Source organism: Embiotoca jacksoni, unplaced genomic scaffold (assembly GCF_022577435.1).
Source record: "Embiotoca jacksoni isolate LCO1_2020_lvr unplaced genomic scaffold, fEmbJac1.0.p SCAF_123, whole genome shotgun sequence".
NCBI classification, from domain to species: Eukaryota; Metazoa; Chordata; class Actinopteri; family Embiotocidae; genus Embiotoca; species Embiotoca jacksoni.
The window spans coordinates 321,632-391,017 of record NW_027185256.1 but is presented as its reverse complement, the minus strand read 5'-3'; the positions used below and the strand labels follow the sequence as shown (position 1 = coordinate 391,017).

Below are 69,386 nucleotides of genomic sequence, written 5' to 3'. Positions count from 1 at the left end.
TCTATTTATCTATCTTGTAAATTGCTTAAGGTTTGCTGACATATCAACTGTCCAAATACCTTTAAGGGCCAACTGTATGTCCTGATGTTTTCTTCCTGACCAAACCTGATTCACTGACCTCAGTGGGAATAGCAGATTGTGAAAGTAAAAAAAAGAATAGAATCAGCCCTTGGTTCTGTACATATCTTCAGTACTTTTAATAGAATCATCTTCAGTTTATTAGAATACACATTGTTTGTACCTGCTTCAGATGGCAAATACTTATTAGCATTATCATTAGTATATATACAGTGTAGTATGTCTTTTATTATTATTATTATTATTATTTATTATTTAGTCACAGAATACACATGTACTATAAACACATTTAAATATGAAAATTGACTTCGTAGATTCATTTATGGAACGTCAAAGAGAGTTCCAGCAAAACTCTGAGCAATTAAGGCTCAGTAGATTTGCAGTCATCTTTTATAATCAACTTGTGTAGTAAACCTAACTTATCGAGAAGTTCTCTCTGAGTCATATTAGATTGCAGTTCATCAGGAGTCCTTGTTCATGCCAGTGACAGCAGCCGGTTTTTAATGGGATGTCACGTGGACATAAGCACAGTCGTTAATGCTAGTGCGACATTAGCCATGAGAGCAGCACCAAGCAGGATGCAGTGATGAGACTGATGTTGTGGCTTACTCCACCCGACACTTCTGCAAATGTTGAAAAAAAGAAACAAGGCATTGCTTTAACAAACAGTTGTGTGATGTTATAGATTTTTGATAAGGATAACATCCAACATTGCTTACGTGTGCCATCCACAAAAATAGAGTTGGTGTCAATGTTGAAGGCGGTGATGTTGGAAGCTGCATTGACCAAAACGTTTGCGATCTGAGTGTTGTCAGGAACAGATGTAGATGCAAATCTAAGGTTCATGTTGTTGATGATTGATCCATTGCTGCAAAAGGAATTACAAAAAACATTGTTTTAATTATATGACTGTATATGGTCAATATAGCAAAAGACTATATCAGTATAATCATAAACAAATTACCTGAACGAAATCACTGTCAATGAGCGGAATGAAGAAAATGTTGTTTGGTAGAAAGGTTCAAGCTGCAGAAATAAAAACAATAAGTAAGTATACAGCATATGCTACAGTCTAATGGCTTGTGCATCTTCACTTCCCAATTACCCACTATAATTATAGTATTTCATTTTCACTATGTAATAACACTGATGCATTTCCTATTCATCCAATTTCCACTTTACCACATATTGAATGTGTCCTATAAACTCTCTATTGAAAGATAATGCATTATTTCATCTTTAAGAAGTCACCACAAGCAATAAGTTTCTCCAGCATCCAACCAGATTTTAAAATGGATATGTGTTGCAAACATTTGTTTATACTTTGTTTTACAATTGAAAATAAGTTTGCTGAAGTTTTCTTTAGTTCACACTATACAATCTTACTCCATAACATTTGGATTGGAAATTTTAAATTGGATGTCTTTGCGTTGAAAAGGGATGACTACACGAATGAAAAGAAAATATGGCTAATTGCAGAAATACTGTCACAATATAATGTTGTGTTTAAACTTGATTAGAATGACTATACTTGGTGTATGGTTTCACTTCAAGAAAAATACTTACTGTTGACTTTAACAGTGCAGCTCGATTTATAAACGCTGCAGATAATGAATTCTGCAAGTCATTTGTAAATGTCTCCCCAGCAGATCGGAAAATCAACTGCCTCGTTGTTACCGCCTCGGCAGTTGTTACTGGTGTTGCAGCATTTGTTGCTGTGGTTGCAGCGTTGGTAGCTGTAGTTGCAGCATTTGTTGCTGTGGTTGCAGCGTTGGTAGCTGTAGTTGCAGCATTTGTTGCTGTGGTTGCAGTGTTGGTAGCTGTAGTTGCAGCATTTGTTGCTGTAGTTGTTGCAGATAGGATTGCAGAAGTCATTGAATTTAAAGTGGGGGCTGCAGTTGTGGAATTTGCTGTGCCTGTAAACAAATGAAACGATGTAAAAAAAATTTTTTTTTAAAGTTTCTGTTAGCCAGTTTCTTTTAAACAGACATATACTGTACATAACAATAGAGTGTATGTTTATGTACAATAAGTCACAGTTATGGTACTGTTACTGATGTTTGTCACAGTGGACATAATTGTATTAATGATTGTATAGTATTTGTCATCCCAGCAATTTGTCAAAGGATTAAGAAAGGAAAGAGAAATAACTCTAAACGCAACGTGGTGTAAGGAGAGACAATGCCTTAGGGATCATTGATTTAGACTAAGTAATGACTAATGTATTATTCATTGAGACAACAGGATTGTTCACCATCAAACACGTACATGACACAGCCAGAGATAAATAACCTTTTTAATGAATTTCTTGTGGCCACTGTTTACTTACGAATTACTTGGACAGAGTTGGCTTCAACTGTTAGATTGAAGGCAGAAAATGAACTGTTGGGACTGGACACAGCATCCTGTAAGGTTTCTGCAACAACATCAGCCTGTGGAATTTCTTCAAGTGTCGAAGTTTGGTTGAACTCAACCCCGACCTCTGCTTCAGTGTTAACCATTCGTGTTCTAGTGCCAGCTTGCCTGCATAAAAGAAATACATATCTCAATTAACATTGATAAGTTTTACATGTGTAATTGTTTCTCTTTTGTCTTTATTAATATGAGCTTTATATATTAATATTAATGACCAAAAGTCAATTTGATTCTCAAAATGTAAAAACTTACGTAAACCTGATGATAAAAGTGCGGATAAAAAGCACCCCAAATCGAGCACTGTAGATGATATCGCACTGTGGAAAGTAAAAAAATATGAATAAAGTTATTTTCAAATTAAATAAAAAACAACTAAGAACTCACTTAGTACACATTGAAACAAATAATTGTGACACTGTACCCACCACTGTCACCACTCTTATCTCCAGGCTCCTAAACTGCTCACTGTTTCTATTTGTGAGTTCTTCTACGAATGGTTCTTCCACAACTGCAGCAAGAGTCACAATTCGTTGGGGAGCTTCAGTTGTTGTTGTGGTAGTAACAGTAGTTGTTGTTGCTGTTGTTGCTGCTGCAGTTGTTGCACCAGTTGTTGTTGATACTGCAGTTGTCGCTTCAGTGGTAACTGTTGTCGCCGCTTCAGTGGTAGGTGCTGGGGCAGCCGTTGTCGCTTCAGTGGTAGCGGTGGGGGTTGTAGTAGGTGTTGTCGTTGGTGTTGTTGTAGGTGTTGTCGTACGGGTTGTAGTAGGTGTTGTGGTCGGAGTTGTAGTCGGCATTGTTGTCGGCGTTGTTGTAGGTGTTGTAGTTGGTGTTGTTGTCGGCGTTGTCGTTGGTGTTGTGGTTGGTGTTGTCATAGGTGTTGTGGTGAGGGTTGTAGTAGGTGTTGAGGTCGACGTTGTTGTAGGTGTTGTAGTTGGTGCTGTTGTTGGCGTTGTAGTTGGTGTTGTCATTGGTGTTGTTGTCGGTGTTGTGGTGGGGGTTGTAGTAGGTGTTGTGGTCGGTGTTGTAGGTGTTGTCGTGGGAGTTGTCGTAGGTGTTGTGGTCGGTGTTGTAGTTGGCATTGTTGTCGGCGTTGTAGGTGTTGTAGTTGGTGTTGTTGTCGGCGTTGTCGTTGGTGTTGTCGTAGGTGTTGTGGTGAGGGTTGTAGTAGGTGTTGTCGTTGGTGTTGTCGTAGGGGTTGTAGTAGGTGTTGTGGTCGGAGTTGTAGTCGGTGTTGTTGAAGGTGTTGTAGTTGGTGTTGTTGTCGGCGTTGTTGTCGGTGTTGTAGTTGGTGTTGTTGTCGGCGTTGTCGTTGGTGTTGTTGTAGGTGTTGTCGTAGGGGTTGTAGTAGGTGTTGTGGTCGGAGTTGTGGTCGGTGTTGTTATCGGCGTTGTTGCAGGTGTTGTAGTTGGTGTTGTTGTCGGCGTTGTTGTAGGTGTTGTAGTTGGTGTTGTTGTCGGCGTTGTCGTTGGTGTTGTTGTAGGTGTTGTCGTAGGGGTTGTAGTAGGTGTTGTTGTAGGTGTTGTCGTTGGTGTTGTTGACGGCGTTGTTGTAGGTGTTGTCGTTGGTGTTGTTGTCGGCGTTGTCGTTGGTGTTGTTGTAGGTGTTGTCGTAGGGGTTGTAGTAGGTGTTGTGGTCGAAGTTGTGGTCGGTGTTGTTATCGGCGTTGTTGCAGGTGTTGTCGTTGGTGTTGTTGTCGGCGTTGTCGTTGGTGTTGTTGTAGGTGTTGTCGTAGGGGTTGTAGTAGGTGTTGTGGTCGGAGTTGTTGTCGGCGTTGTTGTAGGTGTTGTATTTGGTGTTGTTGTCGTTGGTGTTGTCGTAGGTGTTGTGGTGGGGGTTGTAGTAGGTGTTGTGGTCAGCGTTGTTCTAGGTGTTGTAGTTGGTGTTGTAGTTGGCGTTGTTGTCGGCGTTGTTGTAGGTGTTGTTGTAGGTGTTGTGGTGGGGGTTGTAGTAGGTGTTGTCGTTGGTGTTGTTGTCGGTGTTGTCGTAGGGGTTGTAGTAGGTGTTGTGGTCGGAGTTGTAGTCGGCGTTGTTGTCGGCGTTATTGTAGGTGTTGTAGTTGGTGTTGTTGTCGGCGTTGTTGTAGGTGTTGTAGTTGGTGTTGTTGTCAGCGTTGTCGTTGGTGTTGTTGTAGGTGTTGTCGTACGGGTTGTAGTAGGTGTTGTGGTCGGAGTTGTAGTCGGCGTTGTTGTAGGTGTTGTAGTTGGTGTTGTTGTCGGCGTTGGTGTTTTCGTTGGTGTTGTCGTAGGTGTTGTGGTGGGGGTTGTAGTTGGCGTTGTTGTAGGTGTTGTAGTTGGTGTTGTTGTCGGCGTTGTCGTTGGTGTTGTCGTTGGTGTTGTCGTTGGTGTTGTCGTAGGTGTTGTGGTGGGGGTTGTAGTAGGTGGTGTCGTTGGTGTTGTTGTAGGTGTTGTCGTAGGGGTTGTAGTAGGTGTTGTGGTCGGAGTTGTAGTCGGCGTTGTTGTAGGTGTTGTAGTTGGTGTTGTTGTCGGCGTTGTCGTTGGTGTTGTCGTAGGTGTTGTGGTGGAGGTTGTAGTAGGTGTTGTGGTCGGTGTTGTAGGTGTTGTAGTTGGTGTTGTTGTCGGCATTGTATTTGGTGTTGTCGTTGGTGTTGTTGTAGGTGTTGTGGTGGGGGTTGTAGTAGGTGTTGTGGTCGGTGTTGTCGTAGGTGTTGTCGTGGGAGTTGTAGTAGGTGTTGTGGTCGGTGTTGTTGTAGGTGTTGTCGTGGGAGTTGTAGTAGGTGTTGTGGTCGGTGTTGTCGTAGCTGTTGTCGTGGGAGTTGTAGTAGGTGTTGTGGTCGGTGTTGTTGTAGGTGTTGTCGTGGGAGTTGTAGTAGGTGTGGTCGGTGTTGCAGTTGGTGTTGTCGTTGGTGTTGTTGTCAGTGTTGTGGTGGGAGTTGTAGTAGGTGTTGTGGTCGGTGTTGTCGTAGGTGTTGTCGTCGGAGTTTTAGTAGGTGTTGTGGTCGGTGTTGTAGTTGTCGTTGTTGTCGGCGTTGTAGTTGGTGTTGTCGTTGGTGTTGTCGTAAGTGTTGTGGTGGGGGTTGTAGTAGGTGTTGTGGTCGGTGTTGTTGTAGGTGTTGTCGTAGGGGTTGTAGTAGGTGTTGTGGTCGGAGTTGTAGTCGGCGTTGTTGTAGGTGTTGTAGTTGGTGTTGTAGTTGGTGTTGTTGTCGGCGTTGTCGTTGGTGTTGTCGTTGGTGTTGTCGTAGGTGTTGTGGTGGGGGTTGTAGTAGGTGTTGTGGTCGGTGTTGTTGTAGGTGTTGTCGTAGGGGTTGTAGTAGGTGTTGTTGTCGGCGTTGTTGTAGGTGTTGTAGTTGGTGTTGTTGTCGGCGTTGTCGTTGGTGTTGTCGTTGGTGTTGTCGTAGGTGTTGTGGTGGGTGTTGTAGTTGGCGTTGTTGTCGGCGTTGTTGTAGGTGTTGTAGTTGGTGTTGTTGTCGGCGTTGTCGTTGGTGTTGTCGTAGGTGTTGTGGTGGGTGTTGTAGTTGGCGTTGTTGTCGGCGTTGTTGTAGGTGTTGTAGTTGGTGTTGTTGTCGGCGTTGTCGTTGGTGTTGTCGTTGGTGTTGTCGTAGGTGTTGTGGTGGGGGTTGTAGTAGGTGTTGTGGTCGGTGTTGTTGTAGGTGTTGTCGTAGGGGTTGTAGTAGGTGTTGTGGTCGGAGTTGTAGTCGGCGTTGTTGTAGGTGTTGTAGTTGGTGTTGTTGTCGGCGTTGGTGTTGTCGTTGGTGTTGTCGTAGGTGTTGTGGTGGGGGTTGTAGTTGGCGTTGTTGTAGGTGTTGTAGTTGGTGTTGTTGTCGGCGTTGTCGTTGGTGTTGTCGTTGGTGTTGTCGTAGGTGTTGTGGTGGGGGTTGTAGTAGGTGTTGTCGTTGGTGTTGTTGTAGGTGTTGTCGTAGGGGTTGTAGTAGGTGTTGTGGTCGGAGTTGTAGTCGGCGTTGTTGTAGGTGTTGTAGTTGGTGTTGTTGTCGGCGTTGTCGTTGGTGTTGTCGTAGGTGTTGTGGTGGAGGTTGTAGTAGGTGTTGTGGTCGGTGTTGTTGTAGGTGTTGTAGTTGGTGTTGTTGTCGGCATTGTAGTTGGTGTTGTCGTTGGTGTTGTTGTAGGTGTTGTGGTGGGGGTTGTAGTAGGTGTTGTGGTCGGTGTTGTTGTAGGTGTTGTCGTGGGAGATGTAGTAGGTGTTGTGGTCGGTGTTGTCGTAGGTGTTGTCGTGGGAGTTGTAGTAGGTATTGTGGTCGGTGTTGTTGTAGGTGTTGTCGTGGGAGTTGTAGTAGGTGTGGTCGGTGTTGCAGTTGGTGTTGTCGTTGGTGTTGTCGTTGGTGTTGTTGTCGGTGTTGTGGTGGGAGTTGTAGTAGGTGTTGTGGTCGGTGTTGTAGTTGGCGTTGTTGTCGGCGTTGTTGTAGGTGTTGTAGTTGGTGTTGTTGTCGGCGTTGTAGTTGGTGTTGTCGTTTGTGTTGTTGTAGGTGTTGTCGTGGGAGTTGTAGTAGGTGTTGTGGTCGGTGTTGTAGTTGTCGTTGTTGTCGGCGTTGTCGTTGGTGTTGTCGTTGGTGTTGTCGTAGGTGTTGTGGTGGGTGTTGTAGTTGGCGTTGTTGTCGGCGTTGTTGTAGGTGTTGTAGTTGGTGTTGTTGTCGGCGTTGTCGTTGGTGTTGTCGTTGGTGTTGTCGTAGGTGTTGTGGTGGGGGTTGTAGTAGGTGTTGTCGTTGGTGTTGTTGTAGGTGTTGTCGTAGGGGTTGTAGTAGGTGTTGTGGTCGGAGTTGTAGTCGGCGTTGTTGTAGGTGTTGTAGTTGGTGTTGTTGTCGTTGGTGTTGTCGTTGGTGTTGTCGTAGGTGTTGTGGTGGAGGTTGTAGTAGGTGTTGTGGTCGGTGTTGTTGTAGGTGTTGTAGTTGGTGTTGTTGTCGGCGTTGTCGTTGGTGTTGTCGTTGGTGTTGTCGTAGGTGTTGTGGTGGGGGTTGTAGTAGGTGTTGTCGTTGGTGTTGTTGTAGGTGTTGTCGTAGGGGTTGTAGTAGGTGTTGTGGTCAGAGTTGTAGTCGGCGTTGTTGTAGGTGTTGTAGTTGGTGTTGTTGTCGGCGTTGTCGTTGGTGTTGTCGTTGGTGTTGTCGTAGGTGTTGTAGTAGGTGTTGTGGTCGGTGTTGTCGTAGGTGTTGTAGTAGGTGTTGTGGTCGGTGTTGTCGTAGGTGTTGTCGTGGGAGTTGTAGTAGGTGTTGTGGTCGGTGTTGTCGTAGGTGTTGTCGTGGGAGTTGTAGTAGGTGTTGTGGTCGGTGTTGTAGTTGTCGTTGTTGTCGGCGTTGTCGTTGGTGTTGTCGTAGGTGTTGTGGTGGGGGTTGTAGTAGGTGTTGTGGTCGGTGTTGTTGTAGGTGTTGTCGTAGGGGTTGTAGTAGGCGTTGTGGTCGGAGTTGTAGTCGGCGTTGTTGTAGGTGTTGTAGTTGGTGTTGTTGTCGGCGTTGTCGTTGGTGTTGTCGTTGGTGTTGTCGTAGGTGTTGTGGTGGGGGTTGTAGTAGGTGTTGTGGTCGGTGTTGTTGTAGGTGTTGTCGTAGGGGTTGTAGTAGGTGTTGTGGTCGGAGTTGTAGTCGGCGTTGTTGTAGGTGTTGTAGTTGGTGTTGTTGTCGGCGTTGGTGTTGTCGTTGGTGTTGTCGTAGGTGTTGTAGTAGGTGTTGTGGTCGGTGTTGTCGTAGGTGTTGTCGTGGGAGTTGTAGTAGGTGTTGTGGTCGGTGTTGTCGTAGGTGTTGTCGTGGGAGTTGTAGTAGGTGTTGTGGTCGGTGTTGTCGTAGGTGTTGTCGTGGGAGTTGTAGTAGGTGTTGTGGTCGGTGTTGTAGTTGTCGTTGTTGTCGGCGTTGTCGTTGGTGTTGTCGTAGGTGTTGTGGTGGGGGTTGTAGTAGGTGTTGTGGTCGGTGTTGTTGTAGGTGTTGTCGTAGGGGTTGTAGTAGGCGTTGTGGTCGGAGTTGTAGTCGGCGTTGTTGTAGGTGTTGTAGTTGGTGTTGTTGTCGGCGTTGTCGTTGGTGTTGTCGTTGGTGTTGTCGTAGGTGTTGTGGTGGGGGTTGTAGTAGGTGTTGTGGTCGGTGTTGTTGTAGGTGTTGTCGTAGGGGTTGTAGTAGGTGTTGTGGTCGGAGTTGTAGTCGGCGTTGTTGTAGGTGTTGTAGTTGGTGTTGTTGTCGGCGTTGGTGTTGTCGTTGGTGTTGTCGTAGGTGTTGTGGTGGGGGTAGTAGTTGGCGTTGTTGTAGGTGTTGTAGTTGGTGTTGTTGTCGGCATTGTCGTTGGTGTTGTCGTAGGTGTTGTGGTGGGGGTTGTAGTAGGTGTTGTCGTTGGTGTTGTTGTAGGTGTTGTCGTAGGGGTTGTAGTAGGTGTTGTGGTCGGAGTTGTAGTCGGCGTTGTTGTAGGTGTTGTAGTTGGTGTTGTTGTCGGCGTTGTCGTTGGTGTTGTCGTAGGTGTTGTGGTGGAGGTTGTAGTAGGTGTTGTGGTCGGTGTTGTTGTAGGTGTTGTAGTTGGTGTTGTTGTCGGCGTTGTCGTTGGTGTTGTCGTTGGTGTTGTCGTAGGTGTTGTAGTAGGTGTTGTGGTCGGTGTTGTCGTAGGTGTTGTAGTAGGTGTTGTGGTCGGTGTTGTCGTAGGTGTTGTCGTGGGAGTTGTAGTAGGTGTTGTGGTCGGTGTTGTCGTAGGTGTTGTCGTGGGAGTTGTAGTAGGTGTTGTGGTCGGTGTTGTAGTTGTCGTTGTTGTCGGCGTTGTCGTTGGTGTTGTCGTAGGTGTTGTGGTGGGGGTTGTAGTAGGTGTTGTGGTCGGTGTTGTTGTAGGTGTTGTCGTAGGGGTTGTAGTAGGCGTTGTGGTCGGAGTTGTAGTCGGCGTTGTTGTAGGTGTTGTAGTTGGTGTTGTTGTCGGCGTTGTCGTTGGTGTTGTCGTTGGTGTTGTCGTAGGTGTTGTGGTGGGGGTTGTAGTAGGTGTTGTGGTCGGTGTTGTTGTAGGTGTTGTCGTAGGGGTTGTAGTAGGTGTTGTGGTCGGAGTTGTAGTCGGCGTTGTTGTAGGTGTTGTAGTTGGTGTTGTTGTCGGCGTTGGTGTTGTCGTTGGTGTTGTCGTAGGTGTTGTAGTAGGTGTTGTGGTCGGTGTTGTCGTAGGTGTTGTCGTGGGAGTTGTAGTAGGTGTTGTGGTCGGTGTTGTCGTAGGTGTTGTCGTGGGAGTTGTAGTAGGTGTTGTGGTCGGTGTTGTCGTAGGTGTTGTCGTGGGAGTTGTAGTAGGTGTTGTGGTCGGTGTTGTAGTTGTCGTTGTTGTCGGCGTTGTCGTTGGTGTTGTCGTAGGTGTTGTGGTGGGGGTTGTAGTAGGTGTTGTGGTCGGTGTTGTTGTAGGTGTTGTCGTAGGGGTTGTAGTAGGCGTTGTGGTCGGAGTTGTAGTCGGCGTTGTTGTAGGTGTTGTAGTTGGTGTTGTTGTCGGCGTTGTCGTTGGTGTTGTCGTTGGTGTTGTCGTAGGTGTTGTGGTGGGGGTTGTAGTAGGTGTTGTGGTCGGTGTTGTTGTAGGTGTTGTCGTAGGGGTTGTAGTAGGTGTTGTGGTCGGAGTTGTAGTCGGCGTTGTTGTAGGTGTTGTAGTTGGTGTTGTTGTCGGCGTTGGTGTTGTCGTTGGTGTTGTCGTAGGTGTTGTGGTGGGGGTAGTAGTTGGCGTTGTTGTAGGTGTTGTAGTTGGTGTTGTTGTCGGCATTGTCGTTGGTGTTGTCGTAGGTGTTGTGGTGGGGGTTGTAGTAGGTGTTGTCGTTGGTGTTGTTGTAGGTGTTGTCGTAGGGGTTGTAGTAGGTGTTGTGGTCGGAGTTGTAGTCGGCGTTGTTGTAGGTGTTGTAGTTGGTGTTGTTGTCGGCGTTGTCGTTGGTGTTGTCGTAGGTGTTGTGGTGGAGGTTGTAGTAGGTGTTGTGGTCGGTGTTGTTGTAGGTGTTGTAGTTGGTGTTGTTGTCGGCGTTGTTGTAGGTGTGGTAGTTGGTGTTGTTGTCGGCGTTGTCGTTGGTGTTGTCGTAGGTATTGTGTTGGGGGTTGTAGTTGGCGTTGTTGTAGGTGTTGTAGTTGGTGTTGTTGTCGGCGTTGTCGTTGGTGTTGTCGTTGTTGTTGTCGTAGGTGTTGTGGTGGGGGTTGTAGTAGGTGTTGTCGTTGGTGTTGTTGTAGGTGTTGTCGTAGGGGTTGTAGTAGGTGTTGTGGTCGGTGTTGTCGTAGGTGTTGTCGTGGGAGTTGTAGTAGGTGTTGTGGTCGGTGTTGTAGTTGGCGTTGTTGTCGGCGTTGTTGTAGGTGTTGTAGTTGGCGTTGTTGTCGGCGTTGTTGTAGGTGTTGTAGTTGGTGTTGTTGTCGGCGTTGTAGTTGGTGTTGTCGTTGGTGTTGTTGTAGGTGTTGTCGTGGGAGTTGTAGTAGGTGTTGTGGTCGGTGTTGTAGTTGGCGTTGTTGTCGGCGTTGTTGTAGGTGTTGTAGTTGGTGTTGTTGTCGGCGTTGTCGTTGGTGTTGTAGTAGGTGTTGTGGTCGGTGTTGTTGTAGGTGTTGTAGTTGGTGTTGTTGTCGGCGCTGTAGTTGGTGTTGTTGTAGGTGTTGTGGTGGGGGTTGTAGTAGGTGTTGTGGTCGGTGTTGTCATGGGAGTCGTAGTAGGTGTGGTCGGTGTTGTAGAAGGTGTTGTGGTCGGTGTTGTTGTAGGTGTTGTCGTTGGTGTTGTTGTCGGCGTTGTACTTGGTGTTTTCGTTGGTGTTGTAGTAGGTGTTGTGGTCGGTGTTGTCGGCGTTGTTGTAGGTGTTGTAGTTGGTGTTGTTGTCGGCGTTGTCGTTGGTGTTGTCGTAGGTGTCGTAGTGGGGGTTGTAGTAGGTGTTGTGGTCGGTGTTGTTGTAGGTGTTGTAGTTGGTGTTGTTGTCGGCGTTGTAGTTGGTGTTGTTGTAGGTGTTGTTGTGGGTGTTGTAGTTGGTGTTGTTGTTGGCGTTGTCGTTGGTGTTGTCGTTGGTGTTGTTGTCGGTGTTGTGGTGGGGGTTGTAGTAGGTGTTGTGGTCGGTGTTGTCGTAGGTGTTGTCGTGGGAGTTGTAGTAGGTGTGGTTGGTGTTGTAGTTGGCGTTGTTGTCGGCGTTGTTGTAGGTGTTGTGGTTGGTGTTGTTGTCGGCGTTGTCGTTGATGTTGTTGTCGGTGTTGTGGTGGGGGTTGTAGTAGGTGTTGTGGTCGGTGTTGTTGTTGGTGTTGTCGTTGGTGTTGTCGTAGGTGTTGTGGTGGGGGTTGTAGAAGGTGTTGTGGTCGGTGTTGTTGTAGGTGTTGTAGTTGGTGTTGTTGTCGGCGTTGTACTTGGTGTTGTCGTTGGTGTTGTAGTAGGTGTTGTGGTCGGTGTTGTTGTCGGCGTTGTTGTAGGTGTTGTAGTTGGTGTTGTTGTCGGCGTTGTCGTTGGTGTTGTCGTAGGTGTCGTAGTGGGGGTTGTAGTAGGTGTTGTGGTCGGTGTTGTTGTAGGTGTTGTAGTTGGTGTTGTTGTCGGCATTGTAGTTGGTGTTGTTGTAGGTGTTGTTGTGGGTGTTGTAGTTGGTGTTGTTGTTGGCGTTGTCGTTGGTGTTGTCGTTGGTGTTGTTGTCGGTGTTGTGGTGGGGGTTGTAGTAGGTGTTGTGGTCGGTGTTGTAGTTGGCGTTGTTGTCGGCGTTGTTGTAGGTGTTGTAGTTGGTGTTTTTGTCGGCGTTGTAGTTGGTGTTGTCGTTGGTGTTGTTGTAGGTGTTGTTGTGGGAGTTGTAGTAGGTGTTGTGGTCGGTGTTGTAGTTGGCGTTGTTGTCGGCGTTGTTGTAGGTGTTGTCGTTGGTGTTGTCGTAGGTGTTGTGGTGGGGGTTGTAGTAGGTGTTGTGGTCGGTGTTGTTGTAGGTGTTGTCGTGGGAGTTGTAGTAGGTGTGGTCGGTGTTGTAGTTGGCGTTGTTGTCGGCGTTGTTGTAGGTGTTGTAGTTGGTGTTGTTGTCGTCGTTGGTGTTGTCGTAGGTGTTGTGGTGGGGGTTGTAGTAGGTGTTGTTGTAGGTGTTGTCGTAGCTGTTGCTGCGTCAGTGGTAGCAGCTGGGGAATCATTTATTTATCAGCAATTATTAAGGAAGCAAGTCATTTTTGAAAATTGTCAATTTTTTAATTCATAAGTCATAGAAAAGTGTTAATGTTTCCTTACTGCACACACCCATTTAATAAAGTGTAGAAATAAAAGCACAAAACTTTTCAGTAAAAATTATTGCACATCTAAATGTCGGGAATTAAATACACAAACGTTTTTTACCAGGTCAGCTACTTGTGCAACCAAACGTGATAATTACAGCTTTAACATTCAAATTGACCCCAGTAACATAGCTTCCTTAATCTCTTCAGCATTTAAGTGGGTAGTTCGTTTTGTTTGTAGTATTGTATAAAGGACTATTTCAGCGTCACTGCATTACCTGCTGTTAATTGGGGTCTGCGTTTCACCAGTTTGGAGAAGCAGGCAGCTGTTCCTGCACAGAAGCTAAGCAATATGTGGACAGGGCCAGCAATAAAATGTATTTCAGCGACCTACACAAGGCCCACCTAAAAAAAAAATCTATATCAGTTTAATGGTATGCTATATTTATAACATGGTGTACAATTCTAAAACTGCTATTTCTGACAGGAACTGAAGCTGACCCTGTCCACAGCAGCCTATTTCTCAGTTTGTATGTTGGTACAGCTGCCTGTTTCTCAAAACTGGAAATATGTAGACCCACATCTTCTGCACATATTGATTAGTCCTTTTTACAACTCCACTTCAATCAAACTAAACTATAAATGGTTTATTTAATTTTTGTATTTTGTACCAAGGCAGTCAATAGTCAATATGTTGATCAATCAGCTCACCTGATAGCACCAGCAAAATTGATAATATCATTCCAACACCCATCCTGTCTTTCTTTGAATCTGTAAATATTCAGAAGTAGCATGTCATAGGTTTCTACATTAGAGAGACCAGAATAATTATTTTCACTGTAATGTGTTTATGTTAGTTTAACGCTCGTGTTGTCCTTGGGTAAAAATGACCCGCAGCTGTATTCAACCAATTTCTATTTTATTTTCATATTTTTTGGGATCATTGGTGACAAGGAGGTTGTGAGGGTTTCTTTAAAGAACGATGACCAATGATCCCAAAAAATAAAAAAATATACAAATAAAATAGAACTTGGTTGAACACAGCTGCGGGTCATTTTGACCCAAGGACAACACAAGGGTTAACAGTCAAAATGTAATAAATAAGGTATAATAAATAGCTAAATATATCGACATAGTCTATAAATGTATAAAAGTGCATAATTGTACTTACTCAAAGTGAAGAAAATAGGTGCTTAGAGTTATCAATTCCCTCCTTTTATGTGGCGTGGATGTTTTTCAAATATATCAATGTTTTAATTGAGTCCAATCCACACTTGTAATTCTGAAAACCATTCAACTGATATGACATCTGTCGTGGCCTTTATATATTGACTGGAATAAAGGCTAATGACCTGTCTCAGAAGTTTTATGACGAAGGTTGTGGCCTCGTAGTGATGTACAATACCAAATCACAGGACTCGATCAGCTGTCAGTCTTAGTACGTCAGTTTCTTGGCTTCACATCACGGCCTACTCCCTTTTTTCTGCAGAACCAGTTGCTGGTGCAAGTCATAAAAAACAAATAAATAGAGGTCTAGAGAGTTCAAATGGAGAAGAAAGAAATGCAAGAACAGGATTTCAGAATTAAATGAATATTTTCTATGAAATGTATGGTTATGTGAGTTATTATGCAAAAAAATTAAACATTTAAACAAAGTACAAAACGTGAAGTTTTTATTTAATACTCATAAAAGAGTTTCATCAACCATCAAGTTTCCATTCCTCATGTTTTCTGAATGACTGTATATCAATATGATTTATCATTCTATCATCACAACATGGACATTTTCGGTCTCTACTTCAAATGCACACTGATTGTCAGTGGAGTTTTCAAGTTAACAATTGCAACATATCATTTTTATAAGACACTTGAACTGCATGTGCTTGTGTGACTGCTGTGTTATGACTGTTTGTTTATGATCAGTGATGTATTTTATTCCTCTCCTTTATACAAAGTCAGTGATTTGCCTCATGCAAATTTGTATGTCATGTAAATTCATTTGAATATGTTTGTTCTGTTCAGTGGCGCAGTTTAAAGCTGAACATTAATACCAAGTTACATTTCAAGATTAGGTTTGACAAGCTAAGGCTGTTTGAGAGCAAAAACTCAGAGTAGAGTACACACAGTGGTGCTTGAAAGTTTGTGAACCCTTTAGAATTTTCTGAATGACGTCCTAAAATAATTTTCCTCGACAAAAAACTGTCCAAGTATAATATTTTTTTGTGGGTTTATTTGAGTTCTATTTATCAACATTTTGGACTTGTGTTAAAAGTGTGATGATGTCTTTGGTCATATTTATGCTGAAATATAGAAAATTCTAAAGGGTTCACAACCTTTATAGCAGCAGTGTATATAGACTGGTCCAATTCAGTTCCTAAGGATTAAGAGGAGAGATTAAAGAGTAGCATATTGGCATTTTCATGCAATAGTGTAAAACAGGTCTGTCAGTGTGTCTGAGAATAATCACATTAAATTAAATACAAGTCAGAACTATTGGAGAGGAGCCTAAGCTACGGACAAAAGCACCGAGGGACTGCAGACTGATGCCTCGAGTTTGGGTCTTTTTTTGAATCAAATTGTGCCCTCAGGTGAATCACCCCTGCAGCCCCTGACCTCTGATCGCAACTTGACTCTAAGGCAGGAAGTTTCAGCTACGAGTTCAGAGTCAGGCACTCTCCATGATGCCTTTAGGAAGGAGACGATCTGGTTCAGGACAAACTAAACATGCCACACGGTGTAATTATGACGTGGGTTGAGCTTGTGATACAATCATTGCTATTTGGAATATACAATGGAGCACACAAACCAATGATCAGCGCTGTTTATAGAAATGTATGAGTAAAGCTTAAGGAATGTGTTAGTTGCACTTCTGAATAGATAGAGACAAATCTGAAAGATGTAACAAACAACGATCTATTTTATCAGATGAAGTTGAAGGTCATTCGTACTTCTCTGTATTTTGGCTTTTCTTGTTGGCGATCCGTCAGGTGAGGCTCCAAAATATATGACAGCAGGAATGTAATGTACAGTAATGCACTTCAGGAAGAAAACTTGAATTGCTGATTCTTTTATTCACTCTGACTATATTTATTAAGTGAGACAACATCACAGCAGCCATTCATCCTCACAAGTTGCCTTTTGTCAAATTTGAATAGTCCTGAACCTAATCACATGAATTAGAATTAAGTAGGGAGTGGATAAACTAACAGAATCACCCAATGAAATTAACATAAGCTACCTAACAATAAAGTACAGGACATATTCAATTCCACAAAGACATGAACAAACAAGAAGAAAGGATTTTTATTCAAAGACAAATAATCCACATTTGTTAAAAGTCTCTCGAAGCAGGGATGAATCATATCACCTGGTTGTCATCAATCATTTATATTTCTTTGTTAGTCACTGCGTGAAGCAATTTCATCTGAAAATAGAAATGAGGTTGAGAGCTCTTCCTGTAAAACGGCTTCATACCAAAGAACAATCATAAAGCCTCACACCTAATGGCATGTATCTGAGACAAATCATGTGGGAATGTTTTGAAAAGGATGACTCATCAGATCTGTGTTTTTTGTGACTTGCTGCAGTTGCAGGTGAAACTTTCATTCATTTCCAAAAGAAAAAATGCAGCTTCACATAATTGACTGAATATTAAGCAGTTTTTGTGACATATTGTTTGCTGTCCAGCTGCAAAAAATGTGCACGTATAAAAGTGAATATTGCCTTGTGTCTTTTCAATCTCACAAGTGGGGCTCATTGTCAGTCAACCTAAGTCTGGTTTTGCTCACAGGACTTCTGTTCCACCCTGAAGACCTGCTGTTGCATACATTTGGAGCGGAAACACTGAGGTGTAAAGGCAGTGAGCCCCTTCAACTTTTCTTCATGTGCTTACTCAAAGAAGGGCATCACGATCTCCCTGGCAGGAAAAAGATATGTACAAACATATCCAGGTGCAGAATATAAAGCCTCCGAGTGGAAAGTTAATTATTTATTTTTCTAGTCGTGTGCTTGTTTTGCTGACCAAATCTCTCTGTCTGAACAAATCTGATTAACCAGCAAAACAAAGGCTGAAACAGTCCTTTGTCTTTACGCAGTAGAGTTGGAAAAGCATCATACAAGAGACGGTTTAACCGCTTCAAAGAGGTTTTTTTTATTCTGATCATCGTACGTTTTTGACAATACAAACTACAATATATCTCACAGAAAAAAAACATGCATGATTATATAAAGCTCTATGTACTGGGTCAGTTTTGGAGTGTCCAATCCTCTATAAGCTCAATGCTTAATTTAATTTAAAACAGTTAGTCCCTTACAATAAAAAAAAAAATAAAAACTGATACCTCTCACTTATTGGAACAAATGAGGAAAATCAAACTAGTAGTAATAAAAAAAGATACATGCTGTGTCCCAGAGGCAGTGGACCTTGTTTGTGTTCACTCTCACTCTGACTGGATCCGCTTGTACGCGTTAGTATCAATTGGTCTTCAGGCAAGTACAACTGGTTCTTACACTCTAAAGTCAAGCCAGTTCCCCTTGATTGTTTGGGAAATTTATAGAGATGCTTTGATGGATTGAATAGGTCAAAGTGATTATGCCAGAATTCTGTCTGAAGTCTCATAAATATTTTTCAGACAGAGATGCCAGATACACCAATGAGATTCATCCATTCTGAGGTCTCCAAAACAGAATCCTGTTCCCTCGAGTCAGTGGGGAAACTTTGGGAAGTTATTAATTTTTACTCTAACACTAGTTCATCAAAAGTATTTGCGTGCTAATAATTGTCATCTGTGATTCTTCTTCCGTCAGCCACACAATGGGTATCCACAAAAATGAAAGTGGATATGCAGCACATGGTTGATTGGTTTCTTCTTCTTTTTTAGGGCAGGTACTTTTAAACATAGATTACAATTGAGTATTTTTGCTTTACTACACAACTCAAAGGTCACAAGTCTTGATAAGGGTTTTTTTTTGTTTTAAGCCCTCTTGTGCTTTTATCATCAGGTAATATTTTTTGATGGAGGAATTGTGTATGTGCTCGCCATTGTTAAGGACAACAATTGCAAGAGACAGCGAGACCCACAACATCACAGCAGCCATTCATCCTTATGTACAGAACAGCCTGGAAACAATTTGTTGCTTCACTATTAAATTGAATAGGTTGTCTGATTTGTCAGACTAAAATGACACGGAACCTAATTGTCAATTAGAATTAACCAGGGAGTGGTTAAAATAACAAGATCACCTAAAATAATTAACATAAAGTATCAAACAATAAAGTACAGGATGGACTTACTTACATATACATTAACAAATAACAAGAAAAGCCTATTGTCCAAAGACAAATGATCCGCCTTTGATTAAATATCCCTTACTTAATGAATCATGTTTACCATGTTGTATGTCGTCGCACCTGCTGGTTAGGTTTGTTTCAGTCAGTATGCGTGCATCACTTTCATTGTTTAACGTGGCGTCAGACAAAGGATTGCTGTTTATAATACAGGGTTGGACCATTAGATGGCTTCATACCAGGGAGCAATCGTAAAAGTAAATGACATCTAAAGCAATGTTTTCATTCCATCTCACCCCTACTGGCATTGATAGTTGGCAGTTAAATCTTTCAGTGAAAATAATTCAATACAAGGTCAACTGGATGTGGGAAACCTTTGAAAGGAATAACTGATCAAATCTATTTCTTTTTTGGGTAACACTTTGTTTCACTGGTCTAACAAATGTCTGTGAGGTAGTTATAGAAACACACCTAAAAGTGTGTTAGTTACGAGGATAATTAGATTTGGGATACTTAAACTGGACTAAAACTTTTCCTCCACTCCATTTGTCTGACAGCTTTAGTCACCAGTTACTTTTAAGATTACGGTTTTTCATACCCGTGCAGTGAAAACCATGTACCTCCAAATTTGGTGCTTTTGAGTTTTTCTGAGAAACTAAAGGATTCAATTTTCCCTTAAACGTTGAGAATATGATCCGACTTTTTAAGATAAATATCCTGTTTTAAAACCCCACTTGTATTTGCTGTGAAATGCATTGTTTTTCTGGGCTTCTTGAATTTTTTTTTTTTTAGATATGTGGCACTTACAGAACAGAAAACAATACAAACATATGATGAATTTATGGAATATGATTCATTACTGTAGATTAAACTACATGAAGTAGCTAAAATAATAACAACCTAAATAACAACAGTAAATATAATCTAAAACATCGTAAGAGTAAAACACAGACAAGGACCATTTACTGCATAGCATGTCTTTTTACTTTTGATACTATAAGAATTAACTTCACATTTCTCAAAACTTTGACTGTTTTTTTAATGAAAGCATTTACTTTTACTTCCAATACTCGAGTACATTGAATAACAAAAAAAAATACTTTCAATACTTATACTAAGTAGCCTACAGTAATGATCAAGTAGCCTACTTTAAAACTTACTCAAGTAATTGTGTAATTGGTGACTTTAACATTAACTAAGTCATTTTCGAGTTCGATATCTGTACTTTATTCACTTCTAGGGCTCTGCTTTAGTCGGTTGAATTTGGTCAAGGGATCCAAGTTTTTGCAAATAATATATAATGACCATGCTTAATAAATCTTAATTAATGTCAATACACTCACCTTACTTCATGCTTTAATTAATGAGTTGTTAAAGCACGAGGTCCTGAATAAAGTTAATTGAATGGAATATGAATGGATGAAGTATTGCATAAGTCATGCATGAATTCATGATGAGTTATAGGCTCATCATGAAGCGTTACCTTGTGGGTAGGCTTGTGGCGACTCCTACACTCAGAGCGCAGAAAGAGGGTGTGTGAACAAGTGGGAAATGAACACTTTCTCTGTAGATTAACCAACAGTCACAGCTACAATGCATTTAGGGATAGAACTGCTTCTTGTGTTTAAAGTCGGAATCTATTAAATATAATCAGATTTCTTGTTGAATAAGTTTGTGTTGTTTTTTTTCCCCCATGATGAAAATGCACATCAATTCGTAAAACGGATATGTAAACATGTTTCCAAAACAGGAGAGCAAAGTAAGGAAAAACGTTTTTAAAAATGCTGAAAAAGTCAAGAAAACAATGCATTGGGTAAACTAATTACAAACAAACACTGGCCTAATAAATGCTATAAATATCCCTTATGAAATACATTTCAATGTTTTGAAACAACAGGAACATCAATACAGTAAAAATGTCTGTCCCTCTCACTGTGATCTTTTGTTTTTCTAGCAGGTACATATCAGAGTGTGTCCAATTCACCTGAATCTCTGACAGGTGTTTTTGTGAGCACAACAAAGGGGAAATGTCACCACACCCAGCTGTGATTCTGGCTGTGATCGGCAAGGCTGATTTTCAACCAGCAGAGATCAGTGAGACATTTGCTGCAGTGTGTCTGGATCTCTATGATACAAGATGCATGCATTCAATCCGTGACTTTAAATACACCTGTTCCCAAACTTCTGCTGTTAACTTTGTTTGTACAATCTTTGCAAAGAGAAAAAACTGCACTTATTTTACTTCCAATTTAGCCACTTTTTACAAGGTATCTGGAGACTTTGTCAAATACAATTTGATCCTTTTTAAGTCCCTTTTAAAAGGGAAGGACCTTTCTCATCCCTTAAAAACTGATTATGTTTAGTAAATTATAGTTACAATTTGTTTGAAATATTTAATTAGAACAACGGGGATGTGTAAATCTATAAAGCAATGTTCAATATGGTATCATTGCCAAATCCAATTGCAAATAAATACAGACAACCCTGACAAAACACCCCAGTCAGACAGAACATAGACCAAGCTAAGTCAAGAACACAAAGGGACAGGATCAAAAACGAGATCAACAAAACGGTAAAAAATATTCCCAGAACCATCTTTATTTTGCCTTCAGACAACACACTGGTTTCAAACATTTAAGATGAGGAAATTGTCAGCAGTGTTGCTTTTTTCTGAAGTACGATCGTAAGTTTTGCCTCGAATTGTGTCACAGTTTCTGCTGAATTGTTAAACTAATCTAAAACAAACACTTAATATAAATAAATGAATTGTCCCGACTCAGATTTCACAAATACATCCACACAGACACGCACTCTGAGTTTGTGGTTCATATGCTCTCACTAAATCACATGTAAATAACCAGGTGAGTTCTGTTCCATGCTGACACTAAAGTATGTACAACTCGAGTCATGTATTCACTGAGTTGGTAGGTGTAACAAAAGAAATGCCTGATAGTCTCATGATGAATCAGATAACACAGATGGTTTCATTTACTTAACATTAAAAAAGATAAAAATCTTGTTAAGTTCACGTCAACACATCATGCACTTGTGGCACCACATTTCCTGTGTGACAGGTTCAACCAAAACATCAAACCTTAATATGTCATGTCTGAAATATGTTGTCAAAAGTATTGTATGAGAGTTACCGGACAGTAAAGTAGATCTATACATGAGCCAGTTATCACATATATGCTTTTATAGTAAACATCATTGTTACTGTGGTAACTCCAAGACATCACGGAAAAACACTGACGTTGGTAGATGCTGGTGCTGATGATGATGGTTAAACTGAGGTTGAGAGCATATAAGAAAAATGCATCTCTCAGACGTCATTTAAATAAATAAGAATCCTGTGCCTAAAATAAACTGAGTTGGTCTCTGGCCTCTCTGTCTGAACAAACCTGATTAACCAGGAAAAAAAAGGCTGAAAATGTCCTTTGTCTTTCCACAGCAGAGTTGGAGAAGTATCATACAAGAGACGGTTTAACCGCTTCAAAGATTTTTTTATTCTGATCGTCGTACGTTTTTGACAATACAAACTACAATATATCTCACAGAAAAATGCCAAGCATGATTATATAAAGCTCTATGTACTGGGTCAGTTTTGGAGTGTCCAGTCCTCTATAAGCTCAATGCTTAATTTAATTTAAAACACTTACTCCCTTATAATATGCACTCTGTGCAGCTGCAACACTATTTTATGCAATATCATGAAATGAAAGCAAAACATTCATTTTACTTATGTTAACTACTGAAAGGATCACATGTTTAAGTGCAAAGTAAATCAGCATTTTTAAATGAAAAAAACTGTCATCTGTTAGAGTAAAAATACAGTTTGACGAGCATCTAAAAGTCTAAATCCACTGCATTCAAATGAGGGTGAGAGTGATTTTACATTACATTTCATTTGGCAGATGCTTTTATCCAAAGCGACTTACAATAAGTGCATTTCAACCGTGAGGGTACAAAACCCAGAACAATAAGAATCAAGAAAATACAATTTCTTCAAGAAAGCCAAACTACAAAGTGCTAAAAGTAAGGGCCATTTTAAGTGCTACGAGAGTGCTACCTAATCAAGGTAAAGTCGGAAGAGGTGTGTTTTTAGTTTGCAGCGGAAGATGTACAGAGTTTCCACTGTCCTGATGTCATTCCACCATTTAGGAGCCAGGACAGAAAACAGTTGTGATTTTCTAGAGTGTTTAGCTCGCAGTGAGGGAGCAACAAGCCGATTGGCCGACGCAGAGCGGAGGGAGCGGGCTGGGATGTAAGGTTTGACCATGTCCTGGATGGTACAGTAAACAACACGGAAATGTGTTTAATTTATTCAGACATTACTAATCTACCATCATTAAAGTGTATAATTTAACTTGATAATGACCTCTTCTAAAGCTATATCAGATCATTATAATTCTTGGATTTTTGCTGACGATAAAGACCAGTGGTTGCAAAGATGCTATTGCTCTCTGGACAGTACCCATGACAACAGCACCAGACAGGATGCAGTGATGAGACTGAGCTCGTGGTTTACTCCACTCGAAGCTGTAAATAAGAAGAGAACAAGGGGTGGGAGGGAGGCTTTGTGGAACTACTAAATGTCCAGCTTTTGACATTTTTGATCACGTAGTTCTCAGTATTACTTACATGTGCCATTGATGCTGATGGAGCTGCTTTCAATGTCAAAGCCACTGACCTTTAAAGCTGCAGTGATCAATGCATTGACAACCTTTGTGTTTCCAGGCACAGACGTGCTCGCAAACTTAAGGCTCATGGTGTTGATGATTGACCCATTTCTGTAAACAGACAAAATAAAAAACACATGTTTGAAAGTACTCTTAAATTGTTACAAGTTAAGTCTAAACCAAATTACCTGAATGATTCCACGTTCAAGGAAATGAAGGAAGGGAACTCCTTTTGGAAGAACGGTTCAAGCTGCAGAAACAGAAAACATATTGTATTTAAACACATTTTAATGAGGTGAGTTGTGCTGACGTGTGCCAGTGCAGGATTTAAAAAGAATAGATGAGCTGTTTATTATTACAGAAATATTAGGTTTCATCTGTTGTATTTTCTGGGCAGTGTTTATTTTTTTTTCAACTGTTGTTTTGGTTGTTTGAGTTCCTTTTCCTTGTTAAACATCATTTTTGTAACGGATAGTTCATTTTCATACAAACTAAATGCCTTTTTCTGTCACTTCTATTTAAAACATTTGACTTTGAAAAGTTGAAAAGATGAGACCCACCTGTCTCTTTATCAATGAAGTTCGAATTGTGAAAGCCGCAGATGATGAGTTCAGTAAGTCACTTGTGAACGTGTCTTGAACCGATCTGAATGTGGCAACTACAGTAGCAGGTGTAGTGGTAGAAGCAGAAGTTGTGGCAGTCGTAGGTGCAGCAGTTGTACCTGCTATTAAACATTTTTAAAAGAATGAGTTTATATTATATTTGTTCAAACCAAAAGAATGTATTTGTTCTTGTTTGATGTCAAAAAGACTTAGTTTCCATTTTAAAATACTTACAAGCAACTACTTTAATGGTGTCAGGATTAATGCTGATGCTAAAATTGTTGTTGGTATTACGCACAGCTTCTACTAAGGTTTGAGCAACATCATTCTCCTGTTGGACTTGTGATACGGGTGTCATCCGATTAAACACGACCCCCACCTCTGCTTGAGTTACTTGTGTTTGGTCTGGAACACTCCTGTATCATAAAAGCCAAAGAGACAAATGTCAGTTAATGATGGCATGTGTTTTTTCTGCTTTATTAAAATATGTGACACTAAACTATCAACATGGGAGGTAATACATTTTAAGACTGTAATACAGGGTAAAGATAGAAATCCATGTACCACTGTTTGAATTTTTTTTTTTACCTGAAGACTTTCACAAACATATGGTTAAACCGAGAACCAAATTTCCCTCTGCATATTTCATTGAACTGCAAAAAGAAAACAAATTTGAGACCTTCAAACACTTTCCAGCATTTTTTTCCCGTGAAATTAAACAGAAGTTATAATATTTTCTGATTTGTCTCTCAACTAAAGCATTCTGGCAAACAGAGGCCATCAAAATTAAAATTCATTTTGAAATTTCACTCACCGTCTTTTCAACTCGTTGTTCAAGTCCTTTGAATTGACTGCTGCTCTGGTTGGTGAGTTCTGGGGTAAATTGTTCTCCTTGCATGTCTACTCTGACAACGTAAACAACTTTAGGAGCAAAAGTATTGGGAACAGGTGATTTTGCTGCAGTATTTGTTGTGGGAACAGTTGTCGTAGTTGCCAAAGTTGTGGTTGTCAGAACAGGGGTCGATGTTGCTGCAGTGGTTATTGTTGGAACAGGTGTCATTGCTGCTGCGGTTGTCATTGTCGGTGTCATCGTTGCCTCAGAATTAGTTGGAAGAGCAGGTGTTGCAGTTGTCTCAGGAGCAGGTGTTGCAGTTGCCTCAGAATTTGTTGCAAGAGCAGGTGTTGCAGTTGCTTCAGAATTTGTTGTAAGAGCAGGTGCCATAGTTGCTGAAAGGGTTGTTGTTGGAGCAGGTGCTGTTGTTTCCACAGTGGTTGTTGTTGAAGCAGGTGTCGTCCTTGCCACAGTTGTTGTGGTCATATGGTCATATGTGGTTGTAGTTAAATCTTGTGTAGATTCTGTATTTTTTGCAACTATTGACAACAAATAAATACACAAATAAACACAAATAAATTGTTGATTTTACAACCTCATTTCCCAAAAAGTTGGTACACTGTTAAAATGTGAATAAAAACAGAATGCGATGATTTTCAAATCATGTAAACCCATATCTAATTGAAAATAGACCAAAGACAACACATCAAATCTTGAAACTTTGAAATTATTTTGTTTTATGAATTCTTCTTTGAATTTGATGGCAGCAACACATTTCAAATGAGTTAGGACATGGGAAACATGAATACTGGAAAAGTTGTGTAACGCTAAAAGAAACACCTACTTGAACATCTCACAACTAATTATGTAAATTCACAACAGATTAGTAACATTATTGGGAATAAAAATAGCATCCCAGAGTCTCTCAGCAATGAAGATGTGGAGGGCTTCACCACTCTGTGAAAAACTGCATGGACAAATGGTGCAACAATTAAGAATATTGTTCCTCAACATAAAATTGCAAAGAATTTGAAGATTTGATCATCTATGGTATATAAAATCATTAAAAGATTCACAGAATCCAGAGAAACCTCTGCAGGCAAGGGAAAAGGCCGAAAACCAATATTGAATGGCCGTGATCTTCGGGCCCGCAGGCAGCGCTGCATTAAAAACAGACATGTTTGGAGAAATCACTGCATATGCTCAGGAACACTTCTGAAAACCATTGTCTGTAAAAAAAAAAAAAAAAAAGAGTTCATTGCTGCATCCACAAATTCTGGTAAAAACTATCATGCAAAGAACGCATACTGTATATCAACATGCTCCCGAAACACAGCAGTTTTTCAGGCCCCAAGCTCATTTAAGATGGTCTGAGGCGAAGCGGAAAACTGTCCTGTGGTCTGACAAATCAAAATTTGTGTTTCTTTTTGGAAATCATGGATGCCGCATCCTTCAGACTAAAGAGGAGAGGGCTCATCCAGCTTGTTATCAGCGCACTGCTCAAACACCAGCATCCGTTATAGGGATGCATTAGTGTACATGGCAGGGGTAGCTTGCACATCTTAGAAGGAACTATTTTTGCTAAATGATACAGGTTTTGGACCAACATATGCTGCCATCCAGACAAAAACATTTTCAGGAAGAGCTTGTTTAATTCAGCAAGACAATGCCAAACTATACTCTGCACATATTACAACAGCATGGCTTCGGAATAAAAGAGTCTGGGTGCTGAGCTGGTCTGCCTGCACTTTTTTTTAAGGATTACATTTTTGCACAGAGTACATCAAAATGTTGTGAATTTGACATTTTGGCTTCACTACCTTAATGGGTTCAATTGACAGCAACCAAACTTTGTAACAAAATTAAAATGAACAATTATAACATAGCCTGCCTCCCGTCTTCAGCAAGAAATTGTGATACAAGTGTTGTAAATGGCTTCTGACGTTTTTATGTTGTTTTCTTAAATCAAGCCATTTCAAAAAACAATCACATTATCAGTCATCTTACCTGTTAGAATCAGGAAAATACGTATAATCCATCCAACACCCATTCTCTCTCACTTTGAATCTGTAACATCAAACAATACAGAGATTTACTCACCAAAGTAGCATGTGAAACACTTTTACATTACAGATAGTAGCAGCATTTCTTTCTTTTTAATGTTAATATTGAAATCCTTGTGAGCATAACTTTTAAAGAAATCTTCAAAGAAAAAGTATTTACAACAATCACATTGTGATGTGAATTGTTTGGTTCTATATTTTTAAACTACTTAATTCACAGTATTTAGTCTTGATTACGCTGCAGACGATTTAATCTGCAAATGACAACCTCCCTTTTTTTGTGTTGATTACACCACTGCTGAGACAAATTCATAAAAATCTGAACTCTGAAAAAAAGCTTACTATTTTGACCAAACTTTGATCAAATACAACTTTCCCTTTGTGACAGTTTTTGTTTTAAACATACATTTCCACTGATGTGGCATTCTGACAAAATACAAACAGCAATCTTAATATGTTCAGAATGTTCAGCAACACAAATGAATTACCTTCATTATATTGACATGAAAGCAGATGATGCAGTGTATATGCATGTACAAAAGTGAACAAATGTACTCACCCAAAATGAAAATAGAAGAAGAAAAGCTATGAAGTTCACCCTTTAATTTGGTATAGTTGTTTTGTTTTTTTCAAATTTGAGTTTAAGTTTCGTCTCATTCACACCACAATCCTCTCATCATATGTGACATTCCACATTTACTAAAGTCTTTACATTTTGGAACACAAAAAAAAGGCAAGATAGATTTTTCAGAAATTTTGCAAAACTTGATGAACAAAAATGCAGTCTGTCAGTCGGTCAGTTCTCTAGCTCAGTTTGAAAGCATACTCCTTGTTATGTGAACTAGTGGTGAAACCTTCTTTCATGTTAAGTCAGGATAAACAAATATTTCTATCTAACAGCTACCACACAAAGGCCTTATTTGTTTGTAATGCAAAAACATTTGAATGTCAAAGCCCTCTCAGATTCTCTGGCAGTGAAGATTTTAAAGCTTAACATTGATGTTATAGGTTAAAGTTGAAGATTTCTGTGATTTATCGAGATGCTCATTTCTGTGTGACCTGCAGCTAGTTTCAATGCAATCAGAATATCCCTTTGTGTTACCATATTCTCAGAAAAAGATTGAAAGTCTGGAAGAAGCAAGAAAAAGAAATAGACCTCATGACTTGATTAAACATTGTCAATGAATTTAGTTTCACTAATGGATCCCATTAAACCAGAAATCTTATCCACTCTTTGAAAACATAAACTTGAAAGGACATGTTTTGCTTACACTTGTAGTTGACTCGTCAATGAACTAGTATTGTTCTAAAAGTTTGTGTCACACAATATCAGCATAAAAGTCCATAAAAACACAGCTCAACCTATCAAGTTAATATGAAAGGAATTTCTGTATTTATTTTTCAAAGCACGTTGCATTGTTGGAGCAAGAACCCCCATCAGGTGCTAAAAATGCAACAGGCCGGGCAGCCAATACACACATTGGTTACTCAGTCAAAGTTTCACAAAATCTCAGAATTGGAAAAACATGTCACACTTGTGTGATAAAAAAAAAAAAAAAAAAAAAAAAAAAAAAAAACACTTTTTAAAGTGAGGTGTTTTATGTTAAATAAGTTTTGAGAATTTTCAGGGGTGAAGAAAATTTTAGCAAATGTTACTGAGGATATGCTGTAAATTTACCGACATATCAGTTTAAGGATGGACAGAAGTGTCTGTGAATGGCACAGAGGATAACCTGTGAATCTACAGAGTTCTTCGTTGTTGGATTTATGATGGAAATGTCTGTAAACTTAAGGGAAGTCAGTGAATTTTCAGACAGGACATTATGGAGTGTATTTTGTTCCTTTAATTGTACTGCAGTTCCACAAATCTGTCAAATATACAGTACATCATCAGCTTACAGTGAAACTGGTGAGAATTGGTGTGACAGTGCATTTCTGGAAAATGGACATTGACATTGGCACTAAACATGTAACAGTACATTAATTAACAGTTGTTACATTTGTCAGATGTTTATATGTATATGATGTATATATATATATATATATGTGTGTGTCTTATTATATTCATATAGTGTTTCCAAAACAACACATGGTGTTCAGAAATGAATGTGTCTGAATAAGTTATGGACTGTATGAATCTGCCCTTAAACACATCATAATATGGCTGTCAGTTAAAGCAGTCCGCACTGGGTTTAAGTTAAGCCTCAGAAACAGTGACCCCTAGAGGACACAGCAGCTGGGTTTCAGACTGCACCACACAGGTACAATTCAAACTGCAGGTTCTGAGGACACCACATCTAAGATAATCAGTCCATCAAACAGTACTGTTAAAAGGGAATAAAGGCTTTTCACACTGTGCTCAGGAATATGTTTTCCTCTATCTTGATAAAGCTGCTGTTTTTAGTATTTTACCTGATGTACCACTGCAAGTGACTATTTCAAGCATGTTTAGTTTACAAAAATGTCCTGGGTTTACTTACCATGCTGTTTACTTTGATACACATCTCTTTCCCTCTTTATTTACAGAGAAATAAAAACTTAACTAATACTTAAATACCTATAACAAACATAACTGATCACACCAGAATAAGCCAGAGAGTATTTAAAACTATACATTAAAAGTAACTTGGCCCTCGGTCCACTGGCTTGAACATTGGATAGATCTTAAACGTGCTGGAGGATGATTGCCTAAAAATATCTCAGAACTTGAAGTGATCTGCAAGGAAGAGTGGGTGAAAACTCCTAAACCGAGAACTGAAGGCAGCTGTTTCCTCAGTCCTGACTGACAGTCGAGTGCTCAGACTTTAAAATATACCACAATATTTGTTTGGTTCACAATTTCAGAAAAGTTCCAAAAAATAATAATTAACAGTGTGTTAATCTTTGAAAAAGCTCTTTTTCTATGTCTGTTTGCTGCAGTGGTTGTATTTATTTTGTTTCACTTCTAAAATCAACGTGTGTCACTTTCTGAGGGATGTTGAAACGTCTCCATACAACTATATATTCAATGGCACTTCCATCGAGAAAACAGAGATAGCATTATGTTAAGCTACAACTTTCATGACATTTCTGATACATTTGTACTTTATTTATAACATACGGATTACATTTAATAATCACCAATGTCAAATGAATATGTAGGATACATCAATGTTTCCAAAAGTATGTATTTGGGGAAAATTGTATTTACCAATCATAAAGTCCAGTTTGTTTATGAAAATTAGATGATTTCATGAGTACCTTCTCAGCTGCATTTAATGTCTTTGAATAAACCATTAGGGAAAATACTGAAAATGGTCATCAAGAAAGAATTTTACTATTCCAGTTTTTTTAAGATGCAGCAGGGAAATGAGCTGAAACATCCAAGTAAATAACTTGAACATCTGCCCTTTCGAGTGGCCCAGTCAGAGACCAAACCTTAACCCAATAGATACTGAGCTATGTGGTAATCCTCATTGATCTCTGAAGTTATCTTTGCTGCTGTTTCTTTCCTGTTTTTCTTGATTTTACTCATATTCATGGGGTTGAATTTGTTGTTGGGGTTTGTCATTTTTTAAAATCTTTTTGACAAGACACCAAACTGTGGAGGATGTGGGTTTGAGTTTTTACTGAGCTGTTGAGAGTTTTTCTTGGTGCAAACAAACAGAGCGTGATCTTTTCACTGAGCTCACTTTGTGTTGTTTTGCCCTTGTTGAAGTTGCTTTAAGCAAATCACTTCCATGGTAATTTATAGAGAACATATAAGGTCAATCCTGCAAGTAAGGATGTGTTTCTCTACATACCAACAATTCACTTAATTAAAAAATGTCCCCTTGCGGGATTAATAAAGTAACTATCTATCTATTTATCTATCTTGTAAATTGCTTAAGGTTTGCTGACATATCAACTGTCCAAATACCTTTAAGGGCCAACTGTATGTCCTGATGTTTTCTTCCTGACCAAACCTGATTCACTGACCTCAGTGGGAATAGCAGATTGTGAAAGTAAAAAAAGAATAGAATCAGCCCTTGGTTCTGTACATATCTTCAGTACTTTTAATAGAATCATCTTCAGTTTATTAGAATACACATTGTTTGTACCTGCTTCAGATGGCAAATACTTATTAGCATTATCATTAGTATATATACAGTGTAGTATGTCTTTTATTATTATTATTATTATTTATTATTTAGTCACAGAATACACATGTACTATAAACACATTTAAATATGAAAATTGACTTCGTAGATTCATTTATGGAACGTCAAAGAGAGTTCCAGCAAAACTCTGAGCAATTAAGGCTCAGTAGATTTGCAGTCATCTTTTATAATCAACTTGTGTAGTAAACCTAACTTATCGAGAAGTTCTCTCTGAGTCATATTAGATTGCAGTTCATCAGGAGTCCTTGTTCATGCCAGTGACAGCAGCCGGTTTTTAATGGGATGTCACGTGGACATCAGCACAGTCGTTAATGCTAGTGCGACATTAGCCATGAGAGCAGCACCAAGCAGGATGCAGTGATGAGACTGATGTTGTGGCTTACTCCACCCGACACTTCTGCAAATGTTGAAAAAAAGAAACAAGGCATTGCTTTAACAAACAACTGTGTGATGTTATAGATTTTTGATAAGGATAACATCCAACATTGCTTACGTGTGCCATCCACAAAAATAGAGTTGGTGTCAATGTTGAAGGCGGTGATGTTGGAAGCTGCATTGACCAAAACGTTTGCGATCTGAGTGTTGTCAGGAACAGATGTAGATGCAAATCTAAGGTTCATGTTGTTGATGATTGATCCATTGCTGCAAAAGGAATTAGAAAAACATTGTTTTAATTATATGACTGTATATGGTCAATATAGCAAAAGACTATATCAGTATAATCATAAACAAATTACCTGAATGAAATCACTGTCAATGAGCGGAATGAAGAAAATGTTGTTTGGTAGAAAGGTTCAAGCTACAGAAATAAAAACAATAAGTAAGTATACAGCATATGCTACAGTCTAATGGCTTGTGCATCTTCACTTCCCAATTAACCACTGTGATTATAGTATTTCATTTTCACTATGTAATAACACTGATGCATTTCCCATTCACCCAATTTCCACTTTACCACATATTGAATGTGTGCTATAAACTCTCTATTGAAAGATAATGCATTATTTCATCTTTAAGAAGTCACCACAAGCAATAAGCTTCTCCAGCATCCAACCAGATTTTAAAATGGACATGTGTTGCAAACATTTGTTTATACTTTGTTTTACAATTGAAAATAAGTTTGCTGAAGTTTTCTTTAGTTCACACTATACAATCTAACTCCATAACATTTGGATTGGGAATTTTAAATTGGATGTCTTTGCGTTGAAAAGGGATGACTGCACGAATGAAAAGAAAATATGGCTAATTGCAGAAATACTGTCACAATATAATGTTGTGTTTAAACTTGATTAGAATGACTATACTTGGTGTATGGTTTCACTTCAAGAAAAATACTTACTGTTGACTTTAACAGTGCAGCTCGATTTATAAACGCTGCAGATAATGAATTCTGTAAGTCATTTGTAAATGTCTCCCCAGCAGATCTGAAAGTCAACTGCCTCGTTGTTACCGCCTCGGCAGTTGTTGCTGGTGTTGCAGCATTTGTTGCTGTGGTTGTTGCAGATGGGATTGCAGAAGTCGTTGAATTTAAAGTGGGGGCTGCAGTTGTGGAATTTGGTGTGCCTGTAAACAAATGGAACGATGTAAAAAAATTAAAAAAAAGTTTCTGTTAGCCAGTTTCTTTTAAACAGACATATACTGTCCATAACAATAGAGTGTATGTTTATGTACAGTAAGTCACATTTACTGATATTTGTCACAGTGGACTTAATTGTATTAATGACTGTATAGTATTTGTCATCCCAGCAATTTGTCAAAGGATTAAGAACAGAAAGAGAAATAACTCTAAACGCAACGTGGTGTAAGGAGAGACAATGCCTTAGGGATCATTGATTTAGACTAAGTAATGACTAATGTATTATTCATTGAGACAACAGGATTGTTCACCAGCAAACACGTACATGACACAGCCAGAGATAAATAACCTTTTTAATGAATTTCTTGTGGCCACTGTTTACTTACGAATTACTTGGACAGAGTTGGCTTGAACTGTGAGATTGAAGGCAGAAAATGAACTGTTGGGACTGGACACAGCATCCACTAAGGTTTCTGCAACAACATCAGCCTGTGGAATTTCTTCAAGTGTCGAAGTTTGGTTGAACTCAACCCCGACCTCTGCTTCAGTGTTATCCATTCGTGTTCTAGCGCCAGCTTGCCTGCATAAAAGAAATACATACCTCAATTAACATTGATAAGTTTTACATGTGTAATTGTTTCTCTTTTGTCTTTATTAATATGAGCTTTATATATTAATATTAATGACCAAAAGTCAATTTGATTCTCAAAATGTAAAAACTTACGTAAACCTGATGATAAAAGTGCGGATAAAAAGCACCCCAAATCGAGCACTGTAGATGATATCGCACTGTGGGAAGTAAAAAAAATACGAATAAAGTTGTTTTCAAATTAAATAAAAAACAACTACGAACTCACTTAGTACACATTGAAACAAATAATTGTGACACTGTACCCACCACTGTCACCACTCTTATCTCCAGGCTCCTAAACTGCTCACTGTTTCTATTTGTGAGTTCTTCTACGAATGGCTCTTCCACAACTGCAGCAAGAACCACAATTTGTGGGGGAGCTTCAGTTGTTGTTGTGGTAGTAGCAATAGTTGTTGTTGCTGTTGTTGCTGCTGCAGTTGTTGCATCAGTTGTTGTTGATACTCCAGTTGTCGCTTCAGTGGCAGCTGTTGTCGCCGCTTCAGTGGTAGGTGCTGGGGCAACCGTAATCGCTTCAGTGGTAGCTGTTGTCGCCGCTTCAGTGGTAGGTGCTGGGGCAACCGTAATCGCTTCAGTGGTAGCTCCACTTGAAGCTGTCAATATAGACAAAAGGGTGAAACACCATTGTTTACTAAACATGTCCTGTTATTGACAAGTTTGCTCACTTATTACTCTATATTGCTCGATATTACTTACTTGATATGCCATTGATGTTGATGGAGTTGCTTTCAATGTCGAAACCGACGACGTTTGCATTTATCAAAGTGTTCGCAACCTGAGTGCTATCAGGAACAGATGTGCTTTGAAACCTGAGGTTCATGATGTTGATGATAGATCCATTTCTAGTAAAGGAGAAACACAAATCACAGTTTTGTATTTTTGATTCGGAACAGTTTTTTAAAAATTGTAACAGGATAAGTCAAAATATTCTTATTACCTGAATTCTACCACGTCCAAAGATGTGAAGGAAGAAAACTGACTTTGGAAGACAGGTTCAAGCTGCAAAAACAAAATAACAAGTAATCTTTAAAAAATTTTGTCCATTTTTTTCCAAGGTAAAATGCACAGTAAAGCTTAATTATATTTGTCTCTGTCATCAGTTCCATCTGGAAATTTAACCAACTATCTTGAATTCTATTGTAGTCCAACAGACTACTTTTTTGTAATTTACATTATTATTTTGAAAAGCTCATTGATGGCATTTCTATTGAATAGTTACAGTTGAATATCAGAAGGGGCTTGAGTGCTCCGATTGAATATTTCAAGGTGAACATAAAGGATTTTTTTTTTTAAATGGGAGACGTACCTGATTCTTTATCATCAAAGCTCGACTTTTAAAAGCTGCAGATGAGGGAATCAGTAAGTCAGTTGTAAATGTGTCTTGAACAGATCTGAACGTCAAAACTGTTACTGTGATGGCAACAGTTGTAGCCACTTCAGTGGTAGCCGTCGTCACAGTTTCAGTGGTAGGTGTTGTCACAGTTTCAGTGGTAGGTGTTGTCACAGCTTCAGTGGTAGCCGTTGTCACCGCTTCAGAGGTAGCCGTTGTCGCCGCTTCAGTGGTAGATGTTGTCACAGCTTCAGTGGTAGTTGTTGTCACCGCTTCAGAGGTAGCTGTTGTCACCGCTTCAGAGGTAGGTGTTGTCACAGCTTCAGTGGTAGGTGTTGTCACAGCTTCAGTGGTAGTTGTTGTCACCGCTTCAGAGGTAGCCGTTGTCGCCGCTTCTGTGGTAGCCGTTGTCGCCGCTTCAGTGGTAGGCGTTGTCACCGCATCACTGGTAGCCGTTGTCACCGCTTCAGTGGTAGGTGTTGTCACCACTTCAGTGTTAGGCGTTGTCACCGCTTCAGAGGTAGCCGTTGTCACCGCTTCAGAGGTAGGTGTTGTCACAGCTTCAGTGGTAGGTGTTGTCACAGCTTCAGTGGTAGTTGTTGTCACCGCTTCAGAGGTAGGTGTTGTCACAGCTTCAGTGGTAGGTGTTGTCACAGCTTCAGTGGTAGTTGTTGTCACCGCTTCAGAGGTAGCCGTTGTCACCGCTTCAGTGGTAGGTGTTGTCGCAGCTTCAGTGGTAGGTGTTGCCACCACTTCAGTGGTAGCCGTTGTCGCCGCTTCAGTGGTAGCCGTTGTCACCGCTTCAGTGGTAGCCGTTGTCGCCGCTTCAGTGGTAGGTGTCGTCACCCCTTCAGTGGTAGCCGTCGTCACAGCTTCAGTGGTAGGTGTTGTCGCCGCTTCAGTGGTAGCCGTTGTCACCACTTCAGTGGTAGCCGTTGTCGCCGCTTCAGTGGTAACCGTTGTCGCCGCTTCAGTGGTAGGCGTTGTCACCGCTTCAGTGGTAGCCGTTGTTGCCGCTTCAGTGGTAGGTGTTGTCACCGCTTCAGTGGTAGGTGTTGTCACCGCTTCAGTGGTAACCGTCGTCACCGCTTCAGTGGTAGCAGTTGTCGCCGCTTCAGTGGTAGCCGTTGTCACCGCTTCAGTGGTAGGTGTCGTCATCCCTTCAGTGGTAGCCGTCGTCGCAGCTTCAGTGGTAGGTATTGTCGCCGCTTCAGTGGTAACCGTTGTCGCCGCTTCAGTGGTAGGCGTTGTCACTGCTTCAGTGGTAGCCGTTGTCGCCGCTTCAGTGGTAGGTGTCGTCACCCCTTCAGTGGTAGCAGTCGTCACAGCTTCAGTGGTAGGCGTCGTCACCGCTTCAGTGGTAGGTGTAGTCACCACTTCAGTGGTAGCCGTCGTCGACCCTTCAGTGGTAGGTGTTGTCACAGCTTCAGTGGTCGGTGTTGTCACCGCATCAGTGGTAGCCGTTGTCGCCGCTTCAGTGGTAGCCGTTGTCGCCGCTTCAGAGGTAGCCGTTGTCGCCGCTTCAGTGGTAGCCGTTGTCGCAGCTTGAGTGGTAGGTGTCGTCACCCCTTCAGTGGTAGCCGTCGTCACAACTTCAGTGGTAGCAGTCGTCACAGCTTCAGTGGTAGGCGTCGTCACCGCTTCAGTGGTAGGCGTTGTCACCGCTTCAGTGGTAGCCGTTGTCGCCGCTTCAGTGGTAGCCGTTGTCGCCGCTTCAGAGGTAGCCGTTGTCACAGCTTCAGTGGTAGGTGTTGTCGCCGCTTCAGAGGTAGCCGTTGTCGCCGCTTCAGTGGTAGCTGTTGTCGCCGCTTCAGTGGTAGCTGTTGTCGCCGCTTCAGTGGTAGCCATTGTCACCGCTTCAGTGGTAGGTGTTGTCGCCGCTTCAGTGGTAGCCGTTGTCGACCCTTCAGTGGTAGGCGTTGTCACCGCTTCAGTGGTAGGTGTCGTCACCCCTTCAGTGGTAGCCGTCGTCACAGCTTCAGTGGTAGGTGTTGTCGCCGGTTCAGTGGTAACCGTTGTCGCCGCTTCAGTGGTAGGCGTTGTCACCGCTTCAGTGGTAGCCGTTGTCACCGCTTCAGTGGTAAACGCCGTCACAGCTTCAGTGGTAGCCGTTGTCGCCGCTTCAGTGGTAGCCGTTGTCGCCGCTTCAGTGGTAGGTGTCGTCACCCCTTCAGTGGTAGCCGTCGTCACAGCTTCAGTGGTAGCCGTCGTCGACCCTTCAGTGGTAGATGTTGTCACAGCTTCAGTGGTCGGTGTTGTCACCGCTTCAGTGGTAGCCGTTGTCACCGCTTCAGAGGTAGCCGTTGTCGCCGCTTCAGTGGTAGCCGTTGTCGCAGCTTCAGTGGTAGGCGTCGTCACCCCTTCAGTGGTAGCCGTCGTCACAGCTTCAGTGGTAGGCGTCGTCACCTCTTCAGTGGTAGGTGTCGTCACCGCTTCAGTGGTAGCAGTCGTCACAGCTTCAGTGGTAGGCGTCATCAACGCTTCAGTGGTAGGTGTTGTCACCGCTTCAGTGGTAACCGTCGTCACAGCTTCAGTGGTAGCCGTTGTCGCCGCTTCAGTGGTAGCCGTTGTCGCCTCTTCAGTGGCAGGTGTCATCACCCCCTCAGTGGTAGCAGTCGTCACAGCTTCAGTGGTAGGCGTCGTCACCGCTTCAGTGGTAGGTGTAGTCACCACTTCAGTGGTAGCCGTTTTCGCCGCTTCAGTGGTAGGTGTTGTCGCCGCTTCGGTGGTAGGCGTCGTCTCCGCTTCAGTGGTAGCCGTTGTCGCCGCTTCAGAGGTAGCCGTTGTCACCGCTTCAGTGGTAGGTGCTGTCACAGCTTCAGTGGTAGCCGTTGTCACCGCTTCAGTGGTAGGTGTTGTCGCCGCTTCAGTGGTAGGTGTTGTCGCCTCTTCAGTGGTAGGTGCTGGGGCAACCGTAATCGCTTCAGTGGTAGCTGTTGTCGCCGCTTCAGTGGTAGGTGCTGGGGCAACCGTAATCGCTTCAGTGGTAGCTCCACTTGAAGCTGTCAATATAGACAAAAGGGTGAAACACCATTGTTTACTAAACATGTCCTGTTATTGACAAGTTTGCTCACTTATTACTCTATATTGCTCGATATTACTTACTTGATATGCCATTGATGTTGATGGAGTTGCTTTCAATGTCGAAACCGACGACGTTTGCATTTATCAAAGTGTTCGCAACCTGAGTGCTATCAGGAACAGATGTGCTCTGAAACCTGAGGTTCATGATGTTGATGATAGATCCATTTCTAGTAAAGGAGAAACACAAATCACAGTTTTGTATTTTTGATTCGGAACAGTTTTTTAAAAATTGTAACAGGATAAGTCAAAATATTCTTATTACCTGAATTCTACCACGTCCAAAGATGTGAAGGAAGAAAACTGACTTTGGAAGACAGGTTCAAGCTGCAAAAACAAAATAACAAGTAATCTTTAAAAAATTTTGTCCATTTTTTTCCAAGGTAAAATGCACAGTAAAGCTTAATTATATTTGTCTCTGTCATCAGTTCCATCTGGAAATTTAACCAACTATCTTGAATTCTATTGTAGTCCAACAGACTACTTTTTTGTAATTTACATTATTATTTTGAAAAGCTCATTGATGGCATTTCTATTGAATAGTTACAGTTGAATATCAGAAGGGGCTTGAGTGCTCCGATTGAATATTTCAAGGTGAACATAAAGGATTTTTTTTTTTAAATGGGAGACGTACCTGATTCTTTATCATCAAAGCTCGACTTTTAAAAGCTGCAGATGAGGGAATCAGTAAGTCAGTTGTAAATGTGTCTTGAACAGATCTGAACGTCAAAACTGTTACTGTGATGGCAACAGTTGTAGCCACTTCAGTGGTAGCCGTCGTCACAGTTTCAGTGGTAGGTGTTGTCACAGTTTCAGTGGTAGGTGTTGTCACAGCTTCAGTGGTAGCCGTTGTCACCGCTTCAGAGGTAGCCGTTGTCGCCGCTTCAGTGGTAGATGTTGTCACAGCTTCAGTGGTAGTTGTTGTCACCGCTTCAGAGGTAGCTGTTGTCACCGCTTCAGAGGTAGGTGTTGTCACAGCTTCAGTGGTAGGTGTTGTCACAGCTTCAGTGGTAGTTGTTGTCACCGCTTCAGAGGTAGCCGTTGTCGCCGCTTCTGTGGTAGCCGTTGTCGCCGCTTCAGTGGTAGGCGTTGTCACCGCATCACTGGTAGCCGTTGTCACCGCTTCAGTGGTAGGTGTTGTCACCACTTCAGTGTTAGGCGTTGTCACCGCTTCAGAGGTAGCCGTTGTCACCGCTTCAGAGGTAGGTGTTGTCACAGCTTCAGTGGTAGGTGTTGTCACAGCTTCAGTGGTAGTTGTTGTCACCGCTTCAGAGGTAGGTGTTGTCACAGCTTCAGTGGTAGGTGTTGTCACAGCTTCAGTGGTAGTTGTTGTCACCGCTTCAGAGGTAGCCGTTGTCACCGCTTCAGTGGTAGGTGTTGTCGCAGCTTCAGTGGTAGGTGTTGCCACCACTTCAGTGGTAGCCGTTGTCGCCGCTTCAGTGGTAGCCGTTGTCACCGCTTCAGTGGTAGCCGTTGTCGCCGCTTCAGTGGTAGGTGTCGTCACCCCTTCAGTGGTAGCCGTCGTCACAGCTTCAGTGGTAGGTGTTGTCGCCGCTTCAGTGGTAGCCGTTGTCACCACTTCAGTGGTAGCCGTTGTCGCCGCTTCAGTGGTAACCGTTGTCGCCGCTTCAGTGGTAGGCGTTGTCACCGCTTCAGTGGTAGGTGTTGTCACCGCTTCAGTGGTAGGTGTTGTCACCGCTTCAGTGGTAACCGTCGTCACCGCTTCAGTGGTAGCAGTTGTCGCCGCTTCAGTGGTAGCCGTTGTCACCGCTTCAGTGGTAGGTGTCGTCATCCCTTCAGTGGTAGCCGTCGTCGCAGCTTCAGTGGTAGGTATTGTCGCCGCTTCAGTGGTAACCGTTGTCGCCGCTTCAGTGGTAGGCGTTGTCACTGCTTCAGTGGTAGCCGTTGTCGCCGCTTCAGTGGTAGGTGTCGTCACCCCTTCAGTGGTAGCAGTCGTCACAGCTTCAGTGGTAGGCGTCGTCACCGCTTCAGTGGTAGGTGTAGTCACCACTTCAGTGGTAGCCGTCGTCGACCCTTCAGTGGTAGGTGTTGTCACAGCTTCAGTGGTCGGTGTTGTCACCGCATCAGTGGTAGCCGTTGTCGCCGCTTCAGTGGTAGCCGTTGTCGCCGCTTCAGAGGTAGCCGTTGTCGCCGCTTCAGTGGTAGCCGTTGTCGCAGCTTGAGTGGTAGGTGTCGTCACCCCTTCAGTGGTAGCCGTCGTCACAACTTCAGTGGTAGCAGTCGTCACAGCTTCAGTGGTAGGCGTCGTCACCGCTTCAGTGGTAGGCGTTGTCACCGCTTCAGTGGTAGCCGTTGTCGCCGCTTCAGAGGTAGCCGTTGTCACAGCTTCAGTGGTAGGTGTTGTCGCCGCTTCAGAGGTAGCCGTTGTCGCCGCTTCAGTGGTAGCTGTTGTCGCCGCTTCAGTGGTAGCTGTTGTCGCCGCTTCAGTGGTAGCCATTGTCACCGCTTCAGTGGTAGGTGTTGTCGCCGCTTCAGTGGTAGCCGTTGTCGACCCTTCAGTGGTAGGCGTTGTCACCGCTTCAGTGGTAGGTGTCGTCACCCCTTCAGTGGTAGCCGTCGTCACAGCTTCAGTGGTAGGTGTTGTCGCCGGTTCAGTGGTAACCGTTGTCGCCGCTTCAGTGGTAGGCGTTGTCACCGCTTCAGTGGTAGCCGTTGTCACCGCTTCAGTGGTAAACGCCGTCACAGCTTCAGTGGTAGCCGTTGTCGCCGCTTCAGTGGTAGCCGTTGTCGCCGCTTCAGTGGTAGGTGTCGTCACCCCTTCAGTGGTAGCCGTCGTCACAGCTTCAGTGGTAGCCGTCGTCGACCCTTCAGTGGTAGATGTTGTCACAGCTTCAGTGGTCGGTGTTGTCACCGCTTCAGTGGTAGCCGTTGTCACCGCTTCAGAGGTAGCCGTTGTCGCCGCTTCAGTGGTAGCCGTTGTCGCAGCTTCAGTGGTAGGCGTCGTCACCCCTTCAGTGGTAGCCGTCGTCACAGCTTCAGTGGTAGGCGTCGTCACCTCTTCAGTGGTAGGTGTCGTCACCGCTTCAGTGGTAGCAGTCGTCACAGCTTCAGTGGTAGGCGTCATCAACACTTCAGTGGTAGGTGTTGTCACCGCTTCAGTGGTAACCGTCGTCACAGCTTCAGTGGTAGCCGTTGTCGCCGCTTCAGTGGTAGCCGTTGTCGCCTCTTCAGTGGCAGGTGTCATCACCCCCTCAGTGGTAGCAGTCGTCACAGCTTCAGTGGTAGGCGTCGTTACCGCTTCAGTGGTAGGTGTAGTCACCACTTCAGTGGTAGCCGTTTTCGCCGCTTCAGTGGTAGGTGTTGTCGCCGCTTCGGTGGTAGGCGTCGTCTCCGCTTCAGTGGTAGCCGTTGTCGCCGCTTCAGAGGTAGCCGTTGTCACCGCTTCAGTGGCAGGTGCTGTCACAGCTTCAGTGGTAGCCGTTGTCACCGCTTCAGTGGTAGGTGTTGTCGCCGCTTCAGTGGTAGGTGTTGTCGCCTCTTCAGTGGTAGCCGTTGTCACCGCTTCAGTGGTAAGTGTTGTCACAGCTTCAGTGGTAGGTGTTGTCGACGCTTCAGTGGTAGGTGTTGTCGCCGCTTCAGTGGTAGCCGTTGTCTCCGCTTCAGTGGTAGGTGTTGTCGCCGCTTCAGTGGTAGCAGTCGTCACAGCTTCAGTGGTAGGCGTCGTCACCGCTTCAGTGGTAGGTGTAGTCACCACTTCAGTGGTAGCCGTCGTCGACCCTTCAGTGGTAGGTGTTGTCACAGCTTCAGTGGTCGGTGTTGTCACCGCATCAGTGGTAGCCGTTGTCGCCGCTTCAGTGGTAGCCGTTGTCGCCGCTTCAGAGGTAGCCGTTGTCGCTGCTTCAGTGGTAGCCGTTGTCGCAGCTTGAGTGGTAGGTGTCGTCACCCCTTCAGTGGTCGCCGTTGTCACAACTTCAGTGGTAGCAGTCGTCACAGCTTCAGTGGTAGGTGTCGTCACCGCTTCAGTGGTAGGCGTCGTCACCGCTTCAGTGGTAGCCGTTGTCGCCGCTTCAGTGGTAGCCGTTGTCGCCGCTTCAGAGGTAGCCGTTGTCACAGCTTCAGTGGTAGGTGTTGTCGCCGCTTCAGAGGTAGCCGTTGTCGCCGCTTCAGTGGTAGCTGTTGTCGCCGCTTCAGTGGTAGCCATTGTCACCGCTTCAGTGGTAGGTGTTGTCGCCGCTTCAGTGGTAGCCGTTGTCGACCCTTCAGTGGTAGGTGTTGTCACAGCTTCAGTGGTAGGTGTCGTCACCCCTTCAGTGGTAGCCGTCGTCACAGCTTCAGTGGTAGGTGTTGTCGCCGGTTCAGTGGTAACCGTTGTCGCCGCTTCAGTGGTAGGCGTTGTCACCGCTTCAGTGGTAGCCGTTGTCACCGCTTCAGTGGTAAACGCCGTCACAGCTTCAGTGGTAGCCGTTGTCGCCGCTTCAGTGGTAGCCGTTGTCGCCGCTTCAGTGGTAGGTGTCGTCACCCCTTCAGTGGTCGCCGTCGTCACAGCTTCAGTGGTAGCCGTCGTCGACCCTTCAGTGGTAGATGTTGTCACAGCTTCAGTGGTCGGTGTTGTCACCGCTTCAGTGGTAGCCGTTGTCACCGCTTCAGAGGTAGCCGTTGTCGCCGCTTCAGTGGTAGCCGTTGTCGCAGCTTCAGTGGTAGGCGTCGTCACCCCTTCAGTGGTAGCCGTCGTCACAGCTTCAGTGGTAGGCGTCGTCACCTCTTCAGTGGTAGGCGTTGTCACCGCTTCAGTGGTAACCGTCGTCACAGCTTCAGTGGTAGCCGTCGTCACCGCTTCAGTGGTAGGTGTTGTCGCCGCTTCAGTGGTAGCCGTTGTCGCCGCTTCAGTGGTAGCCGTTGTCGACGCTTCAGTGGTAGGTGTTGTCACATCTTCAGTGGTAGGTGTTGTCACCGCTTCAGTGGTAGCCGTTGTCGCCGCTTCAGTGGTAGCCGTTGTCGCCGCTTGAGTGGTAGGTGTTGTCACAGCTTCAGTGGTGGGTGTTGTCGCCGCTTCAGTGGTAGCCGTTGTCGCCGCTTCAGTGGTAGCCGTTGTGGCCGCTTCAGTGGTAGGTGTCGTCACCCCTTCAGTGGTAGCCATTGTCGCCGCTTCAGTGGTAGGTGTTGTCGCAGCTTCAGTGGAAGGTGTTGTCACCACTTCAGTGGTAGCCGTTGTCACCGCTTCAGTGGTAGGTGTCGTCACCCCTTCAGTGGTAGCCGTCGTCACAGCTTCAGTGGTAGGCGTTGTCGCCGCTTCAGTGGTAGGCGTTGTCGCCGCTTCAGTGGTAGGCGTTGTCGCCGCTTCAGTGGTAGCCGTTGTCGCCGCTTCAGTGGTAGCCGTTGTCACCGCTTCAGTGGTAGGTGTTGTCACCGCTTCAGTGGTAGCAGTTGTCGCCGCTTCAGTGGTAGGTGTTGTCACCGCTTCAGTGGTAACCGTCGTCACAGCTTCAGTGGTAGCCGTCGTCGCCGCTTCAGTGGTAGGTGTCGTCACCCCTTCAGTGGTAGCCGTCGTCACCCCTTCAGTGATAGCCGTCGTCGCAGCATCAGTGGTAGCCGTTGTCGACGCTTCAGTGGTATCCGTTGTCGCGGCTTCAGTGGTAGTTGTCGTTGCCCCTTCAGTGGTAGGCGTCGTCACCGCTTCAGTGGTAGGTGTGGTCGCCGCTTCAGTGGTAGCCGTTGTCGCCGCTTCAGTGGTAGGTGTCGTCACCCCTTCAGTGGTAGCCGTCGTCACAGCTTCAGTGGTAGGCGTCGTCACCACTTCAGTGGTAGGTGTTGTCGCCGCTTCAGTGGTAGGTGTCGTCACCCCTTCAGTGGTAGCCATCGTTGACCCTTCAGTAGTAGGTGTTGTCACAGCTTCAGTGGTCGGTGTTGTCGCCGCTTCAGTGGTAGCCGTCGTCACCGCTTCAGTGGTAGCCGTCGTCACCGCTTCAGTGGTAGGTGTTGTCAACGCTTCAGTGGTAACCGTTGTCGCCGCTTCAGTGGTAGGTGTTGTCGCAGCTTCAGTGGTAGGTGTTGTCACCACTTCAGTGGTAGCCGTTGTCACCGCTTCAGTGGTAGGTGTAGTCACAGCTTCAGTGGTAGGTGTTGTCACAGCTTCAGTGGTAGGTGTAGTCACAGCTTCAGTGGTAGGTGTTGTCACAGCTTCAGTGGTAGGTTTTGTTGCCGCTTCAGTGGTAGCCGTTGTCGCCGCTTCAGTGGTAGCCGTTGTCGCCGCTTCAGTGGTAGCCGTCGTCGCCGCTTCAGTGGTTACTGTCGTCACCCCTTCAGTGGTAGCCGTCGTCACCGCTTCAGTGGTAGGTGTTGTCGCCGCTTCAGTGGTAACCGTCGTCGCCGCTTCAGTGGTAGGCGTTGTCGCCGCTTCAGTGGTAGCCGTTGTCGCCGCTTCAGTGGTAGGTATCGTCGCCCCTTCAGTGGTAGCCGTCGTCACCGCTTCAGTGGTAGGCGTCGTCACCGCTTCAGTGGTAGGTGTCGTCACCCCTTCAGTGGTAGCCGTTGTCACCGCTTCAGTGGTAGGCGTCGTCACCGCTTCAGTGGTAGCCGTTGTCACCGCTTCAGTGGTAGCCGTCGTCGCCGCTTCAGTGGTAGGTGTCGTCATCCCTTCAGTGGTAGCCGTCGTCGCAGCTTCAGTGGTAGGTATTGTCGCCGATTCAGTGGTAACCGTTGTCGCCGCTTCAGTGGTAGGCGTTGTCACCGCTTCAGTGGTAGCCGTTGTCGCCGCTTCAGTGGTATCCGTTGTCACCGCTTCAGTGGTAGCTGTTGTCGCCGCTTCAGTGGTTGCCGTTGTCGCCGCTTCGGTGGTAGGTGTCGTCACCCCTTCAGTGGTAGCCGTCGTCACAGCATCAGTGGTAGGCGTCGTCACCGCTTCAGTGGTAGGTGTAGTCACCGCTTCACTGGTAGCCGTTGTCGCCGCTTCAGAGGTAGCCGTTGTCACCGCTTCAGTGGTAGGTCTTGTCACAGTTTCAGTGGGAGGTGTTGTCGCCGCTTCAGTGGTAGGTGTCGTCACCCCTTCAGTGGTAGCCATCGTCGACCCTTCAGCAGTAGGTGTTGTCACAGCTTCAGTGGTCGGTGTTGTCGCCGCTTCAGTGGTAGCCGTTGTCGCCGCTTCAGTGGTAGGTGTTGTCACTGCTTCAGTGGTAACCGTCGTCACAGCTTCAGTGGTAGGCGTTGTCACCGCTTCAGTGGTAGCTGTTGTCGCCGCTTCAGTGGTAGGTGTTGTCGCCGCTTCAGTGGTAACCGTTTTCGCCGCTTCAGTGGTAGGTGTTGTCGCCGCTTCGGTGGTAGGCGTCGTCTCCGCTTCAGTGGTAGCCGTTGTCGCCGCTTCAGAGGTAGCCGTTGTCACCGCTTCAGTGGTAGGTGCTGTCACAGCTTCAGTGGTAGCCGTTGTCGCCGCTTCAGTGGTAGCCGTTGTCGCCGCTTCAGTGGTAGCCGTTGTCGCCGCTTCAGTGGTAGGTGTTGTTGCCACTTCAGTGGTAGCCGTTGTCACCGCTTCAGTGGTAAGTGTTGTCACAGCTTCAGTGGTAGGTGTTGTCGACGCTTCAGTGGTAGGTGTTGTCGCCGCTTCAGTGGTAGCCTTTGTCTCCGCTTTAGTGGTAGGTGTTGTCGCCGCTTCAGTGGTAGGTGTTGTCGCCTCTTCAGTGGTAGCCGTTGTCACCCCTTCAGTGGTAGCCGTCGTCACAGCTTCAGTGGTAGCCGTTGTCGCCGCTTCAGTGGTAGCCGTTGTCGCCTCTTCAGTGGTAGGTGTCGTCGCCCCTTCAGTGGTAGTCGTTGTCGTCGCTTCAGTGGTAGCCGTTGTTGCAGCTTCAGTGGTAGCCGTTGTCGCCGCTTCAGTGGTAGCCGTTGTCGCCGCTTGAGTGGTAGGTGTAGTCACAGCTTCAGTGGTAGGTGTAGTCACAGCTTCAGTGGTAGGTGTTGTCACAGCTTCAGTGGTAGGTGTTGTCGCCGCTTCAGTGGTAGCCGTTGTCGCCGCTTCAGTGGTAGCCGTTGTCACCGCTTCAGTGGTAGCCGTTGTCACCGCTTCAATGGTAGCCGTTGTCGCCGCTTCAGTGGTAGCCGTCGTCGCCGCTTCAGTGGTAGGTGTCGTCACAGCTTCAGTGGTAGGTGTTGTCGCCGCTTCAGTGGTAGCCGTTGTCTCCGCTTCAGTGGTAGGTGTTGTCGCCGCTTCAGTGGTAGCAGTCGTCACAGCTTCAGTGGTAGGCGTCGTCACCGCTTCAGTGGTAGGTGTAGTCACCACTTCAGTGGTAGCCGTCGTCGACCCTTCAGTGGTAGGTGTTGTCACAGCTTCAGTGGTCGGTGTTGTCACCGCATCAGTGGTAGCCGTTGTCGCCGCTTCAGTGGTAGCCGTTGTCGCCGCTTCAGAGGTAGCCGTTGTCGCTGCTTCAGTGGTAGCCGTTGTCGCAGCTTGAGTGGTAGGTGTCGTCACCCCTTCAGTGGTAGCCGTTGTCACAACTTCAGTGGTAGCAGTCGTCACAGCTTCAGTGGTAGGTGTCGTCACCGCTTCAGTGGTAGGCGTCGTCACCGCTTCAGTGGTAGCCGTTGTCGCCGCTTCATTGGTAGCCGTTGTTGCCGCTTCAGAGGTAGCCGTTGTCACAGCTTCAGTGGTAGGTGTTGTCGCCGCTTCAGAGGTAGCCGTTGTCGCCGCTTCAGTGGTAGCTGTTGTCGCCGCTTCAGTGGTAGCCATTGTCACCGCTTCAGTGGTAGGTGTTGTCGCCGCTTCAGTGGTAGCCGTTGTCGACCCTTCAGTGGTAGGTGTTGTCACAGCTTCAGTGGTAGGTGTCGTCACCCCTTCAGTGGTAGCCGTCGTCACAGCTTCAGTGGTAGGTGTTGTCGCCGGTTCAGTGGTAACCGTTGTCGCCGCTTCAGTGGTAGGCGTTGTCACCGCTTCAGTGGTAGCCGTTGTCACCGCTTCAGTGGTAAACGCCGTCACAGCTTCAGTGGTAGCCGTTGTCGCCGCTTCAGTGGTAGCCGTTGTCGCCGCTTCAGTGGTAGGTGTCGTCACCCCTTCAGTGGTCGCCGTCGTCACAGCTTCAGTGGTAGCCGTCGTCGACCCTTCAGTGGTAGATGTTGTCACAGCTTCAGTGGTCGGTGTTGTCACCGCTTCAGTGGTAGCCGTTGTCACCGCTTCAGAGGTAGCCGTTGTCGCCGCTTCAGTGGTAGCCGTTGTCGCAGCTTCAGTGGTAGGCGTCGTCACCCCTTCAGTGGTAGCCGTCGTCACAGCTTCAGTGGTAGGCGTCGTCACCTCTTCAGTGGTAGGCGTTGTCACCGCTTCAGTGGTAACCGTCGTCACAGCTTCAGTGGTAGCCGTCGTCACCGCTTCAGTGGTAGGTGTTGTCGCCGCTTCAGTGGTAGCCGTTGTCGCCGCTTCAGTGGTAGCCGTTGTCGACGCTTCAGTGGTAGGTGTTGTCACATCTTCAGTGGTAGGTGTTGTCACCGCTTCAGTGGTAGCCGTTGTCGCCGCTTCAGTGGTAGCCGTTGTCGCCGCTTGAGTGGTAGGTGTTGTCACAGCTTCAGTGGTGGGTGTTGTCGCCGCTTCAGTGGTAGCCGTTGTCGCCGCTTCAGTGGTAGCCGTTGTGGCCGCTTCAGTGGTAGGTGTCGTCACCCCTTCAGTGGTAGCCATTGTCGCCGCTTCAGTGGTAGGTGTTGTCGCAGCTTCAGTGGAAGGTGTTGTCACCACTTCAGTGGTAGCCGTTGTCACCGCTTCAGTGGTAGGTGTCGTCACCCCTTCAGTGGTAGCCGTCGTCACAGCTTCAGTGGTAGGCGTTGTCGCCGCTTCAGTGGTAGGCGTTGTCGCCGCTTCAGTGGTAGGCGTTGTCGCCGCTTCAGTGGTAGCCGTTGTCGCCGCTTCAGTGGTAGCCGTTGTCACCGCTTCAGTGGTAGGTGTTGTCACCGCTTCAGTGGTAGCAGTTGTCGCCGCTTCAGTGGTAGGTGTTGTCACCGCTTCAGTGGTAACCGTCGTCACAGCTTCAGTGGTAGCCGTCGTCGCCGCTTCAGTGGTAGGTGTCGTCACCCCTTCAGTGGTAGCCGTCGTCACCCCTTCAGTGATAGCCGTCGTCGCAGCATCAGTGGTAGCCGTTGTCGACGCTTCAGTGGTATCCGTTGTCGCGGCTTCAGTGGTAGTTGTCGTTGCCCCTTCAGTGGTAGGCGTCGTCACCGCTTCAGTGGTAGGTGTGGTCGCCGCTTCAGTGGTAGCCGTTGTCGCCGCTTCAGTGGTAGGTGTCGTCACCCCTTCAGTGGTAGCCGTCGTCACAGCTTCAGTGGTAGGCGTCGTCACCACTTCAGTGGTAGGTGTTGTCGCCGCTTCAGTGGTAGGTGTCGTCACCCCTTCAGTGGTAGCCATCGTTGACCCTTCAGTAGTAGGTGTTGTCACAGCTTCAGTGGTCGGTGTTGTCGCCGCTTCAGTGGTAGCCGTCGTCACCGCTTCAGTGGTAGCCGTCGTCACCGCTTCAGTGGTAGGTGTTGTCAACGCTTCAGTGGTAACCGTTGTCGCCGCTTCAGTGGTAGGTGTTGTCGCAGCTTCAGTGGTAGGTGTTGTCACCACTTCAGTGGTAGCCGTTGTCACCGCTTCAGTGGTAGGTGTAGTCACAGCTTCAGTGGTAGGTGTTGTCACAGCTTCAGTGGTAGGTGTAGTCACAGCTTCAGTGGTAGGTGTTGTCACAGCTTCAGTGGTAGGTTTTGTTGCCGCTTCAGTGGTAGCCGTTGTCGCCGCTTCAGTGGTAGCCGTTGTCGCCGCTTCAGTGGTAGCCGTCGTCGCCGCTTCAGTGGTTACTGTCGTCACCCCTTCAGTGGTAGCCGTCGTCACCGCTTCAGTGGTAGGTGTTGTCGCCGCTTCAGTGGTAACCGTCGTCGCCGCTTCAGTGGTAGGCGTTGTCGCCGCTTCAGTGGTAGCCGTTGTCGCCGCTTCAGTGGTAGGTATCGTCGCCCCTTCAGTGGTAGCCGTCGTCACCGCTTCAGTGGTAGGCGTCGTCACCGCTTCAGTGGTAGGTGTCGTCACCCCTTCAGTGGTAGCCGTTGTCACCGCTTCAGTGGTAGGCGTCGTCACCGCTTCAGTGGTAGCCGTTGTCACCGCTTCAGTGGTAGCCGTCGTCGCCGCTTCAGTGGTAGGTGTCGTCATCCCTTCAGTGGTAGCCGTCGTCGCAGCTTCAGTGGTAGGTATTGTCGCCGATTCAGTGGTAACCGTTGTCGCCGCTTCAGTGGTAGGCGTTGTCACCGCTTCAGTGGTAGCCGTTGTCGCCGCTTCAGTGGTATCCGTTGTCACCGCTTCAGTGGTAGCTGTTGTCGCCGCTTCAGTGGTTGCCGTTGTCGCCGCTTCGGTGGTAGGTGTCGTCACCCCTTCAGTGGTAGCCGTCGTCACAGCATCAGTGGTAGGCGTCGTCACCGCTTCAGTGGTAGGTGTAGTCACCGCTTCACTGGTAGCCGTTGTCGCCGCTTCAGAGGTAGCCGTTGTCACCGCTTCAGTGGTAGGTCTTGTCACAGTTTCAGTGGGAGGTGTTGTCGCCGCTTCAGTGGTAGGTGTCGTCACCCCTTCAGTGGTAGCCATCGTCGACCCTTCAGCAGTAGGTGTTGTCACAGCTTCAGTGGTCGGTGTTGTCGCCGCTTCAGTGGTAGCCGTTGTCGCCGCTTCAGTGGTAGGTGTTGTCACTGCTTCAGTGGTAACCGTCGTCACAGCTTCAGTGGTAGGCGTTGTCACCGCTTCAGTGGTAGCTGTTGTCGCCGCTTCAGTGGTAGGTGTTGTCGCCGCTTCAGTGGTAACCGTTTTCGCCGCTTCAGTGGTAGGTGTTGTCGCCGCTTCGGTGGTAGGCGTCGTCTCCGCTTCAGTGGTAGCCGTTGTCGCCGCTTCAGAGGTAGCCGTTGTCACCGCTTCAGTGGTAGGTGCTGTCACAGCTTCAGTGGTAGCCGTTGTCGCCGCTTCAGTGGTAGCCGTTGTCGCCGCTTCAGTGGTAGGTGTTGTTGCCACTTCAGTGGTAGCCGTTGTCACCGCTTCAGTGGTAAGTGTTGTCACAGCTTCAGTGGTAGGTGTTGTCGACGCTTCAGTGGTAGGTGTTGTCGCCGCTTCAGTGGTAGCCTTTGTCTCCGCTTTAGTGGTAGGTGTTGTCGCCGCTTCAGTGGTAGGTGTTGTCGCCTCTTCAGTGGTAGCCGTTGTCACCCCTTCAGTGGTAGCCGTCGTCACAGCTTCAGTGGTAGCCGTTGTCGCCGCTTCAGTGGTAGCCGTTGTCGCCTCTTCAGTGGTAGGTGTCGTCGCCCCTTCAGTGGTAGTCGTTGTCGTCGCTTCAGTGGTAGCCGTTGTTGCAGCTTCAGTGGTAGCCGTTGTCGCCGCTTCAGTGGTAGCCGTTGTCGCCGCTTGAGTGGTAGGTGTAGTCACAGCTTCAGTGGTAGGTGTAGTCACAGCTTCAGTGGTAGGTGTTGTCACAGCTTCAGTGGTAGGTGTTGTCGCCGCTTCAGTGGTAGCCGTTGTCGCCGCTTCAGTGGTAGCCGTTGTCACCGCTTCAGTGGTAGCCGTTGTCACCGCTTCAATGGTAGCCGTTGTCGCCGCTTCAGTGGTAGCCGTCGTCGCCGCTTCAGTGGTAGGTGTCGTCACAGCTTCAGTGGTAGGTGTTGTCGCCGCTTCAGTGGTAGGCGTTGTCACCGCTTCAGTGGTAACCGTCGTCACAGCTTCAGTGGTAGCCGTCGTCACCGCTTCAGTGGTAGGTGTTGTCGCCGCTTCAGTGGTAGCCGTTGTCGCCGCTTCAGTGGTAGCCGTTGTCGACGCTTCAGTGGTAGGTGTTGTCACATCTTCAGTGGTAGGTGTTGTCACCGCTTCAGTGGTAGCCGTTGTCGCCGCTTCAGTGGTAGCCGTTGTCGCCGCTTGAGTGGTAGGTGTTGTCACAGCTTCAGTGGTGGGTGTTGTCGCCGCTTCAGTGGTAGCCGTTGTCGCCGCTTCAGTGGTAGCCGTTGTGGCCGCTTCAGTGGTAGGTGTCGTCACCCCTTCAGTGGTAGCCATTGTCGCCGCTTCAGTGGTAGGTGTTGTCGCAGCTTCAGTGGAAGGTGTTGTCACCACTTCAGTGGTAGCCGTTGTCACCGCTTCAGTGGTAGATGTCGTCACCCCTTCAGTGGTAGCCGTCGTCACAGCTTCAGTGGTAGGCGTTGTCGCCGCTTCAGTGGTAGGCGTTGTCGCCGCTTCAGTGGTAGCCGTTGTCGCCGCTTCAGTGGTAGCCGTTGTCACCGCTTCAGTGGTAGGTGTTGTCACCGCTTCAGTGGTAGCCGTTGTCGCCGCTTGAGTGGTAGGTGTAGTCACAGCTTCAGTGGTAGGTGTTGTCACAGCTTCAGTGGTAGGTGTTGTCGCCGCTTCAGTGGTAGCCGTTGTCGCCGCTTCAGTGGTAGCCGTTGTCACCGCTTCAGTGGTAGCCGTTGTCACCGCTTCAATGGTAGCCGTTGTCGCCGCTTCAGTGGTAGCCGTCGTCGCCGCTTCAGTGGTAGGTGTCGTCACCCCTTCAGTGGTAGCCGTCGTCACAGCTTCAGTGGTAGGTGTCGTCGCCGCTTCAGTGGTAGGCGTTTTCGCCGCTTCAGTGGTAGCCGTTGTCGCCGCTTCAGTGGTAGCCGTTGTCGCCGCTTCAATGGTAGCCGTTGTCGCCGCTTCAGTGGTAGCCGTCGTCGCCGCTTCAGTGGTAGGTGTCGTCGCCCCTTCAGTGGTAGCCGTCGTCACAGCTTCAGTGGTAGGTGTTGTCGCCGCTTCAGTGGTAACCGTTGTCGCCGCTTCAGTGGTAGGCGTTGTCACCGCTTCAGTGGTAGACGTTGTCGCCGCTTCAGTGGTAGCCGTTGTCGCCGCTTCAGTGGTAGCCGTTGTCGCCGCTTCAGTGGTATCCGTTGTCGCCGCTTCAGTGGTAGGTGTTGTCACCGCTTCAGTGGTAACCGTCGTCACAGCTTCAGTGGTAGCCGTTGTCGCCGCTTCAGTGGTAGCCGTTGTCGCAGCTTCAGTGGAAGGTGTTGTCACCACTTCAGTGGTAGCCGTTGTCACCGCTTCAGTGGTAGATGTCGTCACCCCTTCAGTGGTAGCCGTCGTCACAGCTTCAGTGGTAGGCGTTGTCGCCGCTTCAGTGGTAGGCGTTGTCGCCGCTTCAGTGGTAGCCGTTGTCGCCGCTTCAGTGGTAGCCGTTGTCACCGCTTCAGTGGTAGGTGTTGTCACCGCTTCAGTGGTAGCCGTTGTCGCCGCTTGAGTGGTAGGTGTAGTCACAGCTTCAGTGGTAGGTGTTGTCACAGCTTCAGTGGTAGGTGTTGTCGCCGCTTCAGTGGTAGCCGTTGTCGCCGCTTCAGTGGTAGCCGTTGTCGCCGCTTCAATGGTAGCCGTTGTCGCCGCTTCAGTGGTAGCCGTCGTCGCCGCTTCAGTGGTAGGTGTCGTCACCCCTTCAGTGGTAGCCGTCGTCACAGCTTCAGTGGTAGGCGTTGTCGCCGCTTCAGTGGTAGACGTTGTCGCCGCTTCAGTGGTAGCCGTTGTCGCCGCTTCAGTGGTAGCCGTTGTCGCCGCTTCAGTGGTATCCGTTGTCGCCGCTTCAGTGGTAGGTGTTGTCACCGCTTCAGTGGTAACCGTCGTCACAGCTTCAGTGGTAGCCGTTGTCGCCGCTTCAGTGGTAGCCGTTGTCGCCTCTTCAGTGGTAGGTGTCGTCACCCCTTCAGTGATAGCCGTCGTCGCAGCTTCAGTGGTAGCCGTTGTCGCGGCTTCAGTGGTAGGTGTCGTTGCCCCTTCAGTGGTAGCCGTCGTCACAGCTTCAGTGGTAGGCGTCGTCACCGCTTCAGTGGTAGCTGTGATCGCCGCTTCAGTGGTAGCCGTTGTCGCCGCTTCAGTGGTAGGTGTCGTCACCCCTTCAGTGGTAGCCGTCGTCACAGCTTCAGTGGTAGGCGTCGTCACCACTTCAGTGGTAGGTGTTGTCGCCGCTTCAGTGGTAGGTGTCGTCACCCCTTCAGTGGTAGCCATCGTCGACCCTTCAGTAGTAGGTGTTGTCACAGCTTCAGTGGTAGCCGTCGTCACCGCTTCAGTGGTAGGTGTTGTCAACGCTTCAGTGGTAACCGTCGTCAAAACTACAGTGGTAGCCATTGTCGCCGCTTCAGTGGTAGCCGTTGTCACCGCTTCAGTGGTAGGTGTTGTTGCCACTTCAGTGGTAGCCGTTGTCACCGCTTCAGTGGTAGGTGTTGTCACAGCTTCAGTGGTAGGTGTTTTCGCCGCTTCAGTGGTAGGTGTTGTCGCCGCTTCAGTGGTAGGTGTTGTCGCCGCTTCAGTGGTAGCCGTTGTCACCCCTTCAGTGGTAGCCGTCGTCACAGCTTCAGTGGTAGCCGTTGTCGCCGCTTCAGTGGTAGCCGTTGTCGCCTCTTCAGTGGTAGGTGTCGTCGCCCCTTCAGTGATAGTCGTTGTCGTCGCTTCAGTGGTAGCCGTTGTCGCCGCTTCAGTGGTAGGTGTCGTCACCCCTTCAGTGGTAGCAGTCGTCACAGCTTCAGTGGTAGGCGTCGTCACCGCTTCAGTGGTAGGTGTAGTCACCACTTCAGTGGTAGCCGTTTTCGCCGCTTCAGTGGTAGCCATTGTCGCCGCTTCAGAGGTAGCCGTTGTCACCGCTTCAGTGGTAGGTGTTGTCACAGCTTCAGTGGGAGGTGTTGTCGCCGCTTCAGTGGTAGGTGTCGTCACCCCTTCAGTGGTAGCCGTCGTCGGCCCTTCAGTGGTAGGTGTTGTCACAGCTTCAGTGGTCGGTGTTGTCACCGCTTCAGTGGTAGCCGTTGTCGCCGCTTCAGAGGTAGCCGTTGTCGCCCCTTCAGTGGTAGCCGTTGTCGCAGCTTGAGTGGTAGCTGTCGTCACCCCTTCAGTGGTAGCCGTCGTCACAGCTTCAGTGGTAGCCGTCGTCACAGCTTCAGTGGTAGGCGTCGTCACCGCTTCAGTGGTAGCCGTTGTCGCCGCTTCAGTGGTAGCCGTTGTCGCCGCTTCAGTGGTAGCCGTTGTCGCCGCTTCAGAGGTAGCCGTTGTCGCAGCTTCAGTGGTAGGTGTTGTCACCGCTTCAGAGGTAGCCGTTGTCGCCGCTTCAGTGGTAGCCGTTGTCGCCGCTTCAGTGGTAGCCATTGTCACCGCTTCAGTGGTAGCCGTTGTCGCTTCTTCAGTGGCAGCCGTTGTTGCTGCCCCAGTTGTGGTTGATTCAGCAGTTGTTGATACTCCATTTGTTGTTGACTCCCCAGTTGTTGTTGACGCCCCACTTGTTGTTGATTCTTTAGTTGTGACTGTAAACAAATGGAAAGATGTAAAAAAAAAGTTTCTGTTAGCCAGAGTGCCTTCTTTTAAACAGACATATACTGTACATAACAATAGAGTGTATGTTTATGCACAGTAAGTCACAGTTATGTTACTGTTACAGATGTTTGTCACAGTTGATTTAATTGTATTAATGATTGTATAGTATTTGTCATCCCAGCAATTTGTCAAGGGATCAAGAAAAGAAAGAGAAATAACTCTAAAAGCAACGTGGTATAAGGAGGGACAATGCCTTAGGGATCATTGATTTAGACTAAGTAATGACTAATGTATTATTCATTGAGACAACAGGATTGTTCACAAGCAAACACGCACATGACACAGCCAGAGATAAATAACCTTTTTAATGAATTTCTTGTGGCCACTGTTTACTTACAAATTATTTGGATAGACTTGGCTTGAACTGTGAGATTGAAGGCACAAAATGTACTGTTGGGACTGGACACAGCATCCACTAAGATTTTTGCAACAACAGCAGGCTGTGGAATTTCTGCAAGTGTCGCAGTTTGGTTGAACTCAACCCCGACCTCTGCTTCAGTGTTATCCATTTGTGTTCCGACATGCCTGCATAAAAGAAATACATATCTCAATTAACACTGATAACTTTTACATATGTGTAATTGTTTCTCTTTTGTCCTTATTAATATTAGCTTAACATATTAATATTAATGACCAAAAGTCAATTTGATTCTCAAAATGTAAAAACTTACGTAAACGTGATGACAAAAGTGCGGATAAAAAGCACCCCAAATTGAGCCCTGTACATGCAATCGCACTATGGGAAGTAAAAAATATGAATAAAGTTTTTTTTCAAATTAAATAAAAAACAACTACAAACTCACTCACTACACATTGAAAAAAATAATTGTGACACTGTACCCACCCCTGTCACCACTCTTATCTCCAGGCTTTTAAACTGCTCACTGTTTCTATTTGTGAGTTCTTCTACGAATGGTACTTCCACAATTGCAGCAAGAACCACAATTCGTTGGGGAGCTTCAGTTGTTGTTGTGGTATTAGCAATAGTTGTTGTTGTTGCTGTTGTTGCTGCTGCAGTTGTTCCACCAGTTGTTGTTGATACACCCGTTGTTGCTCCACCAGTTGTAGTCAAACCTCCAGTTGTTGTTGAACCACCAGTCACTGTTGACCCAGCAGTTGTTGTTGGCCCTCCATTTGTTGTTGATCCCACTGTCATTGTTGAACCACCGGTTGTTGTTGACACTTGGGTTGTTGTTGAAGCACCAGTTGTTGTTGAGGCAACAGTTGTTGTTAAACCTCCAGTTGTTGCTGACAGCCCAGTTGTTGGTGATCCAGCAGTTATCGTTGATGCCCCAGTTGTGTTTGATTCAGAAGTTGTTGTTAATGCCCCAGTTGTTGTTGATTCCCCAATCATTGTTGAGGCAGCAGCTGGTATAGTTGCGGCTACTATTTGCAAATAATAAAGGGACGTACATACGTAAAATATTATAGTTTTTCAGAACTTTGGGATCACTTTAATTATATATTAAAGTTATCGCAAACTTACCCATCAGTATCAGCAAAACTGATAAGATTTGTTGAACACCCATTGTTGTTTGCTCGAACCTGCAATATTTGACAGTACAAAAACATACTTAAAAATCTGTATATAAACAGCAAACATCTCGACATATTTGACCTTCATTTTATAAGTACATTTTTACTGTTCTGTTAAACATTAAATTCATGGCAAATATAGCAATTGAATATCTCCGTTCATTTGTCCTTATTTCTTGGCATTGCATCAACATGGTATTATTCATAACAGCACAATTCCTCTGCAAGATTTTTCTTTTCACCAAGCAGGGTTGAAAGTAACAAATTATTTTGTTACTAATTCATATATACATATTAGACTGCAGATGTTGAATTCCTCTGGAACATTTTCGATTTGTCCCTAATAAATAATAGACCTTCATAAACAATATTTAAACTCTTGAGGCTGATATTTTGAAGGCAAGCACAGATGTAACTACTAATTTTCAATTCAGGCAGCATGCACAAAACCACAGCCCTGGAACTAAAAAAAACAACTTAAAATGCAACATTTATTGATAGTGGGAATTCAGAAAGTTTGCTGCATCAACGCTCTGGAGCACAGATGGAGTGTGGGATATGAGTTCTGTCAATTAGAGTTCTCTGTAATTAAGCAAAGAGGTCAAACCTAATGCAGTTATGACATGTCAAGCAGCAACCAGCAGTGATGTCACCTATTGGTTTGTAAACATCCGTTATGAAGCCTCGAATTCGGAATTTGGCCCACACCATCTGGCTAGTCCCGAGCAGTTTGGAGCCGGTAGTGAGCCGGTAGCGAGCTGGGGGGGAGCGAGCGGGTGATCTGACTCGATATGATTGGAAAACCGGCAATACTACGTCCCACCCACCAGTAGCCATAACCTGGCACCACAGGCCAGTCAATCAAACAGACATGACCCCAAAACACGGCTTTTTGAAACTTATTTCACAATTAATGATGGGATTATTTTCAGATTGACGACAGCCAGAAAACGAATAAGTAGTGACTTTAGCAAGCAAAACCCAGTTAACTCTTGGAGAAATTTTATTGACTGAGAATTTTATGAGACAAGTTGAATGGGAGTCTATGGAGCCGGAGGCTTTTTGGAGCCAACCTCTAGTGGCACCCAATGGCATTGCAACTGAAGGCACTTCCACATCAGTCTTTTTTTTAAAAGCCGGAAGCTACCCCCACTTTTATATACAGTCTATTTAGCGAATAATTATTACTGCATTTTATAGTTTTATAAATGCTTTAGCTTTTGTTTTTACTGAGGCTGTATATAAAGAATTATTGTCACTCTCTACTTAAAGTGGTACACAATTTGTTAAATATTTTGATATGAATAGCTTATCAATGTGTACATGCAAAGTAATGATTTCACGACAGCAATTAAACTAAAATAATATTTGTAGCTTCAGGTTCTTGGGATGTTTTAATTGACTAATTGGTGTGCGGGAAGTTTATTTTTTCTTGAAAATGTCCTCCAGAACCTCCAGAACATTCAGAACAGGCTAAATGTGAAGGAATATAGCACAAATGCAGAAATCTATTCTCATTTTTAATATTGCCGAAGTCACCTCTATTAACACAGTTTACAACTAAAACAAAATTCAAAATGAGAAAAAAAAACTAACTAACAATAGTTCTTGTAAACAATTTGAAACCTTTTAGTTTCAGAACTACAATTAAACCTAGGAGCTGTTTTGGGGTTTCTGAAAGTTCATTTTTCATTTCCAGATGTACGATTGTAAAAAGCAGAAATACAATATGAAGAAAATTACATTTCTTGTCACACAATTTTGTTAATCTTTATTGTAACACCAGTGAAAGACAACTTTTTTTTTTAAAGAAATGATGAAGAAATCAACCACCAGTGCCATGGTTCAAACTCAGGACGCATTTGAGGCTTTCCTCTTGTCCTTTCAATCCCCTCAGTCCCCTGACCTGAAGTTATTTGCTTCAAAATAAAGTTTTACCAAAAGTTGCTTTAATGGCCTATGTTGTGTATGGCCGAGCAATTTGTTGATCATTCCTCTGGAACACAATCGGTGAAAATGTGAAACATGCATCATAATTTATAATGTTGCCTTTAAATCCTAGTTTAAACTTAAAAGCACTCTCTACATGTAAATAAAATGTATATTTTAATATAATGCACATTTAATTGTATTTGTTTGAACAGCAGACCATGACCTAACTATGGAGAGTGACATTTTTTAACATTAATAGCTATAGGATGGAATATGGAATATGAGCAAAAATAGAACCTTAAAATAAAAAACAGAACATATTACACCGATTCACATAGGCAAACTTTACAGTTTAATAAAAATGCATGTTATACTATTATATAGACGACAGACACCGAAATGTACTTACCCCAAGCAGTCAAACTATATAATATTTAGATATTCTTCAGAGTTGTTATTTGAAAACGAATCCAGCGGTTCCCTATTTGCTCTACTCCGTTGCTCTCTGATCTGTTGTGATGCCACCTGTCTGTTGGGGCCTTATATATTTGCTGCACTGTAAAAGTGTGTGAAGTCAATACTGAAGAATGGAACAATGGGGAGGAAACCGACCAAGTCACTAGGTAACTGATGACTAATGTTGATGTTTTGCACTTAAGCCAACAAACTGGATGTCATTCTCTGATCTCTGTCACAATAACATAATTATATTCATGTGCAAAAGAAATTTGGCACCTTAACATGTAACTCTTGAATCAACAGGAGAAAAAAATTGTCAAATGGACCAAAAAAAAGTTTGGGTTCTATTGGTGCAGCTGTAGAATTATTTTAATATTATTTCACTCATGCAGTGTTCACTGATAATCATGTCTTTTAGTCAAGTGAAACGACACAAAAAAGAGGCAACAACGTCACATCTTTTCTTTAGGTTGTTGGAACATAGAATTAGCATTGACCCATTCTGTGTTTAGATTCACATTCACAGACACTCAAATTATTTCCTGGTGAGTGGGGATTGTGGTGGGAATTAATGTATTTCCTTGTGAGAAATCAAAAGTATCTCAAGCTCGCTGTCGTTTGAGTATTTATTACAAGATGAAATATGGAAAATTATAAGAGCGTACAAATCGTCAAACATGAGCCAAGCGAGTACATCAGGTACAAACAGAGTCACAGGACACTTATTCAGCTGAATAGTTTTAGAGAGAGTTTCTACACTCGCGGAGAGTCCAGAAAGTCTGACCCCCTCCTTGTGAGGAGAGCGGCCTTATATCCACGTAAGGAGGCGCCCTCTTCTTCACCCCTAAGGGCGCTCAGCATATACATTGATCATTGGTCATCTGCACATATGGACCGTGGATTCTAGTTGAGAAAGGTCATGTGTGTGGTCCAGGGTAGAAAAACACTGCTGGACACGAACACGGATTGATTACACAGAAGGGACATGTGGTTTGGATATACCTGTTTTCCCTTCAAGAACGTACTGTTGATACAGGGACCTAGTATCAGCTACCGATCAGTTACATAGGATGAATTTTCCTCCGACAGGGATCAGTGCAAAATACACAAAACTTGTTGTAGCTTTAATAAAAGACAGTGTCCAACAAATTAAGGACAGAAAGAAAACTAGTAACACAAAATGACAGAATATACAGGCATAACTAAGTAGTTTATTGGAGTTGAAAATGCACTCTCCTAAATGAAAACTATATTGGTGTCAGATTTCTTATATTAACAAGAAGTAGGGAAGAAAAATGAACAAAGATTCTGCAGGTGTACAAAATCACAAAACGGCATGAGTCAATAAACAAAACTTGAAAAACACATCAAATCATACAGAAGATTTGTTATGGTAATGACATACCTCCACTGTTGGGAGGTAAGACCTATGAACATAATTTCAGATACAGAGTAAGCAGAGAAGTAAAAGCATCTCCAAATTGTAAGGTAGGATTAAAAAAAATAAAAAAAAAAAAAAAAACACCAGAGGCCTAAAAAATATCACACATTCATTATGAAAATTAATATATGAATTATAACTGATGAGGGGATTAAAAGTCTTTGTAACCAAAAACAAACATTAAATACACGAAATGATAAATTACATTCTAAATTCAATCATGTATCATATTTGTTAGCAGGATGTGTTTTTTAGAATATTATGTTTAAACATTTGAGTTTAAACATTTGAGTTGTATATATATATATATGTACATCTTTATATAGAACAATGTGGTTGAACACAAATACACTCAGAGAGAGAAATGGTGATGTAACTGCTCTAACCACCACAAACACATAGGAAGGAAATCAAGACATCATTCAGTATCTGGCCTACTTAGCAGATTTCTTGACATCCAGTGTTTGGTTGGCATTTGGTTTATTAAGTTTTTTTTAGGTGTGTTCAACTCAAAAGAATTTCAGAATTTTTGACATTATTTCCTCTTCAGCGCACAATGGTTTCGGTTGTGTAGTTGCTCACTGAAAAATGTCTCAGATGCAACAGTGTTTTCATTAGCAATCGACAGTGACTGTGAGAATCTGTGAAAATGAAAAACAAAAATCATTTACTAAAGAGGAGACCTTGTCAAAATTAAATAATACCTGTCAGTCCAGGCTTTTTAAATGACTTTGGATGCATTAAATTTAAACACAAAGCACAGCCAGAACTCACATATACAGTGAAATATATGAAAAGCATAGGCAAGAAATACATGTGTTTTCCAAAATATCAAACTACCCATTGAGGACACTGGTGATTACCTCTTCTGTGTTGCTCTTAGCTTGTCGAGTTTGAAGCATTTGAAGCTTTTCGAACGTGGTCTTTGATCACAGTTGGATAATTAAAGACAAGAGGCCTCACAGCTGCAATCTTGGGGCTATATTTGAAAAACACTGTGCATCCCCGAGATGAAGGAGTAGAAATCGGATCAATCTGCTTCTGTGTTGTGTTGGCCAAGGCTGGGTTCAGTGATGATGTATTTGAAGAAACTGATGAAGGGGAACTCAAGTCTGTTGTTGCTGTGGATTGAGACCCAACTCCTGGAGATGGTAAAGAGCTAAACGGCAGTGTTGCAGGGGCAGCAGTGGATATGGTTGGAGTCACAGTCACTGTTGCTGGTGTAGGCGTTGAAGAGCTGTTAACTTTATCCTTTACAACGTTCCCTGGACTTTGGGTGAGTGTCCCATCTGTTGCTACAGTTATGTCCGCATCTGTATTAATTTGTACTGTTGTTGTATCAGCTGGTAGTTTTGTAAATGTGGTGGGAAGAGCTGATGAATGCAAATCAGTTTGTGTATTCATGACTGTATTGAGATTAGCCGATGTGACACTTGATGTTGATGTGAATGGAGATGATGAACTCTGTGGAGGGGTGCTAATTGCAGATGAGCTTAGATTTGTTGTTCTTGGTTCCTTGGTAGTCTCTCCAAAAGGTGTTATGGATGCTTCAGTTTGTGTGGCCAAATATGTTGACGGAGGGGTTGCATATGATGCTGTTGCTGCAGAAGGTAAACCAGTGGTCTCTAATGTCTTTGGATCTGTGACTTTGTCAAATACATTTTGATCCTTTTTAAGTCCCTTTTAAAAGGGAAAGATATTTCTCATCCTTTAATAACTGATTCTGTTTGGTAAATTATAGTTACAATTTGTTTGAAATATTTAATTAGAACAACGGGGATGTGTAAATCTATAAAGCAATGTTCAATATGGTATCATTGCCAAATCCTAATGCAAATAAATACAGACAACCCTGACAAAACACCCCAGTCAGACAGAACATAGACCAAGCTAAGTCAAGAACACAAAGGGACAGGATCAAAAACGAGATCAACAAAACGGTAAAAAATATTCCCAGAACCATCTTTATCTTGTCTTCAGACAACACACTGGTTTCAAACATTTAAGATGAGGAAATTGTCAGCAGTGTTGCTTTTTTCTGAAGTACGATCGTAAGTGTTGCCTAGAATCTTGTCACAGTTTCTGCTGAATTGTTAAACTAATCTAAAACAAACACTTAATATAAATAAATGAATTGTCCCGACTCAGATTTCACAAATACATCCACACAGACACGCACTCCGAGTTTGTGGTTCATATGCTCTCACTAAATCACATGTAAATAACCAGGTGAGTTCTGTTCCATGCAGACACTAAAGTATGTACAACTCGAGTCATGTATTCACTGAGTTGGTAGGTGTAACAAAAGAAATGCCTGATAGTCTCATGATGAATCAGATAACACAAATGGTTTCATTTACTTAACATTAAAAAGATAAAAATCTTGCAAAGTTCACATCAACACATCATGCACTTGTGGCACCACATTTCCTGTGTGACAGGTTCAACCAAAACATCAAACCTTAATATGTCATGTCTGAAATATGTTGTCAAAAGTATTGTATGAGAGTTACCGGACAGTAAAGTAGATCTATACATGAGCCAGTTATCACATATATGCTTTTATAGTAAACATCATTGTTACTGTGGTAACTCCAAGACATCACGGAGTTGGAAAAGCATCATGCAAGAGACGGTTTAACCGCTTCAAAGATTTTTTTATTCTGATCATCGTACGTTTTTGACAATACAAACTACAATATATCTCACAGAAAAAAAGCCATGCATGATTGTATAAAGCTCTATGTACTGGGTCAGTTTTGGAGTGTCCAGTCCTCTATAAGCTCAATGCTTAATTTAATTTAAAACACTTACTCCCTTATAATATGCACTCTGTGCAGCTGCAACACTATTTTATGCAATATCATGAAATGAAAGCGAAACATTCATTTTACTTATGTTAACTACTGAAAGGATCACATGTTTAAGTGCAAAGTAAAACAGCATTTTTAAATGAAAAAAACTGTCATCTGTTAGAGTAAAAATACAGCTTGACGAGCATCTAAAAGTCTAAATCCACTGCATTCAAATGAGGGTGAGAGTGATTTTACATTACATTTCATTTGGCTGATGCTTTTATCCAAAGCAACTTACAAGAAGTGCATTTCAACCGTGAGGGTACAAAACTCAGAACAACAAGAATCAAGAAAATACAATTTCTTCAAGAAAGCCAAACTACAAAGTGCTAAAAGTAAGGGACATTTTAAGTGCTACTAGAGTGCTACCTATTCAAGGTAAAGTCGGAAGAGGTGTGTTTTTAGTTTGCGGCGGAAGATGTTCAGAGTTTCCACTGTCCTGATGTCATTCCACCATTTAGGAGCCAGGACAGCAAACAGTCGTGATTTTCTAGAGTGTTTAGCTCGCAGTGAGGGAGCAACAAGCCGATTGGCCGACGCAGAGCGGAGGGAGCGGGCTGGGATGTAAGGTTTGACCATGTCCTGGATGGTACAGTAAACAACACGGAAATGTGTTTAATTTATTCAGACATTACTAATCGACCATCATTAAAGTGTATAATTTAACTTGATAATGACGTCTTCTAAAGCTATATCAGATCATTATAATTCTTGGATTTTTGCTGACGATAAAGACCAGTGGTTGCAAAGATGCTATTGCTCTCTGGACAGTACCCATGACAACAGCACCAGACAGGATGCAGTGATGAGACTGAGCTCGTGGTTTACTCCACTCGAAGCTGTAAATAAGAAGAGAACAAGGGGTGGGAGGGAGGCTTTGTGGAACTACTAAATGTCCAGCTTTTGACATTTTTGATCACGTAGCTCTCAGTATTACTTACATGTGCCATTGATGCTGATGGAGCTGCTTTCAATGTCAAAGCCACTGACCTTTAAAGCTGCAGTGATCAATGCATTGACAACCTTTGTGTTTCCAGGCACAGACGTGCTCGCAAACTTAAGGCTCATGGTGTTGATGATTGACCCATTTCTGTAAACAGACAAAATAAAAAACATATGTTTGAAAGTACTCTTAAATTGTTACAAGTTAAGTCTAAACCAAATTACCTGAATGATTCCACGTTCAAGGAAATGAAGGAAGGGAACTCCTTTTGGAAGAACGGTTCAAGCTGCAGAAACAGAAAACATATTGTATTTAAACACATTTTAATGAGGTGAGTTGTGCTGACGTGTGCCAGTGCAGGATTTAAAAAGAATAGATGAGCTGTTTATTATTACAGAAATATTAGGTTTCATCTGTTGTATTTTCTGGGCAGTGTTTATTTTTTTTTCAACTGTTGTTTTGGTTGTTTGAGTTCCTTTTCCTTGTTAAACATCATTTTTGTAACGGATAGTTCATTTTCATACAAACTAAATGCCTTTTTCTGTCACTTCTATTTAAAACATTTGACTTTGAAAAGTTGAAAAGATGAGACCCACCTGTCTCTTTATCAATGAAGTTCGAATTGTGAAAGCCGCAGATGATGAGTTCAGTAAGTCACTTGTGAACGTGTCTTGAACCGATCTGAATGTGGCAACTACAGTAGCAGGTGTAGTGGTAGAAGCAGAAGTTGTGGCAGTCGTAGGTGCAGCAGTTGTACCTGCTATTAAACATTTTTCAAAGAATGAGTTTATATTATATTTGTTCAAACCAAAAGAATTTCTTTGTTCTTGTTTGATGTCAAAAAGACTTAGTTTCCATTTTTAAATACTTACAAGCAACTACTTTAATGGTGTCAGGATTAATGCTGATGCTAAAATTGTTGTTGGTATTACGCACAGCTTCTACTAAGGTTTGAGCAACATCATTCTCCTGTTGGACTTGTGATACGGGTGTCATCCGATTAAACACGACCCCCACCTCTGCTTGAGTTACTTGTGTTTGGTCTGGAACACTCCTGTATCATAAAAGCCAAAGAGACAAATATCAGTTAATGATGGGATATGTTTTTTCTGCTTTATTAAAATATGTGACGCTAAACTATCAACATGGGAGGTAATACATTTTAAGACTGTTATACAGGATAAATATAGAAATTCATGTACCACTGTTTGAAGTTTTTTTTTTACCTGAAGACTTTCACAAAGATATGGTCAAACCGAGAACCAAATTTCCCTCTGTATATTTCATTGAACTGCAAAAAGAAAACAAATTTGAGACCTTCAAACGCTTTCCAGCATTTTTTTTTCTGTGAAATTAAACAGAAGTTAAAATATTTTCTGATTTGTCTCTCAACTAAAGCATTCTGGCAAACAGAGGCCATCAAAATTAAAATTCAGTTTGAAATTTCACTCACCGTCTTTTCAACTCGTTGTTCAAGTCCTTTGAATTGACTGCTGCTCTGGTTGGTGAGTTCTGGGGTAAATTGTTCTCCTTGCATGTCTACTCTGACAACGTAAACAACTTTAGGAGCCACAGTAGTGGGAACAGGTGGTTTTGCTGCAGTATTTGTTGTGGGAACAGTTGTTGTAGTTGTCAAAGTTGTGGTTGTCAGAACAGGGGTCGATGTTGCTGCAGTGATTATTGTTGGAACAGGTGTCATTGCTGCTGCGGTTGTCATTGTAGGTGTCATCGTTGCCTCAGAATCAGTTGGAAGAGCAGGTGTTGCAGTTGTCTCAGGAGCAGGTGTTGCAGTTGCCTTAGAATTTGTTGGAAGAGCAGGTGTTGCAGTTGCCTCAGAATTTGTTGAACAAGCAGGTGTTGCAGTTGCCTCAGAATTTTTTGGAAGAGCAGGTGTTGCAGTTGTCTCAGGATCAGGTGTTGCAGTTGCTTCAGAATTTGTTGCAAGAGCAGGTGTTGCAGTTGCCTCAGAATTTGTTGCACGATCAGGTGTTGCAGTTGCCTCAGAATTTGTTGGAAGAGCAGGTGTTGCAGTTGTCTCAGAATTTGTTGCAAGAGCAGGTGTTGCAGTTGTCTCAGAATTTGTTGCAAGAGCAGGTGTTGCAGTTGCCTTAGAATTTGTTGGAAGAGCAGGTGTTGCAGTTGCCTTAGAATTTGTTGGAAGAGCAGGTGTTGCAGTTGCCTTAGAATTTGTTGGAAGAGCAGGTGTTGCAGTTGCCTTAGAATTTGTTGGAAGAGCAGGTGTTGCAGTTGCCTTAGAATTTGTTGGAAGAGCAGGTGTTGCAGTTGCCTTAGAATTTGTTGGAAGAGCAGGTGTTGCAGTTGCCTCAGAATTTGTTGGAAGAGCAGGTGTTGCAGTTGCCTTAGAATTTGTTGGAAGAGCAGGTGTTGCAGTTGCCTTAGAATTTGTTGCAAGAGCAGGTGTTGCAGTTGCCTCAGAATTTGTTGCACGAGCAGGTGTTGCAGTTGCCTCAGAATTTGTTGGAAGAGCAGGTGTTGCAGTTGCCTCAGAATTTGTTGCAAGAGCAGGTGTTGCAGTTGTCTCAGGAGCAGGTGTTGCAGTTGCCTCAGAATTTGTTGCAAGAGCAGGTGTTGCAGTTGCCTTAGAATTTGTTGGAAGAGCAGGTGTTGCAGTTGCCTCAGAATTTGTTGCAAGAGCAGGTGCCATAGTTGCTGAAAGGGTTGTTGTTGGAGCAGGTCCTGTTGTTTCCACAGTGGTTGTTGTTGGAGCAGGTGTCGTCCTTGCCACAGTTGTTGTGGTCTTATGGTCATATGTGGTTGTAGTTAAATCTTGCGTAGATTCTGTATTTTTTGCAACTATTGACAACAAATAAATATACAAATAAACACAAATAAATTGTTGATATTACAACCTCATTTCCAAAAAAGTTGGTACACTGTTAAAATGTAAATAAAAACAGAATGTGATGATTTTCAAATCATGTAAACCCATATCTAATTGAAAATAGACCAAATACAACACATCAAATCTTGAAACTTTGAAATTCTGTTGTTTTATGAATTCTTCTTTGAATTTGATGGCAGCAACACATTTCAAATGAGTTAGGACATGGGAAACATGAATACTGGAAAAGTTGTGCAACGCTAAAAGAAACACCTACTTGAACATCTCACAACTAATTATGTAAATTCACAACAGATTAGTAACATTATTGGGAATAAAAATAGCATCCCAGAGTCTCTCAGCAATGAAGATGTGGAGGGCTTCACCACTCTGTGAAAAACTGCATGGACAAATGGTGCAACAATCAAGAATATTGTTCCTCAACATAAAATTGCAAAGAATTTGAAGATTTGATCATCTATGGTATATAAAATCATTAAAAGATTCAGAGAATCCAGAGAAACCTCTGCAGGCAAGGGAAAAGGCCGAAAACCAATATTGAATGGCCGTGATCTTCGGGCCCGCAGGCAGCGCTGCATTAAAAACAGACATGTTTGGAGAAATCACTGCATATGCTCAGGAACACTTCTGAAAACCATTGTCTGTAAAAAAAAAAAAAAAAGAGTTCGTTGCTGCATCCACAAATGCTGGTAAAAACTACCATGCAAAGAACGCATACTGTATATCGACATGCTCCCGAAACACAGCAGTTTTTCAGGCCCCAAGCTCATTTAAGATGGTCTGAGGCGAAGCGGAAAACTGTCCTGTGGTCTGACAAATCAAAATTTGTGTTTCTTTTTGGAAATCATGGATGCCGCATCCTTCAGACTAAAGAGGAGAGGGCTCATCCAGCTTGTTATCAGTGCACAGCTCAAACACCAGCATCTGTTATAGGGATGCATTAGTGTACATGGCAGGGGTAGCTTGCACATCTTAGAAGGAACTATTATTGCTAAATGATACAGGTTTTGGACCAACATATGCTGCCATCCAGACAAAAACATTTTCAGGAAGAGCTTGTTTAATTCAGCAAGACAATGCCAAACTATACTCTGCACATATTGCAACAGCATGGCTTTGGAATAAAAGAGTCTGGGTGCTGAGCTGGTCTGCCTGCATTTTTTTTTAAGCTGAAGGATTACATTTTTGCACAGAGTACATCAAAATGTTGTGAATTTGACATTTTGGCTTCACTAGCTTAATGGATTCAATTTACAGCAACCAAACTTTGTAACAAAATTAAAATGAACAATTATAACATAGCCTGCCTCCTGTCTTCAGCAAGAAATTGTGATACAATTGCTGTAAATGGCTTCTGACGTTTTTATGTTGTTTTCTTAAATCAAGCCATTTAAAAAAACAATCACATTCTCAGTCATCTTACCTGTTAGAATCAGGAAAATACGTATAATCCATCCAACACCCATTCTCTCTCACTTTGAATCTGTAACATCAAACAATACAGAGATTTACTCACCAAAGTAGCATGTGAAACACTTTTACATTACAGATAGTAGCAGCATTTCTTTCTTTTTAATGTTAATATTGAAATCCTTGTGAGCATAACTTTTAAAGAAATCTTCAAAGAAAAAGTATTTACAACAATCACATTGTGATGTGAATTGTTTGGTTCTATATTTTTAAACTACTTAATTCACAGTATTTAGTCTTGATTACGCGGCAGATGATTTAATCTGCAAATGACAACCTCCCCTTTTTTGTGTTGATTACACCACTGCTGAGACAAATTCATAAAAATCTGAACTCTGAAAAAAAGCTTAATATTTTGACCAAACTTTGATCAAATACAACTTTCCCTTTGTGACAGTTTTTGTTTTAAACATACATTTCCACTGATGTGGCATTCTGACAAAATACAAACAGCAATCTTAATATGTTCAGAATGTTCAGCAACACAAATGAATTACCTTCATTATATTGACATGAAAGCAGATGATGCAGTGTATATGCATGTACAAAAGTGAACAAATGTACTCACCCAAAATGAAAATAGAAGAAGAAAAGCTATGAAGTTCACCCTTTAATTTGGTATAGTTGTTTTGTTTTTTTCAAATTTGAGTTTAAGTTTCGTCTCATTCACACCACAATCCTCTCATCATATGTGACATTCCACATTTACTAAAGTCTTTACATTTTGGAACACAAAAAAAAGGCAAGATAGATTTTTCAGAAATTTTGCAAAACTTGATGAACAAAAATGCAGTCTGTCAGTCGGTCAGTTCTCTAGCTCAGTTTGAAAGCATACTCCTTGTTATGTGAACTAGTGGTGAAACCTTCTTTTATGTTAAGTCAGGATAAACAAATATTTCTATCTAACAGCTACCACACAAAGGCCTTATTTGTTTGTAATGCAAAAACATTTGAATGTCAAAGCCCTCTCAGATTCTCTGGCAGTGAAGATTTTAAAGCTTAACGTTGATGTTATAGGTTAAAGTTGAAGATTTCTGTGATTTATCGAGATGCTCATTTCTGTGTGACCAGCAGCTAGTTGCAATGCAATCAGAATATCCCTTTGTGTTACCATATTCTCAGAAAAAGATTGAAAGTCTGAAGAAGCAAGAAAAAGAAATAGACCTCATGACTTGATTAAACATTGTCAATGAATTTAGTTTCACTAATGGATCCCATTAAACCAGAAATCTTATCCACTCTTTGAAAACATAAACTTGAAAGGACATGTTTTGCTTACACTTGTAGTTGACTCGTCAATGAACTAGTATTGTTCTAAAAGTTTGTGTCACACAATATCAGCATAAAAGTCCATAAAAACACAGCTCAACCTACCAAGTTAATATGAAAGGAATTTCTGTATTTATTTTTCAAAGCACGTTGCATTGTTGGAGCAAGAACCCCCATCAGGTGCTAAAAATGCAACAGGCCGGGCAGCCAATACACACATTGGTTACTCAGTCAAAGTTTCACAAAATCTCAGAATTGGAAAAACATGTCACACTTGTGTGATAAAAAAAAAAAAAAAAAAAAAAAAAAAAAAAAACACTTTTTAAAGTGAGGTGTTTTATGTTAAATAAGTTTTGAGAATTTTCAGGGGTGAAGAAAATTTTAGCAAATGTTACTGAGGATATGCTGTAAATTTACCGACATATCAGTTTAAGGATGGACAGAAGTGTCTGTGAATGGCACAGAGGATAACCTGTGAATCTACAGAGTTCTTCGTTGTTGGATTTATGATGGAAATGTCTGTAAACTTAAGGGAAGTCAGTGAATTTTCAGACAGGACATTATGGAGTGTATTTTGTTCCTTTAATTGTACTGCAGTTCCACAAATCTGTCAAATATACAGTACATCATCAGCTTACAGTGAAACTGGTGAGAATTGGTGTGACAGTGCATTTCTGGAAAATGGACATTGACATTGGCACTAAACATGTAACAGTACATTAATTAACAGTTGTTACATTTGTCAGATGTTTATATGTATATGATGTATATATATATATATATATATATATATATAGATGTATGTGTCTTATTATATTCATATAGTGTTTCCAAAACAACACATGGTGTTCAGAAATGAATGTGTCTGAATAAGTTATGGACTGTATGAATCTGCCCTTAAACACATCATAATATGGCTGTCAGTTAAAGCAGTCCGCACTGGGTTTAAGTTAAGCCTCAGAAACAGTGACCCCGAGAGGACACAGCAGCTGGGTTTCAGACTGCACCACACAGGTACAATTCAAACTGCAGGTTCTGAGGACACCACATCTAAGATAATCAGTCCATCAAACAGTACTGTTAAAAGGGAATAAAGGCTTTTCACACTGTGCTCAGGAATATGTTTTCCTCTATCTTGATAAAGCTGCTGTTTTTAGTATTTTACCTGATGTACCACTGCAAGTGACTATTTCAAGCATGTTTAGTTTACAAAAATGTCCTGGGTTTACTTACCATGCTGTTTACTTTGATACACATCTCTTTCCCTCTTTATTTACAGAGAAATAAAAACTTAACTAATACTTAAATACCTATAACAAACATAACTGATCACACCAGAATAAGCCAGAGAGTATTTAAAACTATACATTAAAAGTAACTTGGCCCTCGGTCCACTGGCTTGAACATTGGATAGATCTTAAACGTGCTGGAGGATGATTGCCTAAAAATATCTCAGAACTTGAAGTGATCTGCAAGGAAGAGTGGGTGAAAACTCCTAAACCGAGAACTGAAGGCAGCTGTTTCCTC

General features: G+C 43.8%; 3 protein-coding genes and 1 long non-coding RNA gene across 4 annotated transcripts; all 4 read right to left on the bottom strand.

Annotated features, from left to right (window-relative positions):
- Window positions 1-169: 169 nt before the first annotated feature.
- Window positions 170-11,048, bottom strand: LOC138195738 (probable serine/threonine-protein kinase clkA). The gene is made up of 8 exons (XM_069145365.1): window positions 10,983-11,048; window positions 2,919-4,356; window positions 2,746-2,810; window positions 2,408-2,601; window positions 1,645-1,994; window positions 1,043-1,104; window positions 798-946; window positions 170-701 (listed from the first exon to the last, which is right to left on the bottom strand). Exons 1-2 carry the CDS (start codon window positions 11,046-11,048, stop codon window positions 3,184-3,186), a joined length of 1,239 nt encoding a protein of 412 aa, XP_069001466.1. The 3' UTR covers window positions 170-701; window positions 798-946; window positions 1,043-1,104; window positions 1,645-1,994; window positions 2,408-2,601; window positions 2,746-2,810; window positions 2,919-3,183.
- Window positions 11,049-30,032: 18,984 nt separating this feature from the next.
- Window positions 30,033-34,973, bottom strand: LOC138195754 (mucin-5AC-like). Its single transcript, XM_069145401.1, has 10 exons — window positions 33,696-34,973; window positions 33,327-33,388; window positions 33,086-33,231; window positions 32,639-32,982; window positions 32,465-32,529; window positions 32,127-32,320; window positions 31,504-31,727; window positions 30,902-30,963; window positions 30,658-30,806; window positions 30,033-30,561 (listed from the first exon to the last, which is right to left on the bottom strand). Exons 1-10 carry the CDS (start codon window positions 34,875-34,877, stop codon window positions 30,479-30,481), a joined length of 2,511 nt encoding a protein of 836 aa, XP_069001502.1. The 5' UTR covers window positions 34,878-34,973; the 3' UTR covers window positions 30,033-30,478.
- A 932-nt stretch (window positions 34,974-35,905) lies between these two features.
- Window positions 35,906-50,571, bottom strand: LOC138195737 (mucin-5AC-like; the record flags this gene model as incomplete). The annotated part of the gene is made up of 6 exons (XM_069145364.1): window positions 35,906-35,935; window positions 36,078-36,721; window positions 36,825-36,970; window positions 37,066-37,127; window positions 37,435-38,703; window positions 50,521-50,571. Coding segments are annotated over 6 exons (2,202 nt in total), but the record flags the coding sequence as incomplete, so codon positions are not given.
- A 2,848-nt stretch (window positions 50,572-53,419) lies between these two features.
- On the bottom strand, window positions 53,420-54,438 carry LOC138195755 (uncharacterized). The gene is made up of 3 exons (XR_011178052.1): window positions 53,936-54,438; window positions 53,763-53,827; window positions 53,420-53,616 (listed from the first exon to the last, which is right to left on the bottom strand). It is a non-coding gene; the product is annotated as an uncharacterized lncRNA (long non-coding RNA).
- Between the last annotated feature and the right edge of the window lie 14,948 nt (window positions 54,439-69,386).

Excerpts from the sequence above, each read along its gene's own strand:
- LOC138195754 (XM_069145401.1), bottom strand. The coding sequence starts at position 34,877 with ATGACGACACCTACCACTGAAGCGGTGACAACGGCTACCACTGAAGCG. Across the intron at positions 33,232-33,326 it reads TTGGACGTGGTAGAATTCAG|AAATGGATCTATCATCAACA; the intron begins GTAATAAGAATA and ends CTCCTTTACTAG. Across the intron at positions 30,964-31,503 it reads CTGCACTGTTAAAGTCAACA|CTTGAACCTTTCTACCAAAC; the intron begins GTAAGTATTTTT and ends TTATTTCTGTAG.
- LOC138195738 (XM_069145365.1), bottom strand. The coding sequence starts at position 11,048 with ATGACAACACCGACCACAACACCTACTACAACCCCCACCACAACACCT. Across the intron at positions 4,357-10,982 it reads CTACAACAACACCAACTACA|AACAACGCTGACCACAACAC; the intron begins GCGCCGACAACA and ends TACAACACCTAG.